The sequence below is a fragment of the Quercus suber genome, unplaced genomic scaffold, assembly GCF_002906115.3.
Source record: "Quercus suber isolate HL8 unplaced genomic scaffold, Cork oak 2.0 scaffold_63, whole genome shotgun sequence".
Taxonomy (NCBI): domain Eukaryota; kingdom Viridiplantae; phylum Streptophyta; class Magnoliopsida; order Fagales; family Fagaceae; genus Quercus; species Quercus suber.
The window spans coordinates 1,608,531-1,680,619 of NW_027069528.1; the positions used below are offsets into that span (position 1 = coordinate 1,608,531).

The 72,089-nt window shown below is 35.9% G+C and overlaps 2 protein-coding genes across 2 annotated transcripts; one reads left to right on the top strand and one right to left on the bottom strand.

Annotated features, from left to right (window-relative positions):
• Positions 1–3,171: 3,171 nt before the first annotated feature.
• On the bottom strand, positions 3,172–4,851 carry LOC112041133 (uncharacterized). The gene is made up of 3 exons (XM_024074032.1): positions 4,654–4,851; positions 3,666–4,476; positions 3,172–3,635 (listed from the first exon to the last, which is right to left on the bottom strand). The coding sequence occupies exons 1-3, from the start codon at positions 4,849–4,851 to the stop codon at positions 3,172–3,174; spliced, it is 1,473 nt and encodes a 490-aa protein (XP_023929800.1).
• A 21,240-nt stretch (positions 4,852–26,091) lies between these two features.
• On the top strand, positions 26,092–27,363 carry LOC111993105 (uncharacterized). The gene is made up of 2 exons (XM_024024964.1): positions 26,092–26,122; positions 26,720–27,363. The coding sequence occupies exons 1-2, from the start codon at positions 26,092–26,094 to the stop codon at positions 27,361–27,363; spliced, it is 675 nt and encodes a 224-aa protein (XP_023880732.1).
• The last annotated feature ends 44,726 nt before the right edge of the window (positions 27,364–72,089 follow it).

The window sequence follows — 72,089 nt, forward strand, 5'->3', positions numbered from 1 at the left end:
CTTATAATCAAACAACTAATGTGCGGAACATGAACATAGGCTAATCACAGAATTGATAACTAACCTAAGCCAAATATAAACACATCCACAGCAGTAAATATAAGGCAAAAATAAAGGAAGGAAGATGCAAACACATGGACAACACGCGATGTGTTATCAAAGAGGAAACCGAAGCCTTCGGCGTAAAACCTCTCCGCCACCCTCCAAGCGGTAAATAATCCACTAAAGAATATAGTTGGGATACATGAACAGCAGAAGACCCTCCAAGTCTAATCTACCCAAGTACCTAAGCCCTCCAAGCTTCTTGCTCCAACGAGGTTACGCCGAACCTATTTGATGTCGCAGAAGCCTGAAGAGACACACACACGATGCTCTCTTGATGGAACAGAAACTAAATTGTTAGTTTCTGGTAGTAAACCTCGAATCCACGAGGGGTTTCCCTGAATCCACAAGGAGATAAAACTGGAATCCACCAGAAGAAAATTTGATAAAAGTCTCTGTTTATTGATAATAGTCTAATTTGCCTCTGACGGCTACAAAACATATAAATACTGAGAAAAAAACGTTTAAAACCCTAATTCGCACTAATTAAGTGATTAGGTGACAAAATTACCGAATTTTACCAAAAATGGCAAAATTGAGTTAAATGCAGAATCATAAACTACTGACCTTAAGGGTCGTCCCAAAATAGACGGGACCTTATTCTGACTTTTAAACTAAAAGTTATTAAGGAAAAACAAATATTACTATAAATAGCAAAAACACTGTTATCGGGGCCTTAATGAAGGAATTCGCCTAAATTTTGGCGACGTTCATAAAATGATTCTGGATCAGAACATCGTTTCCCTTCAACCTGCCAAATTTCATGCAATTTCGACACTGTTACCCTGATGGCTCCTACTAGCACCCCCCTTTGATCTTGCGTTGTGACTTCCTGCGCCCCTGCTGCTCAAGGAAGGCATGTGCTGTCTATTCTACATCAGTCCCCCCCACTTGAAAAGAACTCGACCCTGAGTTCCCACTATCTGGTTCATCAGGAGGATGATAATCATACAAGTCAGCAACATTGAAGGTAGAGGAAATGCTCATGTTTGGAGGAAAAGCAACCACATAAGCTTTTTAGTAATCTGAAATGGTCCATACTTCTTGTCCTTCAATTTGTTGTAGGTACCAACAGGAAATCTCTCCTTTCTAAGATGACCAGCACTGAATCTCCAACATTGAAGATCTTCTCACTCCTCTTCTTATCAGCAGCTTCCTTGTACTTGGCATTTGTAGCTTCAAGTTTCTGCCTCGCCTCCTCTTGCATGGCCTGAATACGATTAGCCATATTTTCTACTACTTGACTCACTCCTGGAAGCTCAGGTAAATGTACCAAGTCTAAAGCGTGTTTTGGGGGCACGCAGTAGACGATGGCAAATGGAGACTTACCAGTGCTTCTACTGACTGAGCTATTGTATGCAAACTCTGCTTGGGACAATGCAAGATCCCACTGCTTGGGCTTTTCACCTGAGATACACCGGATCAGATTCCCCAAAGTACGATTAACCACTTCTGTCTGGCCATCAGTCTATGGATGACTGGTGCTGCTGTAATTCAAGGAAGTGTCAAAACGCTTCCACAAAGTCCGCCAGAAGTGACTAATGAACTTGGTATCCAGGTCAGAGGTGATGGACTTTGGCACTCCATGCAAGCGCACAACTTCTTTAAAGAACAGATTGGCCACTCGAGTAGCATCTGAAGTTTTCTTGCATGCTATGAAATGGGACATCTTCGAGTACCTGTCAACTACAACAAAAATAGAATCCATACCTCGCTGGGTTCGAGGAAGACCCAGTATAAAGTCCATAGACAAATCCTCCCATGGGGCTTGTGGAACTGGCAAAGGCATGTATAAGGCAGTATTCTGAGATTGACCCTTAGCAGTTTGGCAAATTGGACACTTCCTCACATGATTTCCAACATCCCTCTTGAGTTGTGGCCAATAATACCTCTCTTCCACCGGTGCTATAGTTTTATCTCTGCCCATATGTCCACCCAAACCTCCACCATGTAGCTCCCTAATAATCTACTCCCTCAATGAACTTTTAGGGATGCATAATTGGTTACCTCGAAAGAGGAAACCATCCTGGATGTACATACTATTGACAGCAGTATAAGTTTATTGACACTTACCCCAAATATTACCGAAATCCTCATCATTCTCATACAGCTCCTTGAGGCAATCAAACCCTACAACTTCAGTACGTAGGGTGGTCAACAAAGATGCTCGCCTGCTGAGTGCGTCAGCCACCTTATTAGTGACACCAGACTTGTGCTTCAATGTGAAATGAAAGCGCTGAATATAAGCTACCCACCGAGCATGCATCCTATTAATGCTAACTTGATTGTTGACGTGCTTCGATGCCTGATGATCTGTATATAATACAAACTCCCTCTGAATCAGGTAGTGCTCCCAATGCTTAAGAGTCCGTACTACAGCAAAGAACTCCAGCTCATAGGTTGACCATTTATTTCAAGCTTCACAAACTTTCTCACTGAAGAATGCTATTGGTTTGTTGTCTTGTGAAAGAACAGCGCCTATCCCGACCACAGATGCATCACACTCCACCTGAAACACCTTATCGAAGTTGGGCAATGCCAAAACCGGGGCTGTGCTCTTTGTTCTGCCTCTTTTTCCCATGAGAACCTCCCCTTCTTCAGACACTCAGTGATAGGGGCTACTATGCTATTGAAATCTCGAACAAACCTCCGATAGAAGGTTGCTAACCCATGGAAACTTCGCACATCACTCACTGTCTTTGGGGTTAGCCATTCTCTGATTGCACGGACCTTGTCCTCATCAACATGAATCCCATCCGCACTAACCATATACCCTAAGAACAGCAACTTATCAGTCAAGAAGCTGCACTTCTTTAAGTTGATATACAACTCATTGGCCTGCAACACCGCTAATACTTCTCGCATATGATTATAGTGGGCTGCTTCTGTCTTACTGTAAATCAGTATATCATCAAAATAAACTACCACAAACTTTCCAATAAATGGTTTCAATACCTGATTCATAAGTCTCATGAAAGTGCTGGGAGCATTGGACAATCCGAAAGGCATTACCATCCACTCATACAACCCCTTCTTTGTCTTAAAAGCTGTCTTCCACTCATCTCCAGGTCAGATCCGAATTTGGTGATACCCATTCTTGAGATCCAGCTTGGTGTAACACTTGGACCCACTCAGCATATCAAACATGTCATCTAATCGGGGAATAGGAAATATATACTTGACTGTGATCTTGTTGATGGCTCGACTATCCACACACATACGCCAGCTCCCATCCTTCTTTGGTGTTAGCAGTGCCGGTACTGCACATGGACTCATACTCTCCCTGATCTGCCCCTTGCTCAAAAGCTCATCCACCTGGCCCTGTAGAATCTGACCCTCTTGAGGATTCATCCTGTAATGTGGCAAATTAGGTAGACTAGCTCCAGGAACTAAATCAATGCAATGCTGGATGTCACGCATTGGTGGTAAACCTGCAGGCAGCTCTTCTGGAAAAAGCTCTTCAAACTCCTTGATCAATGGTTGAATTGCCTCAGGTATCTCAGTAACCTTCTTTGGCTCACCATCTGTCACCACTACAGCATATACCTATTTCAACTCCTTACACTCCCTGTCAAACTCATCTTCATTGTTCACTATGAGGAGTGCTGGTTTCCCCTCCACTTTAGAAGCTTTGGGTATATTGCTTTCCTTAATAGGACCAAGGACAATTTTTCTGCCATTCTTAAAAAACACATACACATTATCTTTACACCTATAAGTAGCATCTACATCATACTGCCAAGGTCTACCCAGTATTAAATGACATGCATCCATTTCAACAATATCACAAACTACTTCATCTACATAATATTTACCCATAGAAAAAGTAACATGACATTGTTGAGTAACAAGAGTTTCCATACCTTTCTTGATCCAACCTATCTTGTACGGAGAGGGATGCTTTTCTGTTTTCAATCCTAGCTTGGTAACCAAACTCTTCGACGCAATGTTCTCTACATTGCCACTGTCAATGATCAAATCACAGACCCTCTTACTAATGGTGCATCGTGCTTGGAAGATCTCATTCCGCTGATCACCGTATTCCACCCTTGGTGTGAGCAACAACCTCTGAATCACCAAAGACCGCCCTAGTGGCACGCCTTCCTCGTCCTCTTGGACCTCATTGGGATCATAGGCATACAGATCTGCATCATTATACACCTCTTTACCCTCCTGTTCACTTTCTATCTCGCCCTCTTCTGCCACCACCAGATTCACTGCGGCTCGCTTAGGGCAAGTACTAGATCGATGTCCTGGTTCTCTGCATCTATAGCACTTATTCCCAGTTAGCCTAGCATAAGGGTTGGCATTCACTATTGGCTGGGCTGCGGAACCTGCTACTGCTACTGTGGATTGGTTGACACCACTGTTCTCCTTAACCACAGGTTATGATCGTGGTGTAAACATAGGCTGTTTACCTTTGTTAGTAGTGGAACTAGAGGACTCCGAATTACGATTGGAAAACTTTGAACCTGCCCTGAGATGCTGATATTCTATTTTCTTGGATAAGGTTACAACCTCATTCAAAGTATATAGGGTTTGTAAGGATACCTGATCTCGGATGGAAACTCGTAACCCGTGTACAAATCTGGATATCCGTTGATCTTCAGTTTCCTCCAAATCATTGCGATTCGCCAACCTGTCAAACTCCTCCATGTACTCATTAACTGTCCGCGTACCCTGCCTGCAATCCTGGTACTGTCTGAACAACTCCTGCTGGTAATCTGGTGGTAAGAACCGATCTGCCATTAATCTTTTCATTCTTCTCCATGATCGTATTGGAAGCTTTCGTTCATGGGTACAGTTTAATTGAACACCACCAGGCAGATGCTCCTCCCTTCAATTTGTAGGCCACCAAACACACCTGTTTGTCATCTGCTGTACCCATATAATCGAAAAACTTTTCCACTTCACTGACCCAATCCAGATACTCTTCAATGGAGACATTACCATTAAAGGATGGTAATTCTACTTTCATTCGATAGTCCCTCTGCTCCTGATAATCTCGACCATTATCCCTTGCAGGACCACGATGATTTCCAAGGACTCTCTCTGCATACTCCTCGTCTTCACTGTCTTCTTCGTTGTAGTCCTGCTGCTTGTTCCGGTTTGGACCACGATAGGGAGGACCACGCGCTTGGTTATCACGTCGCTCTCCGTCATCACGATTAAGGTTTCGGTTAAGCAAGGTGGCAAGTGCTTCTTGAATCTGGTCCAGAGTCTGCTGGGTTGAATCACGAAATTGTTGATGTTCATCACAAAATTGTTGATTTTCATCACGAAAATCAAGGAACTCAGCCCTAGTGAGGACTGGGTTGTTGATGTCGTCACCGCCGTTATTGTTGTGGTGGTTACCGTCTCGCCGGTTAGCCATCAGACCAGGGTAAGTCAAGAATCTGATACCAACTAATGTCGCGGAAGCCTGAGGAGACACACACACGATGCTCTCTTGATGGAACAGAAACTAAACTATTAGTTTCTGGTAGTAAACCTCGAATCCATGAGGGGTTTCCCTGAATCCACAAGGAGATAAAACTGGAATCCACCAGAAGAAAATTTGACAAAAGTCTGTGTTTATTGATAATAGTCTAATTTTCCTCTGACGGCTACAAAACATATAAATACTGAGAAAAAAACGTTTAAAACCCTAATTCGCACTAATTAAGCGATTAGGTGACAAAATTACCGAATTTTACTAAAAATGGCAAAATTGAGTTAAATGCAGAATCATAAACTACTGACCTTAAGGGTCGTCCCAAAACAGACGGGACCTTATTCTGACTTTTAAACTAAAAGTTATTAAGGAAAAACAGATATTACTATAAATAGCAAAAACACTGTTATCCGGGCCTTAATGAAGGAATTCGCCTAAATTTTGGCGACGTTCATGGCATGAGTCTGGATCAGAACGTCGTTTCCCTTCAACCTGTCAAATTTCATGCAATTCCGACACTGTTACCCTGATGGCCCCTACTGGCACCCCCCTTTGATCTTGCGTTGTGACTTCCTGCACCCCTGCTGCTCAAGGAAGGCATGTGCTGTCTGTTCTACATCACTATTTCTTCTTTAGCTTCCCGGATTCCGCTACTATACCATAGCATCAACCAATGTATATTGGTTCCTTCCAAACTGCTTCCCTTAGCACCAAATGAACCTTCTCATAGACGTGGGTGTGGTGGGATAAGGATTTGGTCAATGGGCTCTCAAGGATGTGAAAATGGAGAGGAAGAGAGTAGAGGAATTTGTAGAGTCTCTAAGGTAAAGATTGGGGATAAGGCAATCTTGTTTTTTCTCAAGGGTTTCTCTCACAAAATTCTCTCTGAAAGCTCTCTTAAAATCATGAGTATAAGGATCTATATATAGTGGGGTGAGAAAGGAATACGAAGATACAGTTTTTACCAAACAGGGTAAATTGGCGGCTTGGTCTCGCGGCTTGTCCAAGTCGTGAGTTCAAGTCGTGACGTAACAGCCTGGTCAGCCTGGGACTTTTATCCTGTAGTGCGACAGCTAGCACAACCTTTCAGTTTCCCTGTGTGCATCTCACGAGCCTGCATTTGGCGGCTTGTAGCCACGAGCCACCTGCGAGTCCTAGCCACGAAGCTCTGCTTCTTTGCACATACTTGAGTTTTTCTTCACATCTTCTCACACACTACCCTTACAATAATCCCACCTAAATACGGGGTTACTAAGTGCTAAATTATAAGCAAATTGGCACGGAATAAAGCCAACAAGATGATGGATAAATTTCAACCTTACAAGCACGTTCAAAATAAGCTTACATCATTTCTTCTAGAGGAAATCATAAAAATTTGTCCGTATATTTTCTTTTTATAAATACGGTAATATTTACATCATTTAACTAATTTTGTATAAAAATTAGTTAGTGTTAATGCAAAATGAATTTAGTTATAAAATATTAGTGATAGCTGTATGTTAATTTAACTTTGCGTGTGTGTATTTTTTGAAGAATCTGTATATATACAAAACTCTCGATAATACTTCAAGTATAATTTTGAAAAATAGATTAAATATAATTATGAGCATTTTCTTTTGGTTCCATTGGGAAAGGAAATAAAGTAGAATTTGTAAGGCAAATGGTTCGAAAGTAACATTTGAGATCACTCTCAAATTGGTTTAAAATATTTTGCACATAAGTATGAGGTATGAATACACCAAAAAACTTCTTAGAATATTCATATGAGAATTATGTGATTTGTTAAATACTCGCATGATCTTACTGGATATTAATAATAATTAAGAAGAACGAATAATTTAACATTGTCGAGCTAAACAAATTGACATGCTACTATCCCAATACGTAAATTCCATAATATATAATTCCATAACAACAGTGTTTACACCCTATTGACTCATAGATTGCGCATGGTTTGGTTTGATGATGTTAGCCATATAAATTCTCCAATCATTATTTGGTTTAATAAAAGACTAGCTATAGAAAATTTTCTCATCCTACAACAATGTAGCTTGTTTGACTTGAGTTAATATCACAGGATTGGCCGTCTTGCTTTTTATTTATTTATTTTTTTAAGCTCTAGCTGTCTAGTTATAAAAATACAGCACACTGTCAAATATTTATAAATACAGCACCCTGCCTTACTCTCTAACTCAAATAATTCTATTTGTAATAATTTTGTGCCCCGTTATGGCGGGTTACATGCCCAACTCATTTTCATTTCCTCTGACTCCGGTTCCTCCTGCTCTGTCTTCTTCCTTTTCGACTCCTCCCCCGAACGGGTAAAAATTAATATCTATTTGTTTTTGGCAGTTTCATTTTATTGTGTAGACATTCTTAATAGGATTCTGTTAGTTTTTATTCTTTTCAAAAAAAAAAAAAAAACACATAGAGGGGCGGTGGATGGCAACCCCAATGCGCCTAGGACAACCAAGAAGAAAACAAGCATCAATGTGCTTACAACTGAGAGGACACTTGAACCTAAGACCGTTATCTTGTTGACCCAAATCCCTTAAGAACTAAGGGAAATTATTTGGTACTCTCGAAGTACCATAATTATGTAGTCTCTTTTTTCACATGAATGGTAGGTCCCACCATGAATTTAATTAGTGGAATCTACTATTTATTTGAGAGGAGGAAATACGTATTTATGATACTCTGAGAATATACAATATTTTCCTAGAACTAGGCCATCTGCCACGTTGGCAATGTTAGGATATATTACTACAAAATTTTATTATACATATACTCTACACATTACTATTTTTTAAGTTATTAATGTTACAATAATTATGTTATATTTATTGTCACGAAAGCTTATAAAAATTTTACGGCAAAAGTGGTAATAGTTTTAGTATGTCCTCTTTGTATGAGGGAAGAAAAGTTGATATTGGGTCTTAAACTCGCTACAGCAATACTTGTGCTCGTGATCGTCATGGTTGGATTCATCCTCACACTACACAATTGTAAAAGGAATGTCATCAGCGCTACTGGGGGCCAAAAGGATGCTGGCGGCGATGGTGATAACATCCAACTTCTAGCTTTGAATATTGTCTAAGCTCCTATGTGTCACTTATTATAATATAACAAATGTATTGTATACGAGGTACTACTTTGGAATAAATAACCTTCATGCACAAAATTAAATTTCTTATTACTTCATAAATTCATGATCTATTGCTATTGGTTGATAAAAATATTGTAACTTTTAGCAAGAACTGTTTCAGGTGTAAAGTTTGCAGCTTTGGCCTTAATTTGTCATTTTATGTAGTGCGTTGACTTGTTTTTGCAAAATGGATTTCCAAACAGAGATTATGATTGTGCCTATTTAATTGCACTTTTGGAAGATAGAAAATGTTAAAGATATTACAAGTTTTAGTATTTAAAACTTATAAATTGATGTTACATTATATGTAATGGATGACCTTCAACTACCACATAAATGAACTTTTTTTATATAGAGAAATTACCACATAAATGAAATTTAAATTGTCTTTTTATAATTGGTAATATATTAGATTGTAAACTTAATGTAGTAAAATTTATAGTACCAGTAACATTTCTTTTAAAGGATACTATGTAACAAGGTGGTTGAAGTAGAATAGATTTAATTCCCTATATGGAAATTTGTCTTTTATTTTAACTAGCATTTGACCCACGCAATGCGTGGGATCAAATAAACCAATGTTAAACTTTAATTACAAAAAATTAGACTTAAATTGCAAAAACATTATATCATTACATTTCTAAAATAGCTATTATGATCAACTTAACATAAGAATTATATCATAAAATATCAAGAGACATATACAAATGTTATAGTGAATAATAGAATCAATTCAAGAAGTGAGGTAAATATATGTGGTACAAATAGAAAAATGTAAGGTTTGTCACGCAAGATGAGGTTTGGCAAAACAAAAGAAGTTTATCTTCATCTTGTGATAATGACAAAGACACAATAGCTATTGATGAGGGTAATCTCTATCTTCACCTTATGATCATGATGAAGATGCAACAACCAACAACCTATTATGATATAGCACATCAAGGGAAAGAATCAATAAATCAACCAAAGAATTGAACATACTAAGGACACACACAAAAGAACTCTCACCAAAGTGTTTGACTTCCTTAAAAAAAGTGGCTCAAGCCACGTCAAACCTTGAAATGTAATTTGATGGGAATAAAAACCCAGACAATATGATACTTCACAACAAAGATTGCGTGATTTAAAAAATGGAAAATAAATTGAATCTAAATTAAGTCAAATCAATGTCAAGAATAAGAAAACATTTTTTTTCACATTAAATTCAGTAAAGAAAATTGAGTATAGCACATACACAACAAACTGAATTAGTGAAAAAACGTTCAGCTGATCCAAGTTCAATCAAACGTAAACTCTATCAATTTATATAATATAAAAATCAGATATAGTAACTTCACTTTTTTGCTTAGCATCAAGACAACAATTTACTATTAAATTCTCACATTACTATCATAGTATCATCGTAAGCCAATCAGACCAAATGTTATAAAAGGATAAAATGAGTAAGACCTGGTATGCCGAGGGAATTGAGTTTTATAAAAATAAACAAACAATCAACATTCTAATTGTCGTGCCATTAAAAAAATTGTGAAAAGAATTTCGTTAGAAAACTATGAAGATTTGCCTGTACCCATTATTTTTTTTTTGAGAAAGTGCCTGTACCCATTATTGATCAACAAATCTGGCCTTAGTATCATATAAATTAAGTACCAACACATATTTCAATGAATTACTCATTTTCAATGAGTTACTCATTTTCAATGAGTCTTATGTAATTTAGACGGTAAATAGGTAATCTACATTTAAAGCTGATGACCATCATTAAGCACAGTTTGTTCATTATTTAATGGGGAAGGCCTTATTATTAGTCTATATAATATAACATAGATAGGTTTATGTTATGAATAATAGCTCATAGGATAATTAGATGAGATCATCCATGGTATCTAGATGGCTGGCCATTAGATGAATAATGAGTAATTACAATTAACAGATACTGTTAGTAACTAATGATGATGAACAAACTTGGCTAATATATGAATAAAAATTATTATTAAACAGTTTATGGCTTGATGGGTTAACATACTGAACAAATAGTGGTATTCTCTTAATATTAGGAAATTTGGTGATTGATAATTTGGTGATATAATGTGTGGTAATTTGCCAATGAGTAATAATTTCCAATTAGTCACTGATTTCAATTTATAATCACAAAGTCATAATAACCGGAAATCTATTGATCTCTATATACCCATTAACAGAAATTGTGAGTATATAATTGCATCAACTCACTCAAACATTTGTGGGATAAACTCACATCAATTTCAATATGGACCCAGTGGTTTTCAAGATGTCTGTCGTAGATAATCATTCATCTAATTTGTGAAACAACTACCAATATTTCCCATACATGCCATTATTAATGATTATAATAAGTCAATATTAAATTTTATTATATTGGTGTAAAAGAAGTTGTTTAAATAATGTAACTAAGCAATTAAATACCAAGCAAGCACAAATAAGAAAATTCTATATCCATATAAAAGAATGGATAAATAAACCCGTAAAATAACCTCACCCACATCTACCGTATTAACCTTCCAAAAAATGGCCCATTCATTCTTCCATTACCGCAAAGAGGAAATCCTCTGTACATAAATATATCCATAATAACAAAACAGAATATCAAAACTAAATCTCCACCTAAAATAATATTGGAAACAAAAAATATATAGCAGCAAAACGTTAAATCCTATTCTAATAGGATCCTAAAAATACCTTCAAGATTAGTTACATATACAAATGTTTAAACTCCGTTTCTTCACAGTGAAAAACCAAAACTGTTTTCTTTTGTTGTTGTAATTTCTGTAAAGAAAATATAATTGAAAAGGGCTTGTTGGCAAAAAAATCAAAACAAAACTGAAAATCCAAATACTTTAATATAAACCAATCCAACCAAAATACCCAAAATTAAGTCATATTTCATACCCAAATCTAAGAAAGAAAGAATAAAAAAACTTTACCAGATCTAAGGTCGATCTTGGTGTTGATGATACTTGATTGTGTGCCTACGGTTCTGTGTGCTTACGGACTGCATCTGTCTATGGTTCCGGTGGACTGCATCTGTCGAGTGAACGGACGATGGCGGAAAAAACTGACGGTGATGGCAGGCTTAGATATTTCTCTTTTGGCGGCTTAGGAACTTTGTCTCTCTATCTCTGTAGAAGCCTGGATTGTCTTACGTATTGACGCAATTTGGCGGACAGATTTCTCAGACTTTTGCGCTCTCTCTACTCTGCCCCTTCTCTGTTTAACGGATTGTCTAGGTATGGGTTTGGAAATCGTTTTTGAACATTTTATAGATTAAAGGATACTGAACCGATGCAGTGTTTGGGTTTGAGTTTTTTTCTAAAGCGGGTTTGTGTTTTTATAAGTTTCTCCCAAAACGACGCACCGAGCGAAATTTTAAAGGAAAAACTATACACGTGTCAGTTTTTTAGATAGTCTTTTTTGCTAACGTGTCAGCACCTTATTAAAAGCTTCTGCTATTATATATAGTATTAGATTAGATTAGATTAGATATATATATATATATATATTTTAGATGGCAAAGTGTTTACCCGGACATCAAGGTAGTCCACATTAGGGATCTAAACTTTGTACTCAAGTCCGAGATATTTGTTCACTGGGATGGACAGCTCCGAGCGTCCTATTTGATCCTTGGAGTCGAACCGATCTACTCTACCTGGCAACCTTTCAGGCAAGTGCTTTTGGTAGACAACCCCCTTCTATCCTACATCAACATTCGGCACGCGAATTTTCTTCTGTCAAAATTTATAGTGGGAGAAGCCTGAGAACGAGGTCGACGATATACTTGTTCAGACGAGCTTGCCCCGATGCGGGACGAATCGGCAGAGCGCATGTCCCGACGTCTCCGAGAACTTGCCCATGCACCTGTTGAGGAAAAGGCTCCCGCCCAAGAGGAACCCGCCTAACCCGAAGAGCCCATTAATCCTAAGGCTCCTATGCTGGTAACCGAGCAAGTAGCTGTTGATATTACTAACCTTTCTGATACTGAATCTGATCGTAGTGGAGACATGGTGACCTGGAAGACCATGACTATTGATCGCTTTGTGCTCGGTGCAAGGCAGACCGTGTAACAGCAATCACTACAGGCCCGAGGTCAAATGCCTCCCCCCCAACCTCCTCCCTAAACCGGACAAACCTGAAAGAGGCAACATGTTACTGAATAGACTTATACTGGTCTGGGAGACGTTGTAACCCAGATTCCCCCCAGCCATCAAGGGGTATTGTCATATAGGAGCCACAGACTCAGGCCGGGGTAGGCACAACGTCCTCTTCCCAAGCAATGCAGGCATGGCAACCCAAGTTTCATTTGGATGGTAAGCCACTTCCCGCGAGTGCTAGTGTATAAGTGTGGGAGAAAGGTGAAGGGGGTCATGTTACCTAAAGTTTGGCGCACAGCCTTCTTTTGCCCGAGGACGTGCACGCTTATGAGCAGGGGACGGAGGCGTCTATGTGAAGAAGGTTGCATTGGTTTACTGTTGTGGTAATCTTTCACTTACTGATTTCCTTCTAGCCTTTGTGTGCATTTATTATTATTATTATTATTATTATTTTTAAGGTTGAATTTAATCAACCATTGTATTGGCTTTATTTCATGCCAAATTTTCTTGTAATTTAGCAATTAGTAACCCTGTATTTAGGTGGGAAACATGTAAGGGTAGTGAGTGAGAGAGTGTGAAGAAATGGTCAAGATTGTGCAAGATGTAGAGATTCGCGGCTGGGATTCATGGGTGACTTGCGACTGGCAAGTTGCCAAATGCAGCACACGAGTGAAGCGTGTGAGGAGATGAATAGTCGCGCTAGCTAGAGCACTACAGGACAAAAAGTCTAGCCTGACCGTTCTGTTATCTTGCGGCTTGAACTCGTGACTCAGTCAAGTCGCGAGGCCAAGCCGCCAGACCACCCTGTTTGGGAAAAACTGACTCTTCGCATTCCCTTCTCACCCAAGTATAAATACCCCTTAAACCCACGAAATGTAAAGAGCTTCCAGAGAGAATTTTGAGAGAAAAACCCCAGAGAAAAACAAGATTGATTCATCCACAATTTTCACATAGAACTCTTCAAATTCCTCTACTCTCATACTCTTCAAATTCCTCTACTTTCATCCTCTCCATTGTTACATTCTTGAGAGGTTCTTACCCAAATCCTTTTCTCACTATACCCATATCTGTGAGAAGGTTATTTGGTTCTTTGGAAAGCAGTTAAGAAAGGACCAATGGTTATTGGTTGATGCTATGGGTTACAGCGGAATCCGGTAAGCTAGAAAAGACAAAGGTTCGGCGTAACCTTGTTGGAGCAAGAAGCTTGGAGGGCTTAGGTACCTGGGTAGATTAGGCTTAGAGGGTTTATTGCTGTTCATGTATCCCAACTTCATTTTATAGTGGATTATTGACTGCTTGGAGGGCGGCAGAGAGGTTTTACGCTGAGGGCTTCGGTTTCCTCTTCGAGAACACATTGCTGTGTTGTTCTTGTGTTTGCATCTCTCTTCCCTTAATCTTTGCCATTTAATTTCTGATGTGGATGTGATTTTATTTGGTTTAGATTGTTTATTAATTCTGGTATAAGCTTATAATCATTTTTCGCACATACATTGTTTGATATAAAGTTTGAATTGATAATTTGTATTTTGGGGGTCTAAACGTTCATAGTGTTTTCAACACTATTTGAACTTTCAATTGGTATCAGAGCAGGTGCACTTTTATAGTTTAAACACCTTAGTGCGATCCTTGACCCTGTATTGAGATGGACTGGTCTCAATCTTTAAATGCTCCACCATATTTTGATGGTAGCAACTATGCCTTTTGGAAAGTGAGGATGAGGACATTTTTATGTTCTATGGATGAAACCGTTTGGGATGTGGTGGATATTGGATGGACTAGGTTGGAGGCTGCCAGATCCACATGGGATAAGGCAACCCTCACGGCGTCTAATGCAAATAGCAAGGCACTTAGCGCTATTTTTTGTGGTGTGTCTCTAGAAGAATTCCATAGGATATCTCACATTTCCATTGCCAAGGAGGCATGGTAGATATTGGAGACCACGTATGAGGGAACAAAGAAAGTAAAGGATACCAAGCTACAAATGCTGACCACTCGTTTCGAGGAGCTGAAAATGAGTGAGCATGAGTCTTTTGACTCTTTCTATAGCAAGTTGAACGAAATAGTAATCGACAAGTTCAACTTAGGGGAGAAAACAGAGGACTCTAAAGTTGTGAGGAAAATCCTTAGTTCGTTGCTGGAAAGCTTCCGTGCTAAGGTGACAGCAATTGAAGAGAGCAAGGACCTTGATGATATTAAAGTCCAAGAACTGATAAGCTCACTTTAGACCTATGAACTGTCATTGCCCACCCGAAGGAAGAGTAAATCTCTTGCTCTTAAGATGGTTGAGGAAAGGGTCGAAGTCCATGATTCATCGGATGAAGATATTGTTGATAAGGATGTTGCATATCTTGTGAAATGTTTTTTGAAAATTCTTGAATTCAAGAACAATGGTAAATTTAGTGATAAAGGAAAATTCCAAAGTTCAGGAAGGGAGAAAAAGAAATTCAGAAAGAAAGATTGAAAGGAATCCCAATCTACACAAGAAATCACTTGCTTTGAGTGCAACAGGCATGAACACTTCAAAAAGGAATGTCCTAATTATTTGAAATCAAAAGGCAAGGCATATGCTATAATTCTCAGTGACTTGGATTCATCTAATTCTGATTTTGAGGAAAGTTGTGATAGAGAAGGGAATTACTTTGTCTTTATGACTATTGCTCATGTTGAGTCTTTGGATGACTTGAATTTGCTTGTACAAGAGCTTGGGGAGCATAGTGATGAAGAATCAATGGGAGTTGTTGAAGAATCAGATGTTGAAGAAGATGAAAGCACAACTAGTCTCCAAGAGAACTACAACTCACTCCTTGAGAAGTCGGGAGAGTACACAAGGGTGGCCAAGGCAGTTGTGAAGAAGATGAAGAAAGCAGAGGAGGACTATAGAAGTCTGCTGGTGCGACATAAGGAGGCAAAGTGTGAGATAGAGATGTTGAATGGAGAGCTGACTGAAGCCTATTTGAAGATAAAGTTTCTTGAGCTTGAGGTAGTTCAAGCAAATGCCAAGGAAGAGAGGATCTCCACTAAGAAACTAGATGATGTCATTTCATTTCAGAAGCATTCTTCAGATAAATTCGGGTTGGGATATACCAAAGGAGGTAGTTCAACTGTTAAAATCACCAAGGAAGTGAAATTTATGCAAGCCAAAGAACCCGTAGTGGTTCATTCTATACCTAAGAAAGGAGAGGATGAAAAGATGAATGTGGTTGGCCAATGAGTGTTGAATAGGCCCCGTAACCAATTAGTGATCAGACTTGAAGCTGAGGAAGATCTCTTCCAAGATCACAAAGAGGTCCTAGAATGAATCATTTCCGTCACCATTGCGGATTGCAAGGACATACCAAACCGAATTGTCATAAGCTTAGAGCATTGAAGAATGCTAATGATCAAAGGTTAAGAGGACCAAGAAATGACAAGAGGATATGGGTTGTTGAGCCATCAAGAGGTCGAAATGGTGATCCTGGTGTGATGGACATGATGAAGATGATTGGTGCATTCACCACTTGCTTGGAGAGCTTCACTAGAAGGTTTGAAAGTCCTAACTCTCGTACCCAATCCTATAGGGATATCACCCCAAACGCACGTGACGTGTGGGTGAAGAGGAGTACTCATGCATAAGCATTACAATATGTCCATGCATTAATTCTTCCTATACTTTATGAATATGCTTGGTTGTGTGTTTTTGCTTGTTTGTGTTGAAAAATGTCTGGCTGTTTACTTGTTTCTTTTTAAATGTTTTTACAATGTTGTTTTTTTTTTTATCAATCTTTTCTTACTTTTATGTCAAAAATCCAAAAACACATAAAAAGTAGAAAATCCAAAAAGTTTGATCGACTTTGTTGAGTTTTGTCTCAAAACATGTTTTGACTTGTACCTTTGTACTAATGGCTTTGTACATCTATGAGCATACCTTGTTTCTTATGCACTCATATCATTGTGGAAGAAATCTTGAAATCTATGTGATTGTTGTAAATAGATCTTCAAACTTCATGAATGATTAGTGAATGATTTTGTTGATCTTGAGACATGCATAGACTTGTTCCTATATATCTTCCCACTTTTTATTTTATTGCTTTTAATTAAAGAGCTCACCAAATGTAAATCTTCAAATGAAAAGAGATATTAAGCTGCAAAAGCCTGTCGCACATACTAGTTTTTGACTAGGAAAAAGGGAAAGCGATAAAAAATAAAATTGTATGATGCCCAAAAAGCCAAAGGCTAATTCATCAAAGTGAAATATTAAAAATTTCAAGCATCAATCTCAAAATGAGATGTGTTTAGTCAAAAAGATCAAATGATATGTTGAACATGGAGCCAAATAAAAAGTTTCAAAGATATTGTATTCAAGTTTATGTGGGAGGTCAAATATGCATATTTCTATAATTGAGATGGGTTACATTATTTAGTGCTAGTTGTGTATGCCTTGATTGAATTGATCATTGAAGTTTCACATTAGACTAAGGGCTATCTCATTTTTGATATCCACACACATCACACATGTCTATGTTCAATGAATGTCATATTCATTTGCGTGATTGTACTTGATTAAATGTGTTTTCACATGCTCAATCTTTGTTAATCAAACACCAAAAAGATTTTTTAGTGTTTTAGTTGTCTTTGGAAAGTATTTTACTTTTACAAAAGTTGTCAAAATTTCAAAAATAGTGTTGCCCTATTCTGGCAACTCAGTCGCGGGTTGGTCCAGCTGCATACCCCAGTCACGAACTTTACTCAGAAGGTTTTCACGACTCATTGGCGACTCACTGGTAGGTAAATGCCCTAGTCGCAAAAAATACTTAGAATATTTTTCAAAATTTGAGTTTTTATGATTCTCGCGGCTCAATGTGGTGACTTGTTTGTGGGTGGAAGGTCCAGTCGTGAGGGGTACACAAAGATTTTTGTGGCTTACCTAGAGACTGTCTCGCGGGTAGACCTTCCAGTCGCGAAAAACACTTATAAAGATTTACAAGAATCTTGTTTTCAAAGTGTTTTGCGGCTTAACCTGGCGACTAGCTGGCGACTTGATCCAGTCGCAAAAAAAAAAAAAAAAAAAAAAAAAAAAAAAAAAAAAAAAAAAAAAAAAAAAAATTGATGGGACGGACAATCAGAAGAAAAGCAAATAGACGATCAACAGATGGAAGCAGGAGATAGGAAGATGAAAACTATAAAAGAAGAGCTAGTAAAGCCAGAAAGAGGGGGGGGGGAAAAAAAGCCTGAAGGCCTCCTCGACCTATGGCCGAGGAGCATTCCCCTATTTGTAAGGAAACACTTAGCCTTTTTTATAAGAAAAAGTTTGAGCGTGGTGATCGACGGCCAGCACCTAAGCCTGTCAACCCATTCTCTATAAATTTATTGTTTGGGCTTATTGGGCTGAAATCCAACACGCAATTCAAATTGGGTCCCTACATCAGCAATTTTTATCTAAGAGATAACAACAAAGACTAAATTGACATAAACTAAAAGGTTAAGAATCAAATTAACATAATTAAAAGGTTATGAGCCAAATTGAAATACAGTGTAAAGGATAGCAGCCAAATATGTAGTTTACCGAAGAAAAAATCACACTCCCCCAATAAGCACCACCCAAGCAAGCAGCAAAAATTTTAAAACCTAAGAAGCATAGGCATAGGTATGGGTACAGCCGTACTGGCACAAATATGACATGCACAACAACATGACAATAGGTATGGAGACAGGCAAATTTCACCCCTAAAGTTTATTATGCATTTGCAATAGTGTTTGTTCTTTGTTTAACTGACTAAATTTAATAAAAGAATTGAATATAAAATAGTACCTCACGCAACTTTAGCAGTAGATCCTGTAATTTGTATTCACGCTAGCCTATTTATAATATGGTTTCTTCTGAGTCAGAATCTAATTGTTGTATTTTCTAGAAATCAGAAAGCTATAAATGTTGGGAAAAATTCAATATAACTGTGAATAAATTTCAGCAAACACAATGGAAGCACAACCATACAAGAATACAAAGATTTATGTGAAAACCCTTTCTTCTTAAAGGGAAAACCACAGGACAAACTTCAAATAATTTGAGATTACAATCCTTAGAAATACAACTTGAGGAAAAAAAAAACTCTCTTTCTTTTCACTCACTGCTCTCTTCCTCACTGTGTATCTCTTATAATTTTGTCTTGCTCTCTATATTTTTCTCTTCTATTTTGCTTGCTCTCTTCAAGACTTTACTTAGTCCTCACTTTCCCTGCTTCTGCACGAAATGGCCAAATGGTCTTTCCTTTTATTTCTTCACCTTTTTCTTCTTTTCTTCCCTCCACACTCTTCACATCAAGTTGCAAACCACCTACCTTGACTTTTGTACATCCCTTTATAAATGGTGGTGAACTTTTGTACATAATTATCAATCAATCAATATATATATATATATATAAGTAGAGAATTCATGCGTAAAAGTATAAGATTTTGTCATGTGGCACACTCTATGAAGATAATTGAAATACTCTTAATCCACATTAGAGATAAGAATAAATTTAAAAATAGAGACTCTTTATTTCCTTTGATTCAATGTTTCAAGATAACTTTTTATTATATTTTTTATTCAATGTTTTAACACTAATATTTGTTTCATTTGGTTCAAGATTTCAAGATTTTTCCTCTCTCTTACACACAAAAATCTCTTTGCATTTACATTCATCATTTTCACTTCTACTCCTTTATATATACATGTCTAGAGCCCTTTATGCCAGCCCATCTCAAATACACTCAGACAAAAAACGATGTCATTTACCATCAATTTTTTCAATGATACCTACATAACTCCAATATTGCAGTACCATTTGATCCTAACCCGTATGAGTAGGCTATAACCAAGGAAGAGGGCTTGCGTTTTTAATTTAGTGACAGTAGCTTACAATTTTGATATTACAGTCAGACGTTGTGGATTTTGTGAAGGTCATGATTCGCTTTGAGTCTTGAGTGTTTGGAATTTTGTTTTGGAAAAGTCATAAATATTTTTGTTTTAGAACTAAAGAATTGATTATTGATGAAGTTGGCTTTTTTTTTTCCTTTTTCCTTTTCTTTTTTGAAATTTTGAGCTAAAACTCATAATTTGTAGGATTTTTTGTAGGTTTTTTTTTTACTGCTATTTTATGCGGTATGGACCATATTGTGATAAAAATAAAAATCAATGATGATTTCAAAGTATTTTCTGCCTTTTTTTTTTAAGATATAGAAGCCCAACTAAAGACAATTTAATTTTGATAAATGGATATGTTTTTAGCCAATTTCTCTTTGTTTATTCATGTTCTCTTTATGTTGATACTTACAAATGATTTCCTTAATTTCATTAAGATAAGTTTGCAATTGAGGTCTCTATATTTGATTGTGAGAATAATGTGACTGAGGAAGTGTTTGAGAGGATGCTTAAATTTATATAATTTTAAGATATAAAAGTATTTTATGCTTTAAATTCTTATTTATAGGTTTCAAAATCATTAAATCAATTTAAAAAATAAAATCTACTACTTTAAGAGTAAACTAGCATTTGACCCACGCAATGCGTGGGATCAAATGAACCAATGTTAAACTTTAATTACAAAAAATTAGACTTAAATTGCAAAAACATTATATCATTACATTTCTAAAATAGCTATTATGATCAACTTAACATAAGAATTATATCATAAAAAATCAAGAGACATATACAAATGTTATAGTGAATAATAGAATCAATTCAAGAAGTAAGGTAAATATATGTGGTACAAATAGAAAAATGTAAGGTTTGTCAAGCAAGATGAGGTTTGGCAAAACAAAAGAAGTTTATCTTCATCTTGTGATAATGACAAAGACACAATAGCTATTGATGAGGGTAATCTCTATCTTCACCTTATGATCATGATGAAGATGCAACAACCAACAACCTGTTATGATATAGCACATCAAGGGAAAGAATCAATCAATCAACCAAAGAATTGAACATACTAAGGACACACACAAAAGAACTCTCACCAAAGTGTTTGACTTCCTTAAAAAAAGTGGCTCAAGCCACAGCAAACCTTGAAATGTAATTTGATGGGAATAAAAACCCAAACAATATGATACTTCACAACAAAGATTGCGTGATTTAAAAAATGGAAAATAAATTGAATCTAAATTAAGTCAAATCAATGTCAAGAATAAGAAAACATTTTTTTTCACATTAAATTCAGTAAAGAAAATTGAGTATAGCACATACACAACAAACTGAATTGGTGAAAAAACGTTCAGCTGATCCAAGTTCAATCAAACATAAACTCTATCAATTTATATAATATAAAAATCAGATATAGTAACTTCACTTTTTTGCTTAGCATCAAGACAACAATTTACTATTAAATTCTCACATTACTATCATAGTATCATCGTAAGCCAATCAGACCAAATGTTATAAAAGGATAAAATGAGTAAGACCTGGTATGCCAAGGGAATTGAGTTTTATAAAAATAAACAAACAATCAACATTCTAATTTTTGTGCCATTAAAAAAATTGTGAAAAGAATTTCGTTAGAAAACTATGAAGATTTGCCTGTACCCATTATTTTTTTTTTTTGAGAAAGTGCCTGTACCCATTATTGATCAACAAATCTGGCCTTAGTATCATATAAATTAAGTACCAACACATATTTCAATGAATTACTCATTTTCAATGAGTCTTATGTAATTTAGACGGTAAATAAGTAATCTACATTTAAAGCTGATGACCATCATTAAGCACAGTTTGTTCATTATTTAATGGGGAAGGCCTTATTATTAGTCTATATAATATAACATAGATAGGTTTATGTTATGAATAATAGCTCATAGGATAATTAGATGAGATCATCCATGGTATCTAGATGGCTGGCCATTAGATGAATAATGAGTAATTACAATTAACAGATACTGTTAGTAACTAATGATGATGAACAAACTTGGCTAATATATGAATAAAAATTATTATTAAACAGTTTATGGCTTGATGGGTTAACATACTGAACAAATAGTGGTATTCTCTTAATATTAGGAAATTTGGTGATTGATAATTGATTTGGTGATATAATGTGGTGGTAATTTGCCAATGAGTAATAATTTCCAATTAGTCACTGATTTCAATTTATAATCACAAAGTCATAATAACCGGAAATCTATGATCTCTATATACCCATTAACAGAAATTGTGAGTATATAATTGCATCAACTCACTCAAACATTTGTGGGATAAACTCACATCAATTTCAATATGGACCCAGTGTGGTTTTCAAGATGTCTGTCGTAGATAATCATTCATCTAATTTGTGAAACAACTACCAATTTTCCCATACATGCCAATTAATGATTGAAAAGGGCTTGTTGGCAAAAAAATCAAAACAAAACTGAAAATCCAAATACTTTAATATAAACCAATCCAACCAAAATACCCAAAATTAAGTCATATTTCATACCCAAATCTGAGAAAGAAAGAATAAAAAAACTTTACCAGATCTAAGGTCGATCTTGGTGTTGATGATACTTGATTGTGTGCCTACGGTTCTGTGTGCTTACGGACTGCATCTGTCTATGGTTCCGGTGGACTGCATCTGTCAAGTGAACGGACGATGGCGGGAAAAACTGACGGTGATGGCAGGCTTAGATATTTCTCTTTTGGCGGCTTAGGAACTTTGTCTCTCTATCTCTGTATCTCTGTAGAAGCCTGGATTGTCTTACGTATTGACGCAATTGGCGGACAGATTTCTCAGACTTTTGCGCTCTCTCTACTCTGCCCCTTCTCTGTTTAACGGATTGTCTAGGTATGGGTTTGGAAATCGTTTTTGAACATTTTCTAGAGTAAAGGATACTGAACCGATGCAGTGTTTGGGTTTGAGTTTTTTCTAAAGCGGGTTTGTGTTTTTATAAGTTTCTTCCAAAACGACGCACCGAGCGAAATTTTAAAGAAAAACTATACACGTGGCAGAATTTTAAGGGGCCTTTTTAGCTAACGTGTCAGCACCTTATTAAAAGCTTCTGCTATTATATATAGTATTAGATTAGATTTTTTTAAAAGGCCAAAGGATCAAATAAACATAGTAAAAAAAAAAAAAATAATAATAATAAACATAGTAAATAACAATAAATAAGAAAGAACGTTCCCTTAAGCTAATTAAACCATAAATTTTTTTTATTTAAACCACTCAAATTATGTAAGAGAGCTTTGGGTTAACTGGTGGTGGTGCTTAAAATTTCTCTTTGTTTGCTTAAATGATTTGACTCAATTGGTGGGATTTTTTTTTTTTTTTTTTTTTGCTATTGTTTTAATCCACCTTTATGTGATGAATATTTGTTGTGAACCTGGAATGATTTGTTCTTGATGTTTTGGTAGCCTCTAGTATTTGTTCAAAAGAAGATTGTTGTAAACCCATTATTTTATACTGGAAGTCTTTACTAGACTAGGAAATACGTGCACCCAGTTCTTTCATTCTTGCATTTTCATTGAAAAAGCTGTGTCACCATACTCAAGGTTATCAAACGATTAGGAGCTGAATTGCTGATTGACACAACCAAAGTTTTGTAAGTATCTGGTAATGAACTCAACAAAAGTAGTGCTAGCAGCCTTGCACCTCATCATCTGACACAAGTTTTACAGTATAAAACTCAATCAACACCTCTTGGAAGTCACTCAAGTGCTCGGCTTTTTTTTTTTTTTTTTTTTTGCTATTGTTTTAATCCACCTTTATGTGATGAATATTTGTTGTGAACCTGGAATGATTTGTTCTTGATGTTTTGGTAGCCTCTAGTATTTGTTCAAAAGAAGATTGTTGTAAACCCATTATTTTATACTGGAAGTCTTTACTAGACTAGGAAATACGTGCACCCAGTTCTTTCATTCTTGCATTTTCATTGAAAAAGCTGTGTCACCATACTCAAGGTTATCAAACGATTAGGAGCTGAATTGCTGATTGACACAACCAAAGTTTTGTAAGTATCTGGTAATGAACTCAACAAAAGTAGTGCTAGCAGCCTTGCACCTCATCATCTGACACAAGTTTTACAGTATAAAACTCAATCAACACCTCTTGGAAGTCACTCAAGTGCTCGGCAACCCCTTGCCCATCCTTATACTTCAAGTTCACAGGCTTTCTTATCATAAAGACTTTGTTTTGCGCGACCTTGCAATCATTCAGAATCTCTAATCATCTCTAATCGTTTGTCCTATTACTAGTAAAACCTACTACCGTTATTTTTTCTCACGTAGGTCTCTCTAGAGGGGCCTAGGTCGATGAAACCCATGCCTCTATTCCTCAAATAGAGCTTCTTTTTCCCCTGGTGGAAACTCGGTTTTTTTCTCCTAGTTTTTTCCTCATAACTCTTCACTCCATACCATATACCAACCTTGCTGCGTGCTCTGCGAATGGAAGACCTTGCAACCAAGTGGGAACGACTGTCCCTCAAGGCGAAGGAGCACGATACCGTCGACCTTCCCCTTGTCATAGAGAGCAACAGCAGAGTCCTTGTCGCCAAACTCTTCACCAAACGTAGAGTAAATCTGGAAGCACTTACAAGAACTCTACGAAGCATGTGGCGCACCGTCCAAACCTTTGAGGTTCATGATCTGGGTTCAAATACAACTCTGATTCGCTTCGACAATGACGCTGATCCACAGAAGATTCTTTCGCAGGGCCTTGGTCTTTCGATAAATACTTGATTGGTCTATATAACCCCAAAGGTGAAGAATCGGTGGACAACGCAGCTTTTGCGCGAGCATCCTTTTGGGTTCAGATTCACAACCTTCCCCTTCGGCGAATGAACAAAGCCACCGCGGAAGCCATAGGCCGAACGTTGGGCACTGTTGAACAGGTTGATGCATCGCCTACTGGTGAATATCACGGCCGTTACCTCAGAGTCCGTATCACTCTCGATATCAACCAACCCCTATGTAGAGGAAGAATGGTGAACGTTGGTGAGATGGAACCTCAATGGGTGTCCTTCCAGTACGAACGACTACCGATTTTCTGCTACTGGTGCGGGCACCTCAACCACGACGAAAAAGACTGCTCACTATGGACTGATAGCGGCGGCACGTTGAATATTGATGACCAACAGTACGGTGCTTGGCTGCGAGCCTCCACGACCAATCTTCAACAACCACAAGTTGTCAACTGCAACAACAAACCAAATATCAATGCTCCTCGTGGCCCACCCCACCTTCCTCGTCAAAAGCCATCTCCAACCACAGAACAAGCTTCCGAGACGGCGGCGGGTACTGAAGCATCGGTTCCGAAGCCGACTTCCACCGATATGGCTATCCCTTCAAACCCGGAATCAGTTACGCTACATTCTCCAACTAATATGGAAATTTTGGCAAATTTGAATCTTTTCAACGTGCATATCACGGAGATTGACAATGATTTGAAAAATTTTCCAAACACTTCACAGTCAACCACCCCACTTAAGGCAGGTACAGATTCTGCAGACCCACTTGCGCCATGCTCTCCAAACCTCGTACACCCTATCATTCCCGTAGTACATGTCAGTACTCCCTGCCTGACTGACACCCAAACCAAACACGTGTTGAATCCGGAGCACGTGCACTCTAGTGGGCCAAAAAATGTCCTAAACCCAGCCCAAGGAACATGGAAAAGAATTAGGCCTCCTAAATTAGTACTTGACACAAAGCCCACCACCTTGCTAAGTACTGGGCCAAAACGTAAAACTGAGGATATGTCTACCATGCATGACTCTTCTTTGGATAAAAAACAGAAGTTAGATGAGGAAGCGAAAAGCTTGGGAAAGATTATGGCAGACAACCTGGGATCGGCGGTGGCTACTTGGCAGCACCGCCGGGTCCAATGAATATCTTGAGCTGGAACTGTCGGGGGCTTGGGAACCCTCGAATAGTTAACGCTCTCAAGAGAGCATTCAAAAAACAAGCTCCCCTCTGTGTCTTCTTGATGGAGACAAAGCTTTCTACAGATCAGTTGAACGCTAAAAAGCAGCACTGGGATTATAATCAAGGCTTGGTGGTCTTTAGTGATGGCTTGAGTGGCGACTTAGCTCTTCTGTGGAAACCTGATACTAAGGTACATGTACAGAACTTCTCACGTTGGTTTATTCAAGGTATCTGTGATTCAACTGGGAGGTGGCAGGAGGATGATCACACTACAGAGACCATTATTCTAGAATACTTTGACAATATTTTCTGCTCCAATGGCCCTACTAATACTTCATTGCTTGTTGATGCTATTCAACTAGTGGTAACAGAAGACATGAATAAGTTTTTGACTCAACCTTTTACAACGGATGAGGTTCACAGAGCTCTCAAATAGATGCATCCAAAAAAATCTCTTGGACCTGATGGTATGCCTCATCTTTTCTTTCAACACTTTTGGTCTCTTACGGGTGCATGTGTCACAAAAATTGTTCTAGACTTTTTGAACTTAGGCAGTGTGCCTCAAAATTTCAATGAAACACACATTGTACTCATCCCAAAAGTCAAAAACCCTACAAAAATAACTCAGTATCAGCCAATAAGTCTTTGTAATGTCATCTCTAGGCTTACATCCAAAGTCATTGCTAATAGACTGAAGCGTTTCCTGCCATCTATTATTAGTGAAAATTAGAGTGCATTTATGTCTGATCGCCTCATCATTGATAATGTTGTTATTGCTTTTGAAATTATGCACCACCTAAACCAAAAAACTAGGGGTAAATTTTGTGAGATGGCTTTGAATTTAGATATGAGCAAAGCTTTTGATCGTGTTGAATGGGGTTGCTTAAAACAAATTATGCAGAAAATGGGTTTCAATGAGAGATAGGTAAATCTTATGATACAATGTATTACCTCTGTTACATACTCTGTCAGGATAAATGGTAAACCCCGAGGCCACATTATCCCTACGCGGGGTTTGAGGCAAGGGGACACCATTTCCCCTTTCTTGTTTCTCTTTTGTGCAGAGGGACTGTCAGCACTTCTACACCAATCTTCAGCACAGGGTCATCTTCAGGGGGTTTCTACTAGTGCACATGGCCCACGGATCTCCCACTTATTCTTTGCTGATGACAGCATCATTTTTTGCCAAGCAACCACAGAACAATGCAGCCATCTGGAGCAACTTTTGGATATATATGAAAAAGCTTCAGGCCAACAGCTTAATAGGGAAAAGACTACTCTCTTCTTTAGCCGGAATACTCCGCCAGACATTCAGGAAGCCATCAAAAATCGCTTTGGGGCAGAGGTCATTCGACAACATGAAACTTATCTGGGGTTACCTTCACTAGTGGGCAGATCAAAACAAAACACTTTCAGAGCTCTAAAGGAGAAGCTTGATAACAAACTTTCAGGGTGGAAGGAGAAGATGTTATCTCAAGCGGGTAAAGAAGTTCTTATCAAGGCGGTAGCACAAGCTATCCCTATATACACTATGAGTGTCTTCAAGCTCCCTGATGCTCTCTGTGATGACTTGACTAGAATGATTCGAAAGTTTTGGTGGGGCCAAAAAGATGGTAGAAATAAAATGGCGTGGCTTAGCTGGGAAAAAATGTGCGCCCCCAAGGAGAAGGATGGGTTGGGCTTTCGAGACCTAAAAAACTTAACCTAGCCTTATTGGCCAAACAAGGATGGCGGCTACAGAAATATTCACAATCACTGGTCTACAGGGTAATGAAGGCCCGTTATTTCCCAAGCACAAACTTCTTAAATGCAAAACTGGGCTCCAAACCCTCATACGCATGGCGCAACATCTTCTCAGCCCTATCGGTAGTGAAAGCGGGATGCCGGTGGCAAGTGGGGGATGGTACATCCATTGGCATCTGGACTGACCGCTGGATACCACAACCATCGACCTTCCGAGTGATATCACCATCAGCTTCACTGCTGTTGGACTCGAAGGTTAGCTCCTTTATCAACTCGGACTCTAGTGATTGGGATGTTCCACTGATCACACAAACCTTCCTATCTAACGATGTCAACTCCATCCTCGGCATTCCAATAAGTCGCCACAAACTGAGGGACAAATTGGTATGGGCCTACACACCTAAAGGGAGTTTCACAGTCAACAGTGCCTACAAGGTGGCGCTATCCATGACCCAAAGCTCTCATACTACTAAGACCTCCCACAGCACAAGCCAAAGCAACTTCTGGCGAATGATCTAGAACCTCCATATACCAAACAAAATAAAGCTCTCTACTTGGCGAGCCTACCAAAATATCCTACCTACGAAAGCAAATCTATGCCATCGCCACGTCCTTGATAACCCCATTTGTGAAGCATGTGGCCTAGCCCCAGAGACTACAAGACACCTTTTTTGGGATTGCCATATTGCAAAAGAAACATGGAAACTTTCTGATATCCCTTTTGATAAACATGGCATCAGCTACAGAGATTTCATGGATTTTCTTTGGCATTTGGTTTTCACTCAACATGTGGGTACAGACATCCTTGAGCTTATTGTTACTACAGCATGGAGTATTTGGTTTAGCAGAAACAAGACACGACATGGAGCCACCCGCCAACCACCTCATGAGATAATGACCAAAGCTCGTTTTTTGCTTATAGAGTACCAGGATGCCCACTGTAAGGTTGAATTTAATCAACCATCTAATTGGCTTTATTCCGTGACCAATTTGCTTGTAATTTAGCACTTAGTAACCCCGTATTTAGGTGGGAAAATTGTAAGGGTAGTGTGTGAGAAGATGTGAAGAAAAGCTCAAGAGTGTGCAAGAAAAACAGAGTCTCGCGACTAGGACTCGCGGGTGGTTCGCGACTGGCAAGCCGCGAAAGGCAGTCACGTGAGAGGCACACTGGGAAGCTGAAGGGTCGCGCCAGCTGTCACGCTACAGGACAAAAGTTCCAGTCTGGCCAGGCCATTACGTCGCGACTTGATTTCGTGACTTGGATAAGCCGCGAGATCAAGTCGCCAACTTGCCCTGTTTGGCAAAAATTGACGTTTTGCATTCCCTTCTCACCCTACTATATATACACCCTTATACCCATCATATTGAGAGAACTGCCAGAGAGAATTTTGTGAGAGAAAACCCTAGAGAAATACAAGATTGATTCATCCCCAATCTTCATCTAAAGAGACTCTACAAATTCCTCTACTCTCTTCCTCTCCATTGTCATATCCTTGAGAGGTCATTTACCAAACTCTTGTCTCACCACACCCACGTTTGTGAGAAGGTCCATTTGGTGCTTTGGGAAGCAGTTTGGAAAGGAACCAATATACATTGGTTGATGCTATGGTCAAATAGCGGAATCCGGGAAACTAGAGAAGAAATAGGTTCGGCGTAACCTCGTTGGAGCAAGAAACTTGGAGGGCTTAGGTACTTGGGTAGATTAGGCTTGGAGGGTCTTCTGCTGTTCATGTATCCCAACTACATTCTTTAATGGATTATTTGACCGCTTGGAGGGCGGCGAAGAGGTTTTACGCCGAGGACTTCGGTTTCTTCTTCGATAACACATCGTGTGTTGTCCATGTGTTTGCAGCTTCTTTCCCTTTACCTTTGCCTTATATTTACTGCTGTGGATGTGTTTATATTTGGCTTAGATTGTTCTATCAATTCAGTTATAAGCTTGTTATCATATTCCGCACATTAATTGTTTGATATAAAGCTTGAATTGGTATTTTTGTTATTTGGGGTCTAAATGTTCAAAGGTGTTTTATACCCTTTTTGAACTTTCAATTGGTGTTAGAGTGGGTGCACTTGTTGTGGTTTTAATACCTGAGTGTGATCCTTGACCCCTTGTTGAGATGGATAGGTCTCAATCTCTCACTGCTCCGCCATATTTTGATGGTAATAACTATGCTTTTTGGAAAGTCCGAATGAGGGCATTTTTGTGTTCTATGGATGAAACTGTGTGGGATGCAGTTGACATAGGTTGTACAAAGCCAGTGGATGCTAAATCCACTTGGGACAAAGCAACTCTTGCGGCAGCTAATGCAAACAGTAAAGCATTGAATGCCACTAAACTTCATAGGATCTCTCCAGAAGAATTTCATAGGATCTCTCATATTACTGTTGCTAAAGAAGCATGGGAGATTCTGGAGACGATATATGAAGGAACCAAGAAGGTGAAAGACACAAAACTTCAAATGCTGACCACTCGCTTTGAGCAGCTAAAGATGGATGAGGATGAGTCGTTTGACTCCTTCTATAGTAAACTAAACGGGGTGGTCATTGGAAAATTTAATTTGGGGGAAAAGACGGAAGAGTCTAAAGTTGTAAGGAAGATCCTTCAGTCACTACCAGAAAGTTTTCGTGCTAAAGTTACAACCATTGAAGAGAGCAAAGATCTTGATGAAATCAAGGTTCAGGAGCTGGTCGGTTCTCTACAGACATATGAGTTGTCTCTTCCTTCAGCAAAGAAGAGCAAATCCTTTGCTCTTAAGACAATTGATGAAAGGATAGGGTCTCATGAATCTTCGGAAGAGGATACAGTAGATAATGATGTGACTTATCTTGTAAAAAACTTCCGGAAATTCTTAAAGCTCAAGAATAGTGGAAATTTTGGTGACAAAAGAAAATTCCAGCGTACCGAAAAAGAGAAGAAAGTCTTCTGAAGAAAAGATGGTAAAGATTCCCAATCCTCACAAGGAATTACATGTTTTGAATGTAATGGGCATGGGCATTTTAAAAAGGAATGTCCAAACTACTTGAAGTCGAAGGGAAAGGTGTATGCCACCACTTTAAGTGATTCGGACTCATCAAATTTTGATTCTGACGAGAGCTGTGATGGAGAAGGAAATTTCTCCGCATTTATGACCATCGCTCATGTGGAATCCTCAAATGACTTGGATACACTTGTGAAGGAGCTTGGTAAACATTCTGATTTGGAATCTATTGGAGTTGTACAGGAATCTGAAGCTGAAGAGGATGAAGGTACTTTGAGTATTCAAGAGAATTACACTTTACTTCTTGAGAGATCAGGTAAGTATGCAAGGGTTGCAAAGACGGCGGTAAAGAAGATGAAAAGGGCTGAAGAGGACTACAAAAGTTTACTGTCTAGATATAAAGATGCTAAATGCGAGATTGAGACACTAAATGGAGAGTTATCGGAAGCTTACACCAAAGTAAGATTCCTTGAGCAAGAAATGGTGCAAGCGCAAGCCAAGATTGAAAGGGTTTCCTCTAGAAAGTTGGAAGATGTTATCTCATCTCAAAAACATTTTTCAGATAAGTCCAGAGTGGGGTATACCGGAGGAAGTAGCTCATCAGCCAAAGCTATCAAAGAAGTGAAATTTGTGAAGGCCAAAGAGCCTACTGTAGAAGAAACCATCCCTGAGAATGTTAAGGCTGAGAAGAAGAATGTGAGTGAGCAACGGATGGTGAATAAGCCCCGAAATCAATCAATGGGCAGATACGAAACCAGAGCAAGATCTCTCTCAAGACCACAATGGGGGCCTAAAACTGAGTATGTGTGTCACTATTGCGAACTACGAGGGCATACTAGACCCAACTGTCAAAAGCTGAGAGCAGACAACAATGCAAGCGCACCTCGGTCACGAGGAAGAAGGAATGACAAGAGGTCTTGGGGTGGTGAGAAACCAAGAAGTCAAAACAATGATCCAGGAATGACGGACGTGACGAAGATGATCGGTGCCTTCACCACCTGCTTGGAGAGCTTCAACAGGAGGTTTGAAAGTCCTAACTCTCGTACCCGATCCATCAAGGATATCACCCCAAACGCACGTGACGTGTGGGTGACAAAGGGTACTCATACATAAGCATTATAACCTGTCCATGCATCAATTCTTCCTATGATTTGTGGATAAGATTGGTTAGTTGCTTTGTGCTTGAGCATTTGTTTAATTTGTGGTTTGTTTGTGTTTAAAATGTTTTTATTCTTATTGTTTTTGATATTTCTTCTACTGTTTTTGTGTCAAAAATCCAAAAACACATAAAAAGTTGAAAATCCAAAAAGTTTGATCACTTTGTTGAGTTTTGTCTCCAAGCATGTTTTGCCCTGTACCTTTGTACTTATGGCTTTGTGCATTTAACGAGCTTAGCTTGTCTCTCATGCACTCATATCTTTATGGAAGAAATTCTGAAATCTATGTGATTGTTGTAAATAGATCTTCAACCTTGTCATGAATGATTAGCGAATGTTTTTGTTGATCTGGAGACATGCATAGACTCATGCCTATATATCTTCCCACTTTTTATTTTTATGCTTTAAAAGAGCTCTCTAAATGTAAATCTCCAAATGAAAAGAGATATAGAGCTGTAAAAGCCTGTCGCACACACTAGTATTTGACTAGGAAAAAGGGAAAGCGACCAAAATAAAATGTGTGATGCTCAAAAAGCCAAAGGCTAACTCATCAATTGAAATATCAAAAATTTCAGGCATTTATCTCACAATGAGATTCTCTTTGCTCAAATGTTGCAAACAATATGTTGAATATGGAGCCAAATGAAAAGTTTCAAAGTATTGTTATCAAGTACTTGTGGGAGGTCATATATGCATGTTTCTATAATTGAGATAGGTCACATAATCTAGTGCTAGTTGTGTATGCCTTGATTGAATTGATCATTGAAGCTTCACTTTGGACTAAGAACTATCTCATTTTTGATATCCACACACATCACACAAGTCTATGTTCAACGAATGCCATATTCATTTGTGTGATTGTACTTGTTTAAACGTGTTTTCACATGCTCAATCTTTGTGGGATAAACACAAAAAGATTTTTGAGTGTTTTGTTTTGTTTTTGGGAAGTACTTTGCTTTTACAAAATTGTGAAATTTTCTCAAAAAACAGTGTTGCCCTGTTTTGGCGAGTAAGTCGCGGGTCAGCACAGTTGCAAGCCCTAGTCGCGAGCCCAATCAGAGATTTTCGCGACTTACTGGCGAGTCAGCACTCTAGTCGCGAAAAAAACTTAGAAAATTCTTGAAAAATTTGAGTTTTTCCTCTATTGGCGGCTCATTTTGGCGGCTTGTTCGCGGGTGGAAGGTCCAATTGCGAGGGTTACTCAGTGATTTTCGCGGCTCATCTCGCGACTCCTTCGCGACTTAACCTTCCAGTCGCGAAAAACACTTAGAAGATTTTTCTAGAATCTTACCTTCACAGTGTTTCGCGGCTTGATCTGGCGACTTACTGGCGACTTGGATAAGTCGCGAAAAACGCGTGTTTTGCATTTTTGAAGACAGTTTAAAAATTGTTTTTCAATTTTCCCTCGATTTTCAGCAACTGTTCATTGCCTTCTTCACTCTCTCTCTTAAAGCTTTCGAATATCACTGAAAAATCCTTCATTTTTGCATCATCTCTGCACAAATCTTCAAGGAAAAGGTATGGGCTTTCTTGTTCTTTACTCCATTTTCATGTTTTATGGAAAAATACTCTTGAATCTCTGTGTTTTACTGTTCGGATTGCTATGTGGGTATTCTGATCTTTTATGCTTAAAATTGGTGTTTTGATGGTGTGGGTTGTTCTCTTTTGGTTATGCCTAGCTTCTTGGGGTTACACTATTATGGTATTTCATGTTTTTCATCTTCTCATTCATGGTTTTCATGTTTGTCTTTTGTTTTTCTATGGGTATATCCTTTGGGTATACGGTTTGTTGGATGCTATGTGATGTTTTCTCAAATGTAATGTGTGCTTGTCTTGTGTGTGACCTTGGTTATGTGGTTCAATCTATTCTTGGTCTGTGATGTTGCTCAATACTCTGTTCTTCCTGAAAATTACATGGTCACTAATTTGAGTATATTTCCACATATTGTCTTGTGCCCCTGTTGTGAACTTTTCTGAGTGTTTACAGATGGCTTCCACATCCTCTAAGAAGAAGATTCCTGCTAAGAAGGCTGATAAGAGATTAAAATTGAATAGCAACCTGTTTAGATCAGTCAAACATTTTGAGAGATACAGAGATTCCTTCGTAAAAGGAACAATTATCCAGGAGAGATTTGTGGATTTGTATGACTTGAGGGATACATTCATTCCACAATGCTTTGAAGGAAGAGGCTGGGAGAAACTTCTGGGTGACTTACCTTTAGTGTGTGAACCTCTTATCAGAGAATTCTATGCCAATGCTATGATAAGGGAGGAAGAGTTGAGTTGTTGGGTGAGGAAAAATGAGTTTACCTTAGATGCTCATGACATTGATAAGGTTTTGGGACTGGAGGGTTTAGAAGATTATGAATTTACAAACTACAAGGACAGAATGGTCTCTCTGGAAACTGTCCAGAAAAAGATTGGTGGAGTTTTAGAAAGGAGATGTCTCAACACTTTTGACTTTCCCAAAGACATGAGGTGTTTAACAACAATTATGATGTACAATCTGTACCCTATAAGGAAGATGACTACATTGACGAATGCCAGAGCCATCTTTCTTATGGATCTTAAGGAAAATACTTTTATTGACATCAGTTCCCACATTTTTGACACTATAGTGGAAGAAACTAAAACCACCTCGAGGCCCAAGCTGGTGTTTCCAAGCCTTCTCATGAGAATTTTCAAAGAAAAGGGGGTGGTAATCCCACAAGATATCAGTCCCATGCCTCCTCTATCAGCCATCAACAAATTTACTCTAGTACGGATCCAGAGTCGTCTTCCAGGAGAAGAAGAAGAGGGTGTCCATGAAGAAGGAGATCCTATGGAGACTGAAGCAGAAGGAGCAGGACCAGTTTCCACACCTAGAGTAAGAGTCAAAAGGAGCAGACCCTCTACCTCATCATCTGTTCCTCCTGATACCCTTCAGATCATTCTGGAGAGACTTGATACTATCCGTGATGTTCAGAATCAACAGACAGAGAGGATGACAGCAATGCAGGACCAGCTTGATGTACTCTCTGCAAAGTTTGATAGCATTCATACCAGCCAGGATCACTGACTCTTTGGCCATTCCGGTCAAAAAGGGGGAGATCAACTTTTGGGGCAGCTCTTGAGGGGGAGTTTAATTATGTTATGTGTCTTCTTTAAGTGTGATACATTTTGTTGTTTTTTAAATATTTGTGCCTTAAGTTTGGTACACTTGTGAATCTTTGGGGTTTACTTATATAGTATGATGTTATTCAGCTTTTAGCATTGTTTGTTTGTCATTTGTACCCATTGTTGCTTTTGTAAGCTTTTAGGGTTGTTTCTAGTACTTTTGCATGATTGTAGGCTTGTATGGTTTGTGCCATGTATTTGCAAAAACTTTGCATATGCAGCCTTTGTGCTTTGTGTTGTGGTACTTGTTAATGCTTTGCATTACCCTAAGTACAACACTCTTATGCCCTTGTAGGATTGTTCCTAGATGCATATATGTTTGTATGCATTGGTTGAGTGTTGGACTTGCAAATGATTCTCTTCAATTGAGTTTATCATTGTTGCATGTCCGGATGTTCATTCCTTGTGTGAATGAACATAGTAATCACTTTTGCTTAAGTGACTACTGGTGTTGATCTTGCCATGAATTATTGCTTTATGCCTATGTTCATTTTTGCTTGATCATGCTTATTTTGCTCCATATGCATATTAAGTTTTCTGCGTACAATGATATTGCTATGTTATTGTGTTTCAAGAGTTACTTATTCATATGTTCAAGAACTTTTCAAAATCTAGAGCTAGGTGTGAGTGAGTTTTCCAACTGTTCCCAACTCACGTTTAAGTCTAGAGTCTGTTGTAGGGTTTTGTCACGGAATAGCCAAAGGGGAGATTGTAAGGTTGAATTTAATCAACCATCTAATTGGCTTTATTCTGTGACCAATTTGCTTGTAATTTAGCACTTAATAACCCTGTATTTAGGTGAGAAATTGTAAGGGTAGTGTGTGAGAAGATGTAAGAAAAGCTCAAGAGTGTGCAAGAAAAACAGAGTCTCGCGACTAGGACTCGGGGTGGTTCGCGGCTTGGCAGTCACGTGGAGGCACACTGGGAAGCTGAAGGGTCGCGCCAGCTGTCACGCTACAGGACAAAAGTTCCAGTCTGGCCAGGCCGTTACGTCGCGACTTGATTTCGCGACTTGGCCAAGCCGCGAGATTAAGTCGCCAACTTGCCCTGTTTGGCAAAAACTGACGTTTTGCATTCCCTTCTCACCCTACTATATATACACCCTTATACCCATCATATTGAGAGAGCTGCCAGAGAGAATTTTGTGAGAGAAAACCTAGAGAAATACAAGATTGATTCATCCCCAATCTTCATCTAAAGAGACTCTACAAATTCCTCTACTCTCTTCCTCTCCATTGTCATACCCTTGAGAGGTCATTTACCAAACCCTTGTCTCACCACACCCACGTTTGTGAGAAGGTCCATTTGGTGCTTTGGGAAGCAGTTTGGAAAGGAACCAATATACATTGGTTGATGCTATGGTCAAGTAACGGAATCCGGGAAGCTAGAGAAGAAATAGGTTCGGCGTAACCTCGTTGGAGCAAGAAGCTTGGAGGGCTTAGGTACTTGGGTAGATTAGGCTTGGAGGGTCTTCTGCTGTTCATGTATCCCAACTATATTCTTTAGTGGATTATTTGACCGCTTGGAGGGCAGCGGAGAGGTTTTACGCCGAGGACTTCGGTTTCCTCTTCGATAACACATCGTGTGTTGTCCGTGTGTTTGCATCTTCTTTCCCTTTACCTTTGCCTTATATTTATTGCTGTGGATGTGTTTATATTTGGCTTAGATTGTTCTATCAATTCAGTTATAAGCTTGTTATCATATTCCGCACATTAATTGTTTGATATAAAGCTTGAATTGGTATTTTTGTTATTTGGGGTCTAAATGTTCAAAGGTGTTTTATACCCTTTTTGAACTTTCACCCACCTTCGGCCCACGCTGTTCAAGGACACCACAAACAATCGCTGGGTCCCACCTGTCTTTCCGTGGTATAAGGTGAATGTGGACGCCGCTGTCTTCGCTTAACTTGGCATGATTGGTATTGGCGTTATCATTTGTGACCATGAAGGTTTTGTGGTTGCTGCACTTAGGAAACGCCTCACCATTCCACTCGGCTCCCTTGAAGCAGAAGCAAAAGCCTTGGATAAGGCTACGCTCTTTGCATGGGATGTAGGAGTAATGAACGTGATTTTTGAAACAGACTAAATCAGTGTTTCTCATGCAATTGTGGACCCAGACAATGCTCAGATTACTATTGCTAGTCTTGTCGCTAGGACCCACTCAAAGCTACAGGAGTTTCGTTCCTTTGAAGTTTCCCACGTCAAGGGACAAGCCAACTGTCCCGCACATGCTTTAGCTGCATATGCCAAGAATATTGATTTCTTTGTATCATGGATGGAGGAATGCCCACCATTCATTGAACCACAAGTGTTTTATGATGCTTTGTCCTTACCTTCTAATTAATAAAAGTTCCGTACTTCTCATCAAAAAAAAAAAAGAAAAAAAAGAAAAAAAAAAGAGTCATTTACTAAGATTTTCATTCTATTAAACAATAAATTAGATTTGATGGTGCTCAGTATTTTCTAGTGTTAGGAATATACATGATTTCCCAGATAAGTGAGAAATGAAAAACAAAAGCAAAAATAACATACAAAAAGACAATCACATGATACAAAAAATTGTGGTTGGACAATTTGTCTATGTTTACAAAGTTACAGTGATTTTTACTATTTTTAGGGAAAATATACAAAATGCAGCACAATATGACAGACCCTAATATGAAGCAAAAATATTTATATTCCATCAAGCCTCCTTTCTATCCTCCCATTAAAAACCATAATGAGCGAAAATGCATGTACTTTTGCTAAGTTGAACATAAATCCATACACCAAGGGTCCGTTTGGATACAACTTCTTTTACTGAAAACTGAAAACACTGTAGCAAAATAATTTTTAAATGTATAAATAATGCTGTGGGACCCATTTTTAATGAAAAAGTTGTAGAAAAGTGAGGTTCGTAGGTTCCGTGAATAGTGCACGGGACCCACTGGTGTGCTAAAAAGTGGCTGAAAAGTCAAATATTACGACTACTATTCAGTCTTTTTTAGTACCAAAAAAAAAAAAGAAGAAGAAGAAGAAGAAGAAAGAAGAGAAAACGTGAAAAAGTGAATGTGCAAACGCAAAAACGTGAATCCAAACCAACACCAAGTTCAAATTTTCTATCCTATTTTTCTTGATCTACTTTATATTCTACGAATAAAAACTTTTCATATGTACACCCATTTAATTCAAGTCTAATTTTCATTATTTCTTATTTTAGTTTCCTAAATAAATAAAAGACCTAAACCACTAGCCGTCACCACCACCAACCTTCATCAACGTCATCAATAGCCAACCACCACTTTCCGCATTGGCAGCCACTATGCCAAGCCCAAACACAACAACCTGAACAAAATTCCTTAAAGATTTGCAATGAAAAGGACTCTAAGGGAGTGGTTAAAAGGAATCATTTATGGTGAGTTTCTTTTTTGGTTATGGATTCTCCATTTTTATGGAAACTTAGCTGGTGGCCAGTTGTAGAGAAGAAAAAAATGGGTTAGAAGATTTGGACTCCCATTCACGCACCTAAACTTGAAGGAAAATATATTAGTATGGGTGAAGTTGTTTGACCATGTAAGCCCGAGTTGATTATGTTGACTCATTTTTTAAGAACAAAAATTTTCTTTTGTGCTTTTAATTTGTTATTTCTTTTCATCTATAAACTCTACCTCTTGTTTCAATTTTTTTTTTTGACTCATTTACCTCAGTTCATTAGTTCTCTTCATCCTTTTCAATTCATTTTCCATAAAATTTCTTGAGTGGATCTAGTGATTAGAAAAGAAAATGCTGCAGAGGAAAAATTTTACTTCATCACTTTGTTGGTGATACAAGCCATATAAGAGTGAAAATTGAACTCTTACTATTTCTTCTTCTTCTTGTTCTTCTTCTTCAACTTTTTTTTTTTTCTCTCTAGGTTCTTTGGGCAATTGTCTTCTCACAAACCCAATCATAAGGCTTCATATCAATTGTTTTTAGGGAAGACTTCATATTAATCATTTACTTATCTTTCTTTGGCTAAAAGTCTATGCATTATTCTTAAAACTTTATAGGTTTAATTATCTTTGTAAGTACTTTAAATAGTTTATAGAACTAAAATACACATAAATGATTTTATCAATCGTTATTTAGTTTATTGGGGGAATTTTCAAGGTACATGTTTTCTTTTATGTATTATTATCATTTATTTCTTGAGTATTTTTTTTAATTTATTCTCTTATTTACGTTGAAAATAAAATAAAGATAATACACTTTTTTACAATAATTTTTTATGTGAAAAACATATGAATAGGAAAATTCGTAAAAGACTGAATTATGGTCATGAGTTTAAAATCTTATTCATGAGGATCTTTTTAGTTTTTAAGACCCTAATAGGACAGATCGAATTGATCAGTTTGTTGCCTAAAAAAATAGAAGAAAAAAACTGATCCATTTGCAAGCTCTCACATCACGTGTGACTGCATCATTGCATTTTTCATTTTGAGGACCAGAACAAAGAAATTTGGATTGAGTTCAAGTGTAATACCTCTCAATAGTTGAGATTGAAAATTAAAAAATGCATTTTTTTTTAATCTCAACCATTGAATAAAAAAAGCTGAAAAGAAGTAAAAATTAAAAAATTAAAAAGTTTAGTTAACATGTACCCTTATGATATTTATTAATAAATCATTTTTTAAAAGTTTTTATACCATGCTTTTTGAAAATTAGAAAAAGTTATCAAAATATTAATGATTTTTTTTTCTTTTCTCATAAAAATACTCCTTAAATTATTTTCTCTAAATTCTAGGAGTTCTCCTTTTAAATTCAAAATGATAATAGTTGTAGGTGTCCTAGAAATGTGTGTTTTTAATTTGATATGTTTGAGATAAGCAGGGTAGGAGGGTTTTTTTTTTTTTTTTTTTTTTTTTTTTTTTTTTTAAATTACCGAAGATATTTAATTTAATCGGATGAAAAAGAAAAAAAAATGCTAAATTTTAGGGGGAAAAGAAGAAGATGAACATGAAGGATAAAAAAATAAAAAAATAAATAAATAAGCCTAAATTCTAGGAGTTTTTATTTATTTATTGAGAGATGCTACGTTTACAACAATTTTACAATATTTTTACAACAAATCACAGGTGATTAATTGTTATTGGTTCAAATTTGAAACTAACACTAAGATTACTTTTTTGCCCCAATAATAACAACTAGTAACAACTTGCCACTTAGAATTTGTTGTAAAAAGATTGTAGACGTATCATTTCTCTTATTTATTTATTTTTTATAAGGAGTTCTCCTTTTTTAATTCAAAATGATACTCTCTCCATCCCACTTTGTTTGTCCTTTATTTCATTTTGGGATGTCCCAAAATATTGTCTTGTTTCTAAAATTAAAAGTCATTAATTTATTAATGTTCCTATTATACCCCTATTAATTTACTAATCAATTTTTTGATAAATTTATTTAAGAGCAATTTTGGAAACTTATACATTTTTAAAAGGTAGACAAAATAATAAATGATGTTCTCTTAAAAAGTTTGACTTTTCAAACATAACAAACAAAGTGGGACGGAGGGAGTAGTAGCTATAGGTGTCCTAGAAATGTGTGTTTTAAATTTGGTGTTTAACATTTATGACTCTATTAATGAGAGAAGACACTTTATATTAATGAAGTTATTTTTGAACCACATAAAAGTCCAATTTAAAAAGAAAAATTATGTTATAGATAGTATAAATATATAACAATGATCAATAAAATATGTGCTACTTGGCACAAGTTGTTTCTGCATTCTAGGCACATATAATGAGAGCACCACAAAATTGAGTTGAAAGCACAATGATTAACCGATTAAAATTGTTTCTTTAATCTATGTGCCCCCCCCCCTTCTCTCTCTCTCTCTCTCTCTCTCTCTCTCTCTCAATTTATTTGGCTTTTTTGTTGTTATTGTTAGGTTCTAAAGATTTAGGATTTTATGTATTTAGAACTCTAATGTGTAATGTTGACAAACCATGATCAAAACAATATGTTTAGTCTTGTTTAGGCTTGCTCAAAGTATGTTTATTTGTAAAACTGGAATCGAGTGATTGCAGATTTATTGGACTAAATCTGTAAGGCTCGATTGATCAAAAATTAGACTCGATCGATCGAACCACGTACAGATTTATTTTTTTGCAGAGTTCCAATTCAGCCCAAACTCTATTTAAACGTCTTGGGGTTCAAGTAAAACACTCCTATATATAAGGAAAACCCTAAAACATTTTTAGGACTTTAGAAGAGAGAGATTAGAGTGCCTCTTGTGCCTCCTTTTATTTTTAGGGTTTTGTACCCAAACCTCTTTAAGTCTTTGTTGCTCATATTGCTGTTTTGTGTAAATCTCTTGTGAGATCTTTGAGGAGCTTTCCTTTACACAAAGTTTAGGGTTTTCAAGGTGGAGATATTATCAAAACCTTGATGATCATTCAGTTGCAGATTCAAGAACTTAAAGATTATCAAGCGGGGGTGCTTGTACTTGATTAAAGAATTCAAGAAAGAAGGAGTCCGTGGATTCGGAGTTTGCACGTGGTCGTGTCAGTAAGTTCTACTGGTGGGTAGCATTAGGAAGTTGAGCAAGGAGCTTGTAGTCCTTTTGTATGAACTTCGATTCTTTCATAGTGGATTCAGGTTTGCCTTGAGAATCGGTGGGTCAAATCTTCCCCAGGTTTTTACCGTGTGGTTTCCTGGGTGATCATATCATTGTGTCTTTTACTATTCCGCTGCTTTATTATTTTGATATGATTATTTGATTGCTTTAACCTAAAATTGCATAATTTGACTAAGTAACAACTTGGCTAATTAATCTAGGCTAACCAATCTGGTTGTTTTAAGGGGTCTAATTTCATCCAGTATCCAAATGGCTTCTATCAATTCAACTTTAAACCAAATGCTTTTGGCACTTCCGATTACTATTGTAATTTTCAATGGCCAAATAATTTCCATTGGTTTGATATCTACCTATTTGATAGAGATCACCCTCAATGCGGTAATTGCTTTTGGAAGATTAGGCCTGATGGTGTTTGTAAGTTAAATTACGAGACCAAACAGTATGATCTTTGCTATCTATGGAAGTCAAATTAACTCCATGCCCCACCTTTGTTTTCATAAATCAATGTCTACTACTTACTCACTATATAATTATTTGCCTTCTATTTTGTTGGTTTTTTTCTTTTTCTTTTTCTTGAAGCATGTTTCCTTTGTTGTTATGAGAAGCAACATTCAAAATGATGTGTTTGTTGAATCTTTTCTTATGTCAAAAGTCAAATAAAGGGAAAACTTCATTTTTGTATTGTTAATCTCTCTCTCTCTCTCTTTCTTTTTATTTTTTTAATTTTTTTTATTGTCCTAATATTAAGATTTATGCATTATTTATTAAACACTACAAGAAAATGTATTTTCAGTGACAAAAAATTTCATCACTAAAAGTCCAGTTTTTCGTCACTAAGAATCTTTAGTGACGAAATTAGACTTTTAGAGACGAAATTCGTTTCGTCGCTGTAGCCCCGTCGCTAAAAGTCCGATTTGTTTAAAAAAAAAAAAAAACTTTTAGCGACGAAAACGTTTCGTCGCTAAATGTTTTCCTCGCTAAAAACAGTATTTAGTGACGAAAATATTTCGTCACTAAAACCATTTCAGTTTATTAAATCATATTTAGTGACGAACAATTTGGTCACTAAAACTATTTCGGGTACATATAGTGACGAAACAATTCGTCACTAAAACTATTTTTAAGAAAATCCATGCACATATAGTGATGAAAATGTTCGTCACTAAAACCATTTCTTACAAAATTCCACTGCATTTAGGGACGAAATATTTCGTCACTAAAACAATTTTTCGTTGCCATATTGACGAAAAAATTCATCACTAAAACTTATTTTCTGTTTTTATTATTTTCATGACTTTGATATATTATCTTTTACCTGTCATTACATTATTAAAATCTCACATTTGATTAACATATTTATTTCAACAACACATTTATAAAAAAATCAATCCATACATTCCACAAGTTAAAATTAAAACAAGTATCAAATTCAAACTCCTTCTATACAATAATTGTTTGCAATACATACAATAACATAAGATGTTTTATAACAATACAAAAAATATAGCATAATATAATTAGAACCCCCTAAAGCCAAAAGATGTCCTCATATGTCTTCAAATAATGCCAAAAGTAAACCCCCTAAACCACCAATAAGAAATCTGCACAAATATAAAAACACTACTACATTAAAATCGTAAAGTAAAAACATTAACTATGTTATAAAAAAATTTCTAACAATTAGTTTCAAATGATACATAAAAAATGAAGTGTTACCAATAAGTGATTTAACTTGAAGATGAACCACCCCCATAGTTAAAACCTTCATCATAACCCTTGCTCCTCAAAAAATTAAGAATATTCTTTTAGATCTCATCTTGTTTAGCTTGCGCCTCTTACTCCTTAGCTCGCACCTCTTGCTCTTTAGCTCACTCCTCTTCGTCCCTAACTCTTGCCTCTTTGAGCTCAATTATCTCATTTTCTAACCGATAAATATACTCTACCGAGGCACTAGATGAGGCAGTGGTTACTAGAGAAGAGGAAGGTCTCATGCCAAATCCTTTAACAATACCAGATTTTTTCTTAAAAACCAAGTTTGAGATTTCCTCTTGTGTAAGGGTAATTGCATTAGGATCTTGACAATGATCCTCTTGCACTTTGAGAATAGTTTCCTACCATTTGAAAGAGGAAAACAAAAAAAAAAAAAAAAACAATCACAACATTAATGCTGCATATGTAATAACTTTACAAACATGATAAGAATGGAATAATAGGGATGGAATGATACACATACATATGTCGCTTCATCGTCATGGTGTATCCACTTATTTGTGTTTGGATTAAAATGAACATCTTTGTAGACTTTTGCCAATTCAGGAACTTGACCGTCATTATTATTTGTCTAGTTAAATAACATTCGAGTGTTAGTTATTTATAGTTAATTAATCACAACATATAATATACTAAGGTTTAAGAAAATGAAAAAACATGCACCTCCTTATCAACCCTAACAGCAAGTGCCTTTGTCCCGTATCTATGCTTGCCTGAAGTTTTGCTTCTATTTTCAGAATTAATTCTTGATTTTTCCTAATAAAGAACATTCAAGATATTTATTAGATCATGAATAAAACAGTATACATTTACTTCATCTAAGTATTAATCTAATCATTTGACAACATAATATAGTAAATATTGGATAATAATAATATACACATAAATAATTTACCAGCCAGTCCTTATTGGTCCATCTCCCTTCAATGAGTCCAGTCCATTGCTCAAGTGTGACGTTCTTTGCCGGGTGGCTTTTTGCATAGTCTTCACCACGAGATTGTACAAGCTTTTTATAAGTCTGATACAACTTGTTAGAGTCGCTACTCAATAATCTTCCACACTTTGTATTTATTGTTTTCGTTACTAAGTTGGAATCTCCTTCAAGCTCAAACTGATCCTGTAAAATAAAGTATATATGTATTATAAAAATATTATTATATGAATTAATATACTTAGTGACAACAAAGACGAGTTAGACGTTATTAATATAAATTTACCACGATATTTTGAAGCACCACATCTCTAGTAGCAACATCAACACTTTTCCAATTTTTTACGTTGTAACTGGACAAATTATTTCGCACTTGTACGCCAATTTGATTGACAAGCTTGAACGCATTCTTCCCAACAGGAGCATCATACTTTGTAGCTATACGTATTGGTAGTTTACCACTTTTTTCAACAAGTGCCCGTACTGCTATACCACATGTTGTTCCACGGGTATTTCTGCTAGCAAATCCTATTTAAAAATTATCAATGTTATAAAATTATACATTCTATATACATTAAGTATAATTTCAATAGTAAAGACAAGGTGCAATTGCAATTAAGTATGTTTCATGTAATTAACAGTCGTGCTACTTAATGCGTCGGTAGCCTCTACACTCAAAGAACTTTGGTATGGAGGATTTGCTTCAAGAGGTGTTTCCATAGATTGAACCATAGATTGGACCACCAGGATAGATACCTCACCTCGCAAGCATGTAAGTCGTCCTGGTGCCATCTGTAACTAGAAACATACATATAATGGAACAACAAAGTCATTACAAATAATAGACCAACAAAGCTATTATCTACTGTATCCTATGGAACATCTATTGTACCTTATGGATTAAAGAGTTAGATGACTCAACATCATTCTCATCGTCACCAATAGGTGGTACATAATCATCATCTACCACAACACTAGCTCTACTTCTTTTCCTTTTTGCACAATTGGATTGAGCAGAATCCTTTAGAGAAGTTGAGATGTGCCTCAATATCAAAGCATCAATTATCTCTTGGTTTTTCCTCATTCTATCCAATCTTGCCATCTCATACCTCGGTATATTATGAATGTATTTGGCTTTTTTGGGCATTTTTTGAAACTATGTATTGACATGAAAGATAAGTACAATTGCTACTAACTTAACATTATTGTCCACACTATTATCCATATCAAGCAATTTACAAGTGCAAAATTTGAACACAATTGCTACTAACTCAACACAACAAATGACCATATTAATATCCATATCAAGTTCAAGATAAGCACAAAACATCTCAATAACAATTATTACTAACTTTACATATTATAGCCCACACTATTATCCATATCAAGCAATTTACAAGTGCAAAATTTGAACACAATTGCTACTAACTCAACACAACAAATGACCACATTAATATCCATATCAAGTTCAAGATAAGCACAAAACATCTCAATAACAATTATTACTAACTTTACATATTATAGCCCACACTATTATCCATATCAAGCAATTCACAAGTGCTAAATTTGAACACAATTGCTACTAACTTAACACAACAAATGACCACATCAATATCCATATTAAGTTTAAGATAAGCATAAAACATCTCAATAACAATTGCTATGTAGACAAGCATAAAACTTTAAAACAAGCATAAAACTTTAAGACAATCACATAACATTTAAGACAATTGTTATGAACTCTACATATCATAATCCATATCAAGATCAACATCAGGTATGTCATGCTCTTCATTTTGATTAGCGTCTCTTGTAGTTCCACCTTCAGGAATAACCTCAGTTTCAATATCACCCATACAAAACTCGATAATATTGTCTTCAACATTGATAGGGACAATATCAACAATTGCTTCTTGTTGGAATGCGTCACTATCTTATGTATTATCATTGGATTCTCCACCCCCGAGTTCTGGGACATCAAACACTCCCCTATGTTGGATGCAATGCACAATTTTCCAAGCGTCACGCAATTTCGTATAAAAAGGTCATTTGGTACCATCGACTTGTAACATCAATGCTCGTGCAGTGTGCATCAGTTCTTATCGTTCTCCTTCGACCATTGGTACCAGTATTATACCATTCACACTGGAACAAAACAACTTTATGGCGAAACATATACTCTAATTCCCAAATTTTGCACACATGACCATAGAAGTCATGCATTTCTCCCTCATGATCTCCTTCGGTACATACACTACTGTTTTGGGTTACACGAAGATTGTCTAGGTCCCTTGTATGGAACTTTACACCATTGACCATACAAATGGTGTACTCCTTCACATACGGCTTAGGACCATTTGCTAATGATCATAACTGTTTAGTAGCTTCTGATGACTCGTTAACTTTCAATCTATTCATCTATAATGACATACAACAAGTGATATCATATTAGTAATAAGCAATGACGAATAAATTTAAATGTTTAAATTTATTAGTGTATGATTAAATTTCAAATGTCTTACACGTTCTCTGAACCACTTAGGAAACTCTTGTTGTTGGATTTGAGTTATGGCTTCTCCAGTAGGATTATGCAATGTATTTTTATGTTCGCTGTTAAAAATAAAGTGATTTATTTTCAGCTAAGCATTGCAAATAATATTCAAAACTTGATTAAACAATATATGCATATGAAATCACATACTTTAAATAAGGCTCTAGCTCAGGACTATTATACAGCAAGTACCAATGAGCAGTATCAAGCAATGCACGAGACAAGTCGCCATCATTCCGCCTACCACCTGTGGGTCGGGCAGTCTGTGAAAAACTATCAATCCTTTGCTACATTCACCAAAATCTTCATTTCTTTCTCTTCGGTTATGCACAGTTTCGATCTCATCAATATACAAAGACCAGTTGTTAATACATTCTTTAAGAATGTAAGCCTCTGTAATCGAACCTTCTGGTCGAGCTCGATTGGAAACGTATCTTTTCAATTTTCCAAGGTACCTACGAGGAAAAAATACACACAGAATGTGATTTTATATCACGTGGGAAAAATGCAATTGATGGATGCATCAAAAGATCTAGTTACCTTTCAATTGGATACATCCACCGATATTGTACCGGACCTCCTAGAATTGCTTCTCGAGGCAAGTGAACAGCAAGATGGACCATAAAATCAAAGAATGCTGGAGGAAAGAATCTCTCAAGATTGCATAGTATAAGAACTATACGCTCTTCTAGTTTCTTTAATTCACTTCGCTTTAAGGTCCTTGAGCATAAGTCTTGGAAGAAGTTGCCCAACTCAAACAATACAATACTAATGTCTTTATCTGCAAACCCTCGCAACCCAATTGGAAGAATTCGTTGTAGTAGCACATGACAGTCGTGGCTTTTCAAACCAAATAATCTACCATTTTTTGCATTCACTGACCTTGATATATTGAGCCATCCGGATACTTGACTGATTTCAAAAAGTCATAAAAACCATCCCTTTCATTGGGGCTTAATGAAAAGAAAGCTCGAGGCTTGTCATATGATCCATCAAGACGTTTCAAATGCAACGTGTGCCTGAAGTTCATATTTTCCAAGTCTATCCGAGCCTTGTCAGTGTCCTTGTTTTTCCTCTCAATGCCCAACAAAGTACCATAAGTACTCTCACTAATGTTCTTCTCCACATGCATGACATCAATGTTGTGCTTAAGCTTCTTATTTTTCCAATATGGAAGCTTATACAAAATACTTGCCTTTGACCAATTTGGCTCCCCAATAAGTTGTTTCTTCTTGTTACTTGGATGCTTTCCTAAAATTATATTTGGCATTCTATCTAGCTGCTTTTGTATCTTTTCCACTTGTAACACTAAAGATCTCTTTCGTTTCTCTAGTAAACCATTATGCAACCGACTATGTCTCCACCGATGTTCCATAGGTAAATAAGCTCGATGGTTAATGAATCTAATTTTACTTTCCAAAACTTTTGAATATGGTTGATCATTGCAAGTGTAACAAGAATGATAACCCTTTGTCTTCCACCCGGACACGTTACCAAATCCAGGATAGTCATGTATTATATACAACAAAGTTGCACGCATCTGAAAATGCTCTTTACTATAAGCATCATAAGTTTCTACACTTTTTTCCTACAACTCCTTCAACTCATCAACCAATGGTTTCAAGTAAATATCAATCTCATTCCCCGGTTGATGGGGACTGGTAATAAGCAAGGACAACATAAAATACGGCTCCTTCATAACCAACCAAGGCGGTAGATTATAGGGGATAAGCATGACAGGCCATATACTATAGTTGTTGTTCATATTCCCAAAAAAATTAAATCCATCTATAGCCAACCCCAACCTTACATTGCAGTATAATGCTTACAAGTATTGAAACTGAATAAAAGAACACAATTGCTACTAATCAACAAGTTTCATTCACATTTGCAAGAAATTAAAAATACTCCCAATATGAATTTAAACCACCTTATAACACCATGCAAGCCACCCGCTTGCTCCAACACAACAACCCACCACAAAACAAATTTCCAACATCACAAGTATAATCCTTACAAGTATTGAAATTGAATAAATGAACACAATTGCTATTAATCAACAAGTTTCATTCACATTTGCAAGAAATTAAAAACACTCCCAATATAAATTTAAGCCATCTTATAACACCATGCAAGCTACCCACTTGCTCTAACACAACAACCTACCACAAAACAAATTTCCAACATCACAAGTATAATACTTACAAGTATTGAAATTGAATAAAGGAGCATAATTGCTACTAATCAACAAGTTTCATTCACATTTGCAAGAAATTAAAAACACTCCCAATATAAATTTAAGCCACCTTATAACACACTGCAAGCCACCCTCTTGCTCCAATACAACAACCCACCACAAAACAAATTTCCAACATCACAATTATAATGCTTACAAGTATTAAAATTGAATAAAGGAACACAATTGCTACTAATCAACAAGTTTCATTCACATTTGCAAGAAATTAAAAACACTCCCAATATGAATTTAAGCCACCTTATAACACCATGTAGGCCACCCGCTTGTTCCAACACAACAACCCGTCACAAAACAAATTTCCAACATCACAAGTATATATAGAGTTTTATAAGTTTTTAACTAGAATATACTTACTTTGCTCAAGCTAAGTTTACAACTTTTAGAAAAAATCCAAAGTTAACTTGTGTTCTTCACCTTGTTCCTCACAATTTCTTTAGCCACAAAAGAGAGAGCTGAAAATAAAAGAAAGAGAGCTTTTAGTGAACAGTTAAGTAGACTCAATGATAAGCACAAAAAGATAAGTGAAGCTTTACCTGCATGCAACACATAGATAAGTGCAGCTTTACCTCTTGATGGAGACAATGTAAGAATTTCAATAAAGAAGGAAACACAATGTTATAGTAACTAAAGGTGTTAAACTACCCTCCTATCAAGAAGTTCTACAAATATAAACACACAAGGAAATCAATCTAAACTTTTCCTTTTAGAGCATGTAATCATATTTAACTATTAGATATTCCCCTAAAAAAATTTGCTAAAAACATGACAACTACTCCATTATTCTTTACACCACATCTCCATCCTAATAAGTACACTCATACCTCAATGAAAACAACCCTTAAAACAAAAATTTCCATAGAATCCATCATTTCTATAACTTTACAAATGAATTACGGCTTTCTACCAAAAAAAAAAAAAAAACCCATCTGCACTGCAACGCAAACATCCACAATAATAAGCTTCAAATGTATATTTCATCAAATGGTTAACCACAAATACCCAAAAGAACAATCACTTTCACTTCTCACTAAAAAATAAATCAAACAAAACAAAAATAAAAGTTTATGATTGATTTCAAAACTGAGACCCAAAACCATTTCACAACAATCACCATTCCACAACTACAATCACCATTCTTGTTCACAAACAACAACAGCACAGCCCTCATCCAAAACAATCTATACAAAATGAGAACGGTCTCTATTCAAACTTAGACAAATTATCCTACCACAGAGAACAAATTTCAAACAAAAAAAAAAACAAAATGGAAAAAAAAATTAACATCGAGCAGAAAAATTAACATCCAGCATTTAGAAACAAAAATTAATAAAACAGTTTCACAACAAGAACTTGAAGAAAGTCAAAACAACCCGAAGTGAAATCCAATTCTTTATAGCTCCAAGATAATTTCCAAGGTGAACTCCAGACACTAGTCTCTTCCTGTAAAACAAAAGGGTTCAAAATTGAATTTCATTAAAAAAGAAAACTCAGATATTAGTTTTTTGGGTAATAATGAGTCATAACCAATAAGTATAAAACTAAGAAATCAATTTAAAAAGAGAAGAAGATTAGCATTGGACTAAAAAGGAGAACCAAAAAAAAAAAAAAAAGACCTGGATTGGTGAATGGAAGGCGAAGGGTCACCGGTTGAATCAGCAAACGGAAGCCAGAGCGTCGCTGAGTGTGTTGCCAAAGTGACGCCAGTGCGCCACTGAAGCGACGCTGAGTGCGACGCTGGGATCGTCACCGGTGCGTCGCCAATGCCTCGCCGGTGGGCTGCTGAAGTGACGCTAAGTGTGACGCTTGGATCGTCACGAGTGCGATGCTGGGATTGTCGCCTTCGCGTCGCTAGTGCGACGCTAAGTCCAAGCGTTGCTGAATCAGAAAAGAGAAGTGAGGGAAAGGTATGTGTTTTAGGGGAAAGTTTTTTTGTGGGTATGTGAGGGAAAGACCAGAAAAGAGAAGTGAAAAACCAGAAAAGAGAAGTGAAAAAATAAATAAAAAAAATGGGTTGAAGCTCATATAAGTGTTATCACTAACACCTTTAGCGACGAACGTTTTCGTCGCAAAAAATTAAACTTTTAGCGACGAAACGGTTCGTCGTTGTAGCTAAATTTAGTTTGGCAGAACATTTCTTTTGGTTGGCGCCTGATGAGTTCATATATGTACAAAGCTTTTAGTGACGAACTCGAATTCGTCACTATTGGTTACCTTTAGCGACGAACTCGAATTCGTTGCTGATAATGTACTCATACTTATGATTTAGAGACGAAATTCATATTTCGTCACTAAAGCATACGTTTAGTGACAAAATATGATTTCGTCACTAAAAAATCTATTATTGTTTTTAGTGACGAAATTAATATTTCGTCAATAAAGCATACTTTTAGTGACGAAATGTTATTTCGTCGCTAAAAATATATAAGTGCAAAACCTTTATTTTTTTAGTGACGACTATTTTTCGTCACTAATACTTATAGCGACGAAAGTATTTTCGTCAATAAAACTATCAACTACAATACCTACAGCGACAAAATATTTCGTCACTATAGATTAATTAAGTTGGCGCCAAAGTTTCCCTCCGTGGCGCTTATTTTTCAAATCACAATAGCGACAAAATTTATTTTTCGTCACTAAATGTAATAATTTTTTTCATTATTAGTGACGAAATTCATATTTTGTCACTAAAGCTGTATTTTTAGTGACGAAAAATATTTCCTCACTAATTTTCGTCACTAAAAGTACATTTTGTTGTAGTGAAATTTCAATCGTTAAAGTTTAGTTTACCATGATGTATTGTAAAAGATGCTATAGCAACCCATGCAAATTGTTTAGAACCTTGTTAGATTCTAAAGGTTTAGAAATTTATGTATTTAGAACTCTAATTTGTAATATTGGCAAACCATGATCAAAACGATATGTTTAGTCTTGTTATAGTGTGCTCAAAGTAGTTTAATTATTGTAAAGTTGGAATCGAGAGACTGGAGATGCATTGGGGCATTTCGGTCTGGCTCGATCGATCGAAGAATAGATTCGATCGATCGAAAGTCGACCAGATTGCGTTTTCTGCAGAATTTCCAACTCAGCCCTAACTCATTAAACGTTTAGGGTTTTATTTTTTTGCCCTAAGTATATAAGGCAAAACCCTAGCCACGTTTTCAGAGTTGCTCCAGTTGTATTGTTGCTCATACATTGCTGTTTTGTGTAAATCTCTTGCGAGATCTAGAGGAGTTTTCCTTTACACAAAACTTAGGGTTTTCAAGTTAGAGATAGTATCAACATCTTGATGATCAACTTGGTTGCTACCATTGAAGCTTAAAGAATATCAAGCGTGGGTGCTTGTAGCTGATTGAAGAATTCAAGAAAGAAGGAGTCTATGGATTCGGAGCTTGCACGTGGTCGTGTGAGTAAGTTCTACTGGTGGATAGCATTAGGAAGTCAAGCAGGGAGCTTGTAGTCCTTTTATATAAACTTCGATTCTTTCATAGTGGATTCAGGTTTGCCTTGAGGATCGGTAGGTCAAATCCTCCCCAGGTTTTTACCGTGTGGTTTCCTGAGTGATCATATCATTGTGTCTTTTATTATTCCGCTGCTTTATTATTTTGATATGATTATTTGATTGCTTTAACCTAGAATTGCATAATTTGACTAAGTAACAACTTGGCTAATTAATCTAGGCTAACCAATCTGGTTGTTCTAAGGGGTCTAAAACCGTTCAAGTGGTATCAGAGCAGGTAGCTCTTTTGTTTGAGATTTTTTGATCTCTGAGCTGATCATTGATCCCTGTTGTCATGGAGCATGGACACTCTCTTGTTGTTCCTCCTTACTTTGATGGGAATAACTATGCTTACTAGAAAGTAAAAATGAAAGCATTCCTGAAATTCATTGATGAGAGAGTTTGGAATTCCGTTGAGTACGGATGGGAGAAGCCCACTACTCCTATGAGTGAGTGGCAAACTTCTGAAAAAGAAGCAGCTGGCTTCAATAGCAAAGCTATGAATGTCATCTTCAATGCTGTTTCTATGGAGGAATTTAAGAGGATCTCTAATGTTAAGGTTGCTCATATTGCTTAGAAAATCCTCCAAACTGTGCATGAAGGCACAAAGGCAGTTAAGATAAACAAACTGTAGCAATTAACTTCTAGGTTTGAGAGTATTAGGATGTCTGATGATGAATCATTTGATGAATTTTATGCCAAACTGAATGATATTGTTAATTCTGCTTTTAGTTTGGGTGAAATTTATGATCAACCTAAAATTGTTAGGAAGATACTTAGATCTTTAACTGAAGACTTTAGACCCAAAGTGACTGCCATCACTGAAAGTAAGGATGTGGACTCCATCCCTGTTGATGAGCTTGTAGGATCTCTTTAGTCCTATGAGTCTGACCTACGTAAAGTGAACAAATCCAAATCAATGGCTCTTAAGTCAGTTAATGATATTGATGGTGGTGGATTTAATGATGAGCTCTCTGCTACAGAGATTGCCTATCTTGCCAAAAACTTCAAAAACTTTCTTAGAAATACCAACAGAAAGGCAAGAGGTACATACACTGCTGAACCTAGAAATTTTAGGAAGAATGATCCCACTAAGGTTAATAACTTTAAAAAACCTAGAGAAAAATTTGGTCAATCTTCAAATAATTCTTTGGGTCCGCAGTGTTTTGGCTATCAAGGTATGGTCATGTGAAATCTGAATGTCCTACATTCTTGGGGACTAAGGGTAAAGCTATGGCTGTAACCCTTAGCGATAATGAGGTTTCTGATGATGAGTCCGGATGTGATGAGAATGGAAACTTCATTGCTTTCACTGCTACAGCTGTAGTCAATGAAAGCATATCTGTTGAAGAGAACCCTTCTGATGGGGAACTCTCTAAGGATGCAGATCTTCAAGAGGTCTACAATAAACTTTGCAAAATTGCTGCAAGGGATGCTATGAATGTAGAACTTGGCCTGAAGAAAATTGAATCTCTTGAGCTTGAAAAGAAAAATTTGCTTGTTAAACTGTTTGATGCTAATGATCTTTTGAACATTGTTAAATCTGAGAACATGCTTTTGCTTGATAAAGTTAAAACTTTGGAACATGATTTATCTGTTGCTAGATCTACTAGTTCTAAACTTGATCACATGCTGAATGTTCAAAAGTATCCTTCTGATAAATCTGGGTTAGGATATGTTGAAAGCATCTTTGATTCTGCACCACATTCCACGAATTTTGTTCCTTCATCTTCTTCTAAACTTTCTGTGAGTAAGGTTGTGAGTGAAACTGTCAAACCACCTGTGAGTGAGGTAGTCAAACTTGTAGAAGTTTCACCTCCTAAGAAGATTAGGGTTGATTTGAGAGAAACTAAACCTACCCTTTCTAAGGACAAGTTGCATGGTAAACCTGCTTGGGTTTATCATTTTTGTGGTAAGTCTGAACGCATTCGTCCTAACTGTTACAAGTTTCAAGCTGCTAAGAGAGAAAACAAACCAAAAGTGACTGTGTCTCAAGCACAAGATCCTATGGTACTTATTGGTGAATTAGTAAAGGTGTTGAACCTTTATTCCAATCCTGGAGTTGGAAATCACTCGAATGTGAATAAGAACTCCAATGCTCGTAATGCACTTAAAAGGTTTTGGATGCAAAAAACTCGACCTAATTGAGTCTTTCTGACATGGTCCTTGTGCTTCATTGCTCATTCCTTTGTGACCATTGTTCTTTGGTTTTTTTTTAAAAAAAAAAAAAAAAAAAAAAAAAAAAAAAAAAAAAAAAAAAAAAAAAAGTGTTTCTTTTGTTTTGTTTATAGGGTTTGCATTGCATTACATTCATGCATTTCATTCTAGGATTTATTTTTTTTTTCTTAAATAAAAAAATAATTAAAAAAAAGGAGAAAAGGAGAAAGCAAAAATGTGTTTGACATTGTTTTCTTGGTTTTTGAAAACAAGGTTGGTTAATTTATTTACACATATTATGTCCTATGTACCTTGTTTAGCTTTGATGAGCTTATTTATTGCACTTTACTAGTTGAAGCTTTGTAGTGCATGTTGTGTGGGAAAGATGTTTATGGTGTTTATCACTTTGTCTTAATCTTGAAGTCACATGTTATTTGACTGTCGGATTTGATCCTTTTGAGAAAGGCATAAATAACCATCTCACCACTGTTTACTAGCCAATCATGAACACCTTAGTGCATATCTTAAAATTTTGTGCTCGAGAAAGTGTAGCACATGCACAAAAAGAACATAAGGTGTAGCCTCTTTAATAGCTTAATGCTTAAAATTGGTGTGTACTATTAGGCTTGATGCCAATTCACATAATTAAAACTGGTGTGTACTATTAGGCTTGATGCCAAATTTCACCTACTAATGGGGCAAAATACAAGAAACTTACATGATTGCAAGCTTTTGTTCTAGGAGATGTGGGAGTTATAGGATGTAACTCTTTAGGTGATAGTCTTTTTTAAATTCTATGTGATGGATTTTGTAGACTTTGTGATTGATTGCTATTCACATATCACCTCACATGTATCTCAAGTTTATGCTAGTTGCACACACTACACAAGTTACTCTTTGCTAAACTTTGTACATGTTATTGTGTGTGTTTTTGGTCTGACCAACCAAGTTTGAAGATACTTTGAGAATTATGCAAAATATTTTTTTTTGCTTGTGAATTTGAAAGGAAGAATGGCTGAAATTATCTTTGATGAAATTGGGATTAAAATTTGGGTTTTTGAAAAAGCATTCCATCTCATACTCATGCATTTTTTTCTGTAATTTAATGCTTTGAGGAGTTATTTTCAAAATATGGTTTATGCTTTTCAAATCTGTGATTTTTCTCAAAAATTTTGTGAGCCTCTGCCCATTTCGATCGATCCAGTCTGATTTTCGATCAATCGAAAAAGTGCTTTATTTTGTTGAAAAATGACTGTCTCATTCGATCGATCGAATGTATTTTTCGATCAATCGAAAGTCGCGAATCAGGTTTTTAAAAAACACTGTTCTTGACTTTTTCAAATACTTTTTCAAAAGTTTTCAAAAGTCTTTTCTCTCTCTCCAACTTGGCAAGCTCAACTATTCCAGTTTTTCGTCGTTTTCCTCCGAATTTTTTGCAAGGAATCTCTTTCCTCATGCATTTGAGGGAGATTTTCGGACTTAGCATTTTTGGGATTTTCTGTTGAGTCAAGCCCTATTTTGTGCAATTGATCATTAGGTTTTTGTGGGGACGCATCATAAACATGATCCTTGCTTGTTAATTTGATCAATTTTGAGTTTGGTGAAAATTTGAAAAATCTAGGGTTTGTTCTTGATCCGATTTGGGGCTTTTGTTAAATTGGGTAGAATTTGATGAAATTGGCTTGTTATGTTGATGTAATTAAGCATTATAATCTATGTGCTGTGTTTTGTAATGCTCAATTCATCAATTTGTTTAAAAATTTGAACAAGTGGTTTTCAATTTTTGGAGTTTTTTTTATAGAAATTCCCTACTCAAGCCAATTTTGTCAATTTAATCTCAATTGAACTTAATTGCTTACTGCATTAGTACATGCATCATGGCATTGTATTTGTTCATGCATCATATAGATTTTCATTCTATTTATTTTTGTGCTAACTTGCAGTCTGCCCTTGGTTTTGTTTTCTTGTGTTCTTTTGGTTTTCTCTTTGTGTCTCTGTCCTTTCCTTAGCATCATGCCTAGGAAGACTAGAGCCCGTAGGACTATTCCCTCCTCTTCTCCATCCCCTCCTTCCTTTGACCGTGAGAAGTTTTCAAGTGAGAAAAACCAAGAGATTTTTGAGAAGCTAAACCTTAGGAGAAAGATTTGGGCTGAGCGTTCTGTTCTGTTAGATGAACTTGATCCTGCCATTAGGGCAAACTTTGAGCGTCGGGGCTGGTTACCCTTGGTGGATGTTTCTGATCCTCCTCCACCTTCTGCCTTGATTAGAGAGTTCTTTTCGAACATCTCTATCCGCATCTATGATTCCAACACTTTAGTAAAGAGTTGGATACGAGGCGTAGAGTACACCATTACTCTTCTGGTAGTGGTTGATGCTCTATGGGTACCATTGGTCCAGAATCCTGTCTATCCGTATGACGAGTCTCCCGAGTTAAGGGACGTTTTGTCTTACATCACTGGGACTACTATCCAGTGGGGTTCTGATCCTAGGATCACTTCTGCTAAGCTATCTGGGTTGCACTATCTGTTCTTTAAGATAGCTTGTAATTCTATCTGGCCCATTTCTCATGTTCACACAATTCCTCTTGAGAGGTGTGTGTTTTTGTACGCCTTGGTTACTGATGCTCCTATTAGTTTTCTCCATCTCTTTCTTTGTTCTTTGAACGATGTTTATAGGAGTTCATCTACTACTCATGCTTTTGTACATCCTATTTTCATTCATAGGATTTTGATTTATCTTGATCTTAGTGGCTTCCCTTCCTCTGAGCCCATTCATGTGATAGCTCCCATAGGTGCGTCTTTTCTTAGACAGAGGGCCGCTCATCTTCGAGCTGGTTCTAAACACCCTAGGTCTGAGCTGTCTAGTAGCGCACCTCCTCCTTCTTCTTCTACAGGTCTTGCTGGTGAGGATGTTCCTGATCCAGTTGGTGATGATGCTGCTGCTGCTGATGTTCTTCCACCTCCTTCGGCCGACTTTGATGTTCGTCGTACTCTGGAGACTGTCATGATCGTTCAGGCAGCTCATGGTCAGATTTTGGTGGACTTACTAGATGAGATTCGTGCTCTCCGAGCCGACTTTGCGCGTCTTCATTCACCCTCACCACCTCCTTTTGATGGCGACTTGTGATTGCCCTTTGGCATTCCGTCATAAAAAGGGGGAGTGGAGTTTTGACTTGTAGAGGAGTTTTTGTAGTTAGGGGGAGATTTTTTTGTTACTTTTTATTTGTGAGGAGCTTGTGAAGTGTTTAGATTGTATCTAGGTGCTTCACTTTGTATATCATTTTTGGGGATATTCATGTTAGGGGGAGTAACATTGATTGATATACATGTTATATTCATTGATTCTTATTGCTTTGTGATTCACTGTTTATTGATTTATATTTATGAGTTGTTCATTCATATATGTCTTTATTTTGTGTTGTGTGAATCTTACAAGAATGTTATACCTGTTGTCCTAGGTATATAAGGCAAAACCCTAGCCACGTTTTTAGAGTTGCTCCAGTTGTATAGTTGCTCATACATTGCTGTTTTGTGTAAATCTCTTGTGAGATCTAGAGGAGCTTTCCTTTACACAAAGCTTAGGGTTTTCAAGTTAGAGATAGTATCAACATCTTGATGATCAACTTGGTTGCTACCATTGAAGCTTAAAGAATATCAAGCGTGAGTGCGTGTAGCTGATTAAAGAATTCAAGAAAGAAGGAGTCTGTAGATTCAGAGCTTGCACGTGGTCGTGTCAGTAAGTTCTACTGGTGGGTAGCATTAGGAAGTCAAGAAGGGAGCTTGTAGTCCTTTTGTATGAACTTCGATTCTTTCATAGTGGATTCAGGTTTGCCTTGAGGATCGGTGGGTCAAATCCTCCCCAGGTTTTTACCGTGTGGTTTCCTGGGTGATCATATCATTGTGTCTTTTATTATTCCGCTACTTTATTATTTTGATATGATTATTTGATTGCTTTAACCTAGAATTGCATAATTTGACTAAGTAACAACTTGGCTAATTAATCTAGGCTAACCAATCTGGTTGTTCTAAGGGGTCTAAAACCGTTCAAACCTAAACCATGCTTTTTACGGCTATATCACTTCTAAGCAAAACTAATACGATTAGTCCAAGCATAAGTGATTAACCCATTTCCATCAACCAAGAGCTAGGCTAAACAAAGCATATCAAATATAAAGCAATATAGAAAAAAGGTAAAAGCATGAAAACCATAGCTAAACACTAAGATGTGTTTAGGAAGGGAAAACTTAAGACTCTGGGCAAAAATGAGAACAACTATATAGCTTTGAAAATTGAGTATAGCATAAACAAATTTACAATTTATTAGCAAAATTCCTTAAGACCCAGTTTGAGTATTAGCAATACAACTAAAAAAAACTAAGACTAATTACCCAAAAAAGAAAATCGGATATCATTGAGATTAAAAAAGAAAAAAAGAACTAATTTTTTCCTTGCTTCTTTAGCACTGTCAATGGCAAAAGCCAAACATTTGGCCTCGTCTAGGCCTCGACGACAGTTTTTGGGGCTTCAATCGGTGAGTGCAGCAGTGAGTGCTAATAAAGAGACCTAAGCTGGATTTTAGGAGTATCTCACTTCATCGGCACTGTCAATGGCAAATGCCAAGCATTCGGCTTCTTCCAAGACTCAACGGCTGTTTTTGGGGCTTTAGTCGGTGAGCTACGGTGGTAAGTTTAAATTGAGAGAAAGCCAAGCTAGATTTTGAGAGTGAGGATGCGTGACAATGAGGATGTGTGGTGGTGAGGATGCGTGGCGGTGGTGGGAAGATTAATCACTGGGTTTTGAGAGTGTCGAGAGATTTTGAGAGTGAGAGAGAGTGTGTTTATTTATTTATTTATTTATTTTTTTTGAGAGAGAGAGAAAGAGGGAACAAAGGGAAAAAATTGGACCAAAAATGGGTTTGGGCAATTAAAAGATCTATTGTAGTAGTCACTAAAACCACTGCTATAACCAAGAAAACATACTGCAAAAAGGCATATATTATGGCGGTTCAATATACCACCGCTATAACTAAAAGAAATGCCGCTAAAACACATATATTGTGGCTTTTTTTTAATACTGCCGCTATAGAGCACCGCAAAAGACTATATCTATTGTGGCCATCTAATGGTACGCCACAATATATCTCATGTATAGGGGTGGTTCAAAAAAGCCCCGCAATAGCCTGTTTTTCTTGTAGTGAACATAAAAATAAATAAATATATCATGGACCCAATTGGTTTCAAATTTCCCCTTCAAGAACTGCGAAAAAAAATTCCACATGCAGTCCCTTTGAAAAATATTATCCTTATTTTCATGCCTAAATTCAATTATCTTATTTAGGTAATTTGGTGTTTTATGTTATTGTATGAAATTTGATGATATTTTTAAAATTTTCAATTTTAATGAAGCTTTTCTAATACCACAAATGACTTCTATAAATATTTATTTATCTTAATTGATTTTTAGAAAATTAAAATAAAATACTTCTATTAGAATTTCTTAATTTTATGATGGATTTTAAGTCTATATTTCCTTTATTCGTCAAGGTTTCTTTGAACTAGAAAGAGAAATTGGGGCATTGCTTTACAAGAAAGTACCCCTCCTTGGTTAAAGAACAACAAGCCAAGACGTTCCCTGATGTTGTGTCACCATGCTATTGTGCTGGTATATTCATAGAGTTTACTAGCATGACACTAGTCCTTTTTCCTTTTGCTTGTTCAATAGAATAATTCTAGCTTAAGGCTGCAATTTTAACTCTACTTTGATTAAATGAAATCAACCTTTTATCTCATGCTTTTAAAATTACCAGAATAAGCAATCACAATCAAACTATCTCCTACTACAAATGCCCTAAGCATATCCTAAAATATTTCATCCAAATCCCAATTCTTATGCAATATTCAAATCCAATTTTCTGTTTATTTTCTTTGGAAAAACATATGTGAAGATAGTTTTCGCATTTTCTTGTGTGTTGTAGTATATAAAAATAAATAATAAAAAATAAAAAAAATGAGTTCAAAGAATACTATTTCTTAGCTTCCCTTATTTAGCTTGACATGAGATATAGTTGTTTTCTGCTAATAAGTTTTGGAAAAACAACTCTATCTCACACGAAGCTAAATAAGGAAAATTGTATCTCACACAAAACTAAATAAGGGAAGTTAAGATATAGTTTTCCAACTCATTACCAAACCAAGGAAAATAACATAGTTTTCTAGATAATGATTTTTGGAAAATGATTCATTTTGTTGAAGATATGGATGTCAAAACAAAGAATGTTAAGCTAGCACAGGCATCCTATTGCTAAACATAACTAGGTAATAAAATGTTGCCAAATTTGATGATTATAGCATTGAATGTGGGACAATATTTGGTTCTATAAAATGATAGGCATCTAAAATGTCAATTTACCCAACAAAACTAGCATTGAAGAGTACACTATGATTTCAATCAATAGAATCATATTGTTGCAAATTTTCCTTGTTTTGTTTTTGTTTTTGTCTAGTTTTCACAAGGTTAAAGGAGGGCTTTTCATAAGGAAAAGAGTATATGTAGAATTGTTTAACGATTTGGGCTTGAATGTTACTGTTCATTGTAAATCTGGGCATAGCGATCTTGGGTCTCATTTCATCCAGTATCCAAATGGCTTCTATCAATTCAACTTTAAACCAAATACTTTTGGCACTTCCGATTATTATTGTAATTTTCAATGGCCAAATAATTTCCATTGGTTTGATATCTACCTATTTGATAGAGATCACCCTCAATGCAGTAACTGCTTTTGGAAGATTAGGCCTGATGGTGTTTGTAAGTTAAATTACGATACCAAACAGTATGATCTTTGCTATCCGTGGAACTCAAATTAACTCCATGCCCCACCTTTGTTTTCATAAATCAATGTCTACTACTTACAAAATAATTATTTGCCTTTTGCTGTCTGTGGAACTCAAAATGATGTGTTTGTTGAATCTTTTCTTGTGTCAAAAGTCAAATAAAGGGAAAACTTCCTTTTGTGTTGTTAATCTCTCTCTCTTTTTCTTTTTTTTTCTTTTTCTTTTTTTTTATTTTTTTATTATTGTCCTAATATTAAGATTTATGCATTATTTGTTAAATTTCAGTCATTAAATTTTAGTTTACCATGATGTATTGTGAAAGATGCTATAGCAACCCATGCATATTGTTTAGAACCCTAAACCATGCTTTTTACGGCTATATCAATTTGAAGCAAAACTAATATGATTAGTCCAAGTATAGGTGACTAACCCATTTCCATCAACCAAGACCTAGGCTAAACAAAGCATATCCAATATAAAGTAATATATAAAAAAAAAAAATTAAAAAAAAAGAAAAAGAAGTAAAAGCATGCAAACCATATCTAAACATTAAGATGTGTTTAGGAAGGGGAAAATTCAAGACTCCAAGTAGAAATGAGAACACCTACACAGCTCTGTAAATTTAGCATAACACAAACTAATTTACAATTTATTAGCAAAATTCCTTAAGACCTAGTTCGAGTATTAGCAATAAAATTAAAAAAAAAAAAAAAAAAAAAAAAAAAAAAAAAAAAAAATAAAACTAAAAACNCAAGCATTTGGCTTCGTCCAAGCCTCGACAACTGTTTTTGGGGCTTCAATTGGTGAGCTACGGCGTTGAGTGTTAATTGAGAGAGACCTAAGCTGGATTTTGAGAGTGAGGATGCGTGGCAGTAAGGATGTGTGGTGGGGAGGATGCGTGGTGGTGGTGGGAAGATCGATCACTGGGTTTTGAGAGTGTCGAAAGAGTGGTTTTTTTTTTTTTTTTTTTTTTTTGAGAGTGAGGCAAACAGATGATAAATGAAAAGGTTGGGTGCTAAAGTAGTAGGTTTAGGTGAGGGAAAGGAGAAAAAAAAAAGGATGGAAAAATTTGGACTAAAAATGGGTTTGGGCAATTAAAATGTCTATTGCAGCAACCACTAAAACCACTGCTATAACTAAGAAAACATGCTACGAAAATGCATATATTGTGGCAGTTCAGTATACCACCGCTATAACTAAAAAAAAATACTACTAAAACATATATATTGCGGCTGTTTTTTATACCGCCACTATAGAGCGCCAAAAAAGACTATATCTATTGGTATCTCTTTGTATAAGGGAAGAAAAGTTGATATTGGAGAAAAGTTGATATTGGGTCTTAAACTCGCTACAGCAATACTTGTGCTCGTGATCGTCAAGGTTGGATTCATCCTTACACTCCACAATTGTAAAAGGAATTGTCATCAGCGCTACTGGGGGCCAAAAGGATGCTGGCAGCGATGGGGATAACATCCAACTTCCAGCTTTGAATATTGTCTAAGCTCCTATGTGTCACTTATTATAATATATCAAATGTATTGTATACGAGGTACTACTTTGGAATAAATAACCTTCATGCACAAAATTAAATTTCTTATTACTTCATAAATTCATGATCTATTGTGATTGGTTGATAAAAATATTGTAACTTTTAGCAAGAACTGTTTCAGGTGTAAAGTTTGCAGCTTTGGCCTTAATTTGTCATTTTATGTAGTGCGTTGACTTGTTTTTGCAAAATGGATTTCCAAACGGAGATTATGATTGTGCCTATTTAATTGCACTTTTGGAAGATAGAAAATGATAAAGAAATTACAAGTTTTAGTATTTAAAACTTATAAATTGATGTTACATTATATGTAATGGATGACCTTCAACAACCACATAAATGAACTTTTTTTTTTATAGAGAAATTACCACATAAATGAAATTTAAATTCTCTCTTTATAATTGGTAATATATTAGTTTGTAAACTTAATGTAGTAAAATTTATAGTACCACTAACATTTCTCTTAAAAGATATTATGTAACAAGGTGGTTGAAGTAGAATAGATTTAATTCACTATATGGAAATTGGTCTTTTATTTTAATTTTTTTAAAAGGCCAAAGGATCAAATAAACATAGTAAATAACAATAAATAAGAAAGAACGTTCCCTTAAGCTAATTAAACCATAACTTCTTTTATTTAAACCACTCAAATTATGTAAGAGAGCTTTGTGTTAACTGGTGGTGGTGCTTAAAATTTCTCTTTGTTTGCTTAAATGATTTGACTCAATTGGCGGGATTTTTTTTTATTTTTTTTATTTTTTTATTTTATTTTTTTGCTATTGTTTTAATCCACCTTTATGTGATGAATATTTGTTGTGAACCAGGAATGATTTGTTCTTGATGTTTTGGTAGCCTCCAGTATTTGGTCAAAAGAAGATTGTTGTAAACCCATTATTTTATACTGGAAGTCTTTACTAGACTAGGAAATACGTGCACCCAGTTCTTTCATTCTTGCATTTTCATTGAAAAAGCTGTGTCACCATACTCAAGGTTATCAAACGATTAGGAGCTGAATTGCTGATTGACACAACCAAAGTTTTGTAAGTATCTGGTAATGAACTCAGCAAAAGTAGTGCTAGCAGCCTTGCACCTCATCATCTGACACAAGTTTTACAGTATAAAACTCATTCAACACCTCTTGGAAGTCACTCAAGTGCTCGGCAACCCCTTGCCCATCCTTATACTTCAAGTTCACAAGCTTTCTTATCATAAAGACTTTGTTTTGTGCGATCTTGCAATCATTCAGAATCTCTAATTTTTTTCCCAATGTTATATGCGTCAACTTCTTTGGCTACATGCTGAAAAACACTCTAATCAACCCATTGCCTAAATTGTCCAACGGCTTTGCTATTTAAAATATCCCATTCATTATCGGTTTTAGACAATGATTTCACTATATTCTCGTCTTCCACACCAAATAATTAGAAGCTATAAGTTTAATCATGATACTAGACTGAGACTCCATTTAATTCATACAAGAACAATCCCACAAGACTCCTTTAGATCAATCTAGATGAAACAAAATGCAGAGAGATTATTACGTGGAATAAATAAGTAACTATCTCAAAATTAATCTTTTCTAGTCTTTTCAGACTCGATCATTTCTGTTGATATAAAACGACAGTAATTAATCTTTTAGGTTTTAACATGGTCAAGAATCAAGATATGTTAGCGTTGCTCTAAGTTAATTAAAGTTCTAGCCCTTTGTCACAAATTATCAATTAATTAAATGATCTTCGTACGCCATGCTAGTGTAAAAATAACTTTAAAAATTGTATATCGTTTTCTCGTTTTTTGTTTATAAGTCAGTGATTAATTATATACTGTATTCATTTATATTTTCAGAATACTTGGGATTTCGAAGATTGGGTTGCAAAATTAAATTTAAAGGACTACGTACTGTATGTAAAGATGATCACACCATATCACTATACATTCTCATGTACTTTATTTTTACATGCATGGAGGCAGCAATGTACGTCGATTCAGAATGCAATCGGCCCACCAGAATTCGGTCAGATCCCTTTGTGCTGCTGTTGGGCCAAAACCAACCCGCTTTCACTAAAATAGACAACAAAATCTCATTTTAAGCCTGACAATAAAAATGGTTTGAAACTCATAGAGTGGAGAACAATTTTATAACCCCAGTAGGTCCCTAATTACACTTTGGAAATTACCCAGTATTGCTTAAAAGGTTGAAGGACCTTAAGTCCATATCTCCCTAAAGCCCATAAAGGGAGCCCAGTGCTTCTTAACGTTTTTGGGCTCTTTATTCTCCAAGTCATGACCAAGATCCAAAATTGACATATTCCAACAATGATTTGTGAGCATTAGACCTGGGAAATACTCAATGACACAATGAGAATAAGTTAAAACTTAAAACTGATTAGCAAAAAATATGTCAAAACTTAAGACTAGTTTAGCCGGATCGCACACCGAATTAGCACATCAATGCATTCAAGAGTCATTTACTAAGATTTTCATTCTATTAAACAATAAATTAGATTTGATGGTGCTCAGTATTTTCTAGTGTTAGGAATATTCATGATTTCCCAGATAAGTGAGAAATGAAAAACAAAAACAAAAATAACACACAAAAAGACAATCACATGATACAAAAAATTGTGGTTGGACAATTTTTCTATGTTTACAGAGTTACAGTGATTTTTATTAATTTTTAAGGAAAATATACAAAATGCGGCACAACGTGACAAACCCTAATATGAAGCAAAAATATTTATATTCCATCAAGCCTCCTTTCTATCCTTCCATTAAAAACCATAATGAGGGAAAATGCATGTACTTTTGCTAAGTTGAACTCAAATCCATACACCAAGGGTCCGTTTGGATACAACTTCTTTTGCTGAAAACTGAAAACACTGTAGCAAAATAATTTTTAAATGTATAAATAGTGCTGTGGGACCCATTTATAATGAAAAAGTTGTAGAAAAGTGAGGTTTGCAGGTTTCGTGAACAGTGCACGAGACCCACTAGTGTGCTGAAAAGTGGCTGAAAAGTCAAATATTACGGCTACTGTTCACTCTTTTTTAATACCCAGAAAAAAAAAAAAAGGAAAAAAAAAAAAGAAAGAAGAGAAAACGTGAAAAAGTGAACATGCAAACGCGAAAACGTGAATCCAAACCAACACCAAGTTCAAATTTTCTATCCCATTTTTCTGATCTACTTTATACTCTACGAATAAAAACTTTTCATATGTACACCCATTTAATTCAAGTCTAATTTTCATTATTTCTTATTTTAGTTTCCTAAATAAATAAAAGACCTAAACCACTAGCCGTCACCACCACCAACCTTCATCAACGTCATCAATAGCCAACCACCACTTTCCGCATTGGCAGCTACTATGCCAAGCCCAAACACAACAACCTGAACAAAATTCCTTGGAGATTTGCAATGAAAAGGACTCTGAGGGAGTGGTTAAAAGGAATGATTTATGGTGAGTTTCTTTTTTGGTTATGGATTCTCCATTTTTATGGAAACTTAGCTGGTGGCCAGTTGTAGAGAAGAATTAGAAGATTTGGACTCTCATTCACCCACCTAAACTCAAAGGAAAATATATGGGTATGGGTGAAGTTGTTTGACCATGTAAGCCCGAGTTGATAGTGTCGACTCATTTTTTAACAACAAAAATTTTCTTTTGTGCCTTTAATTTGTTATTTCTTTTCATCTATAGACTCTACCCTCTTGTTTCAATTTTTTTTGACTCATTTACCTCAGTTCATTAGTTCTCTTCATCCTTTTCAATTCATTTTCCATAAAATTTCTTGAGTGGATCTAGTGATTAGAAAAGAAAATGCTGCAGAGGAAAAATTTTACTTCATCACTTTGTTGGTGATACAAGCCATATAAGAGTGAAAATTGAACTCTTACTATTTCTTCTTCTTCTTGTTCTTCTTCTTCAGCTTTTTTTTTTTTTTTTTTCTCTCTCTCGCTCTCTCTAGGTTCTTTGGGCAATTGTCTTCTCACAAACCCAGTCATAAGGCTTCATATCAATTGTTTTGAGGGAAGACTTCATATTAATCATTTACTTATCTTTCTTTGGCTAAAAGTCTATGCATTATTCTTAAAACTTTATAGGTTTAATTATCTTTGTAAGTACTTTAAATAGTTTATAGAACTAAAACACACATAAATGATTTTATCAATCGTTATTTAGTTTATTGGGGGAATTTCCAAGGTACATGTTTTCTTTTATGTATTATTATCATTTATTTCTTGAGTATTTTTTTTAATTTATTCTCTTATTTACATTGAAAATAAAATAAAGATAATACATTTTTTTTACAATAATTTTTTATGTGAAAAACATATGAATAGGACAATTCGTAAAAGATTGAGTTATGGTCATGAGTTTAAAATCCTATTCATGAGGATCTTTTTAGTTTTTAAGACCCTAATAGGACAGATCGAATTGATCAGTTTGTTGTCTAAAAAAATAGAAGAAAAAAACTGATCCATTTGCAAGCTCTCACATCACGTGTGACTGCATGATTGCATTCACGTGTGACTGCATGATTGCATTTTTCATTTTGAGGACCAAACCAAAGAAATTTGGATTGAGTTCAAGTGCAATATCTCTCAATAGTTGAGATTGAAAATTAAAAAATGTATTTTTTTAATCTCTAACCATTGAATAAAAAGAGTTGAAAAGAAGTAAAAATTAAAAAATTAAAAAGTTCGGTTAACATGTACCCTTATGATATTTATTAATAAATCATTTTTTAAAAGTTTTTATACCATGCTTTTTGAAGATTAGAAAAAGTTACCAAAATATTAATGATTTTTTTTTCTTTTCTCATAAAAATACTCCTTAAATTATTTTCTCTAAATTCTAGGAGTTCTCCTTTTAAATTTAAAATGATAATAGTTGTAGGTGTCCTAGAAATGTGTGTTTTAAATTTGATATGTTTGAGATAAGCAGGGTACGTAAGAGGGGTTTTTAAAAAAAAAAAAAAAAAATTACCGGAGATATTTAATTTAATTGGATGAAAAAGAAAAAAAATGCTAAATTTTAGGGGGAAAAGAAGAAGATGAACATGAAGGATAAAAAATAAATAAATAAATAAATAAGCCTAAATTCTAGGAGTTTTTATTTATTTATTGAGAGATGCTACGTCTACAACAATTTTACAACATTTTTACAATAAATCACAAGTGGTTAGTTGTTATTGGTTCAAAATTGAAACTAACACTGAGATTACTTTTTTGCCCCAATAATAACAACCAGTAACAACTTGCCACTTAGGATTTATTGTAAAAATGTTGTAGACGTATCATTTCTCTTATTTATTTATTTTTTATAAGGAGCTCTCTTTTTTTAATTCAAAATGATAGTAGCTATAGGTGTCCTAGAAATGTGTGTTTTAAATTTGGTGTTTATCATTTATGACTATTAATGAGAGAAGACATTTTGTGTTAATGAAGTTATTTTTGAACCACATAAAAGTACAATTTAAAAAGGAGAATTATGTTATAGATAGTATAAAATATAAATATATAACAATGATCAATAAAATATGTGCTACTTGGCACAAGTTTTTTTTTTTTTTTTTTTTTTTTTTTTGAGAAGCTAAAAATGGGGGTCTTTATGGTCATATTACACCCCCGGGCATGGAGCTAATGGCCTCAGTCAGGGAGTCCGTAGTCGGTACCCGTTCTGTACCTTCTGTGTGGGACTCAACTCATATTTTGTGAGTACACCTCACCACTAAGTTTACCCACCAACGAAAGCCTGCGGATAGTAGGACTCGAACCTAGGTGTGTTGCACGAAGTGTCCGACCCTTACCCACTCAGCCAAACCCTCGTTGGCTGCTACTTGGCACAAGTTGTTTATGCATTCTAGGCACATATAATGAGAGCACCACAAAATTGAGTTGAAAGCACAGTGATTAACCGATTAAAATTGTTTCTTTAATCTATGTGCCCCCCCCCCCCCCCCCTCCTCTCTCTCTCTCTCAATTTATTTGGCTTTTTTGTTGTTATTTTTTTCCTTTTCAAAATTTGGATTTATTTTTTCTTTCTGAAAATTTGGGTTTTTTTTTTCTTTGTTTTTGTTTGCAGACTCTTTGCTTATATTTGGGAATCGCATAGTTTTTGTAAAATGAATGTTGAGAGTTATATAATTTTTATGAAATGAATGTTTTCTTTTTTCACCTTTAAGCTAAACTATTTGCCATTATCCAAAAACAAGTTAAACTATTTTCTTTTTCATGTGATTAATTTGATTTTTTTTTCTTTTAAAAATACTAAGTATTTTAACACACACGCAGAGAGGGGAGAATGTTTTAAAGAATTGATTGGATTTTATGAGTAAAAAATATATGCCACATATTTAATTATTGCATGATATTTGATCTTTCTTTTTTCTTTTTTCTTTTTTTGAGAGAATAAAATTTAGTCTAGATAGATTGTGGAGAGAGAGAGAGAGATTCCTTTTTCTTTTTTGGAACATTGTAATTGCAAACTTATTGTGATTTTTATAGAGCACTATTCAAAAAGCTCTCGTATTTTCTTTTCTTTAAGAATTTTAAAAAATTATTGAAGTAGTCAAACTGTTTTAGTTTGATCAGAATTCGGAATAATGAAATGTTTTGGTATAGAATAATATCAATATGCTGTTTCGTGTTTACTGCTATTGATATACTTACATACATATTTAGATGCTTCTATGTATTTATATATTTACAAGTTTAATTATAATAATCATTGAAATCAACATATTTTATAAGCCCAAATATTAGTCTAATATAATAAGACAACATATCTTAGCTTAAATAACATGTTTCATTTCATTTTATTTATTTTTTTAATTTTTAACATTATTTGTTGTTTTTTACTATACCAACCAAAACAATAATACTCGTCGAAATACCCAAAAAATCACTAATACAACTTAGGGGTGTGCGCGGTTCGGTAGGAGCAGTTTTTTTTTAAATTTATTACCGAACTGATAGAGATCGGTTTTTTCATAATTGGAACCGATGCACACCACCTAGGGTCGGTTTTCCGACCTATAGCGGTGCAGTTTTTTGCGGTGCGGTTTAGTCGGTTTGGTCGGTTTGAAATATTTAAAAAAACTCTTTTTTTAATAATAAAAAAATTGGGCTTTCAAGCCCAATATCAATATATCAACTTGTTCAAGAAACCTATGCCAAATAATGTATTTTTTCATTTCAAAATGATCACATAATGATCCAAAATTTCAAACTTGTGCAAAATTTCACATAATGATCCATAATTTCACTTTGTATATAATATAATATCTTCATGCATTGGCTTTAGGATGCACTTCGGTTGCACTCTATCTCCTCATAAGGTAAGCATACTAAATACAATATATAATATATATATTATATTATATTCAACTGAAGTGCACCCTACGGCCTACACATAATATAAGCATTCAACCTTAATATAATATTATATTTATATATGTAAGCAGGCAAGGCTGCAAGCAGCTACTTCTTGTTCCATCAAACAATAAAAAAAGGCAAGTAGCTACTTGGAGTTGGACCCCCCCCCCCCTAAAAAAAGAAAACAAAATAGAAAGACACGGACACAGTCACACCGACTCACACAAGCTTACTCAAACAAAATAAGTACAAATAAGTAACCAGCTTCCTCAAACAAACACAGTCACACAAGCTTACTCAGTGAGTCTCGGGGTTTCAAGGTTTCAAACATTCAAAGTTTCAAACCAACTTAAATACTTAATCATTCATGCTTTCAGCTTTCCCAAACAAATGAAAAGGAAAAAACAGTAAAACACAAAGGACAAACAAAACTGAAAATACGAAGAAGCTTTCAAGCTTACCGTTGTTCTAAACTTCTGGGTCAGGCGAGACTTGAGAGGCGAGTGCGAGAGAGAGAGTTAAAAGATAATGAGAGCAACATATGAATTTATATACTCTGAGAATCTGAAAACCTAGCATAAAACGCACCGTTTTGCATTTTTTTAATAACATTCATACTTACGACGTCGTTTTATCAGCTTCATAAGGAAAAAAAAAAAAAACAAAAAACACGACAGAACTTGTATCGGTTCGGTTCGGCCATAGCCTCGGTTTGGAGTTGCAGTTCCGATGGCAGTACCGCACCGATGTCGAAGAAGGGTTCTTCATCCGAACGCCGGCCTCGGCTCAGTCGGTCGGTGCTAGAGGCGGTACGGTTGGGTCGGCGCCGGTCGGTTGGGTCGGCTCCGGTATCAGTCTGCTCACCCCTAATACAACTCATACATCTTGATATTTTATTAAATGCATTTTAGAAAAGTTAATACGGTATTTCTAATATTGGTACGGCGCTTCCTTAAAAAAGGGGACCGCAATCCATCCATCTCTAGACCAATCAAGCACAAGTTCTGCAAATTACTTATTTGACTAGTTCATCAATTGGGGAAAAATACGCGTATATATATATACACACACTTTAAGTTGACCGACAAACAGATTTGTCCGCCACTTTATTTTTCTGTTTTTGTTTTTGTTTTTTTTTGTAATTTCTCTAACTATATTTTTAGTGGGCAGGAGTCTTCGTCTCATTAACTACCCGCTCAAAGGCAATAAATGTCGGCGGTTGTATTTGTCTGGATGTGATTTGTAACTGTCTAAACTAATTAATGTTATTTGATTTCATTTCCCAATCAATTTTTTTTGGAAAAATTAAGGACAATGGTTAATAAACTAATTTTAAAAAGTTTTTATAGAAAAAGAGAAAATAATAGGTAAATTATATATTTGATCTATCTTGTACACCATATTTCAATTTGATTCTTAATTTTTCAATTGTGTCAGTTTTGTTTATAACATTTCGATACTGTGCCAATTTAGTCATTGCCGTTATCTTTTAAATGAAACTTGATAACATGTTAAATGACCAAAATAAATATAAAAAAATTAGCTTCCGTTTATATGATAATATACTAAAATTTGATAATATACCAAAATTTTTATTTTGGCTATTTGCAATACAAGCAAATTTTTTTAAAAATATATAACGGCAGAGCCTAAATTGACACGACACTAAAAGATTAATGACCAAATTAACACAATTGAAAGGTAAGAGATCAAATTAATATATGGTGTAAAAACTAAGAATCAAATATGTAATTTATCCAAATACAATTAATGTTTTAACAGTCTATTTAATTTTTCATTAACAAATTAAATTGCCCTAGAAATAGCCATTAATATGACCGATTTTCTTTATACCACACCCACACATATTGAGATTGTCATGTAGCCAGCTGCCA

Coding starts and splice junctions, on each gene's coding strand:
- LOC112041133 (XM_024074032.1), bottom strand. CDS start 4,851: ATGGCAGATCGGTTCTTACCACCAGATTACCAGCAGGAGTTGTTCAGA. Junction 4,477..4,653: donor GAGTTTCCATCCGAGATCAG/GTATCCTTACAA, acceptor CCTGTGGTTAAG/GAGAACAGTGGTGTCAACCA. Junction 3,636..3,665: donor AGATGAGTTTGACAGGGAGT/GTAAGGAGTTGA, acceptor TATATGCTGTAG/TGGTGACAGATGGTGAGCCA.
- LOC111993105 (XM_024024964.1), top strand. CDS start 26,092: ATGCATCCAAAAAAATCTCTTGGACCTGATG. Junction 26,123..26,719: donor AAAATCTCTTGGACCTGATG/GTATGCCTCATC, acceptor TCTTTTGTGCAG/AGGGACTGTCAGCACTTCTA.